We start from the raw sequence: 72,089 nt of genomic DNA on the forward strand, positions 1-72,089 counted from the left end.
CACCAACAGACCTTCTGTCATTAACACAACACCCCCAATCTGCATTAGAAAAGCCTGTGATGGTTAGTTTTCACTGTAACAGATGTGTAGTCCATGATCCAAAGTGCATTTTAGATATCTTAGGATTCGTTTTGCTACTCCCTAGTGGACTGTTGTTGGGTCTTGTAAGAATTGGCTAAGCTTATTTACACCAAAGCTAATATCTAGTCTGGTGTGGCATAGGTACTGAAGTGCCCCAATTAGACTCCTATAAACAGTTGGATTATGCATAGCTTCTCCATCTATCAAGGAAATAGATTTGCCTGTTACAATGGGAGTTGGACAAGGCTTAAGAGTTACCATGTCATGTCTTCTCAAGAGTTCTTCAGCATATTTTCTTTGAGTGAGATACAGCCCTGTGTCATCTCGGGTTACTTTAATTCCCAGGAAGTAATGAAGAGCTCCCAAGTCTTTGAGTGAAAATAACTTGTTGAGTTAATTGATAAACTCCTTTAGTTTAGCTCCATTGTTCCCTGTCACTATAATATCATCTACATAGATGAGTACTAATATGATTAGTTTGTCATCTTTGTAGCAGAAAAGATAGGTGTCCGCTTTAGAGTTTTTGAAATTCCAGTCAAGTAAAGTGCCTTTCAATCTATCAAACCAGGCCCTTGGGGCTTGTTTTAGGCCATACAATGACTTGTGCAATTTGCACGCATGATCTGGTTTGGTAGGATCCTCAAAACCCTCTGGTTGAAGCATATAGACATCTTCCTCTAGATGACCATTTAAGAATGCATTATTGATGTCCAATTGTTGAATGCACCAGCCCTTACTCACAGCAATAGTTATAACAATTCTAATTGTGGAAGCCTTGATAACAAGACTAAAAGTCTCTCCCAAATCCAATCCAGGCCTTTGGTGAAAAGCCTTGGCAACAAGGCATGCCTTGTATCTTTGGAAGGAACCATCAGCATGTAATTTCTCTTTGAAAACCCACTTGCAGCCCACAAGATTATACTCATCTGAATAGGGAACCAATGTCCATGTCTTGTTGGCTTTGAGAACTAGGATTTCATCATCCATGGCTTTGTTCCACCCCTTATTCTTGAGGGCTTCTACAACAGATTGAGGTTCACTGACATGGAGAGTGCTGGAAGAGTGATTGACAAAGGCTTTTGGTTTAAAAATACCAGCCTTAACACGAGTAATCATTGGATGAGAAATTGGTTGCTGGGGCTGAGGCACATCAGGAACAGGAGTTGTGGTTGGAGAGCTAGCTGCTGGAGATGATGATGATGAATAGACATCTCATGAGGGTGATTCAGGGACAACATGAACATGATCAGTAAGATTATCACTGAGATTAAGAGGAGAATAGGGATACCTATCCTGACTGTTGTCATTTAGAGACAAGGTTGTTGTGGGAGATGCTACTGCAGGAGATGCTGGAGAGACAGAAGACTTAGAAGTAGCAAAGCTAGGCTGAGAGGAGTGAGGAGTGAAATGGATATTGGGAAGCTGAGACCATGCTTCATTTTTAACAATGAGAGACTGTTCAGGAGCATAAGTGTTGAGGAAACCAGATTTAAATGGAAATTATTTTTCATTAAAAACAACATGTCTAGAAATATACACTCGGCCTGTTGTACTAAGACATTTGTACCCTTTGAAAGACTCACTATAGCCTAGATTCACACACTTGAGTGAGTGAAATTGAAACTTATGTGATTGATAAGGTCTTAGGCAAGGGAAACAGGCAGCACCAAAGTTCTCAACAAATGGTAATCTGGTTTTTTATGGTACACAACTTCAAATGGTGATTTATTGTTTAAAATGGGGGTCGGTAATCTGTTTATGAGATAAAAAGATGTTTGGAAAGCATCAACCCAAAATTTTAAGAGGATGCTAGCTTGAGCTAGAAGGGTTAACCCCATTTCCACTATATGTCTATGTTTTTGTTCAGCTCAGCCATTTTGAGCTGAGGTATGAGAGCATGAGTGATGAAATTGAATTCCATGAGTTTTAAGAAAGCGTCAAAAACATGGAACTCTCCACCCGAATCAATTCTAAGGAACTTTATTTTAGTTTCATATTGATTTTCAGCCATGGTTTTGAATTGAGTGAAGGCATTTAAGGCATCTGATTTTGTTTTCAGGGGTATATCCAAGTAAACCGACTGTGATCATCTACAAAGTGGATGTAAAATTTGAAGTTAGTATTGGAATTAATTGGGGCAGGTCCCCAAAAATCTGTGTGAATTAATTCTAACATTTTAGTAGCTCTACTATTAGACAATTTGAAAGGTAGAGCATGAGACTTTCCATACTAACAAGCATCACATAAACTTTCTTTTTCATTAACATAAACTGGTACATTGCTAGAGTTTAAGACAAGTCTAAGTACTCTAGCAGATGGATGACCTAAACGTTGATGCCAAACATCATTTTTGGAAAAGAAATTGGACTGCTGAACAACATTGGCAAAGTAAATAAAAGTTGATGTAGTGGTAGAACTGGACTGATTGGAATGAGACATGGATTTTGCAGGAATGGGACTGAACTGGTATAGACCATCTCTAAGCATCCCTTGGAGTAGCACCTTCCTTGTGACCTTGTCCTTCACAAAAAAAAAAAACATGAGAATCAAATTATATAAGTATATCATTATCTGTTGTTAATCGAGATATACTTATAAGATTTTTAGCAATGTCAGGAATAAGTAAAACATCCTTTAACACAAGAGATTTGGGTGGTTCATTAGTAGGTAATAAACCAGATCCAATATGGGTTATGGTCAAAGGATGACCATCACCAACAATTAACTTATCCTTACCATCATATTCATGTTGCCTCCATCTAATGTGACATGGTTGCTGGCACCACTGTCAGCATACCGCACATCACTATCCACCACTTCGGGAGTAGCAACAAAGGCAAATGGACCCGGTTTTCCCTGTGTCTAGTTGATGTGAAGGTCTGTTCCCATGTAGGTATCATCATACCTAGTATAGCACACTGCAGCAGAGTGACCAAACTTACCACAAACTTGGCAAGTTGGTCTGGAATTGGTGTTGTTATTAAACCTTCCACGACCTCTGCCTCTAGTGTTACCACCACGACTGTTATTGGAGTAGGGTCCTCGACCAGATGGTGTATTCTGCGGTGTTGTGTGTCCTCTTCCTCGACCAGTATGAGGCGATCTGTTGGCGAGATTTGCAGTGGGAGGAGCCGTGGATTTGGGTGTGCCATTAAGATTCTGAAGCCGTTCAATCTTGCTATCAAAACTGAGTTGCAATTCCTGAAATTCCTGCCATGTAGTACTACTACGAGCCTCAATTTGTAACACAATAGGGAGATAGTCAGCATATCTAAACTAGATAACACATTAGCAATGAGATGATTATCAGGATAGGAATCCCCTGCAAGAGCCAAACTACCAGCCTAAGCCTTCTTTTGTCGAAGATACTCAACCATGGTGGTGTTACGTTTCCTTACAGTTTGAATGGTTGTTCGGGTATCATCCATTTTGGACTTAGAATGAGTACCATAGAGATTCTCCAGGGCTCTCCAGAGTGAGGCAGAGGTAGTACACCCCATTACCTCTGTTGCTATAGCTTCAGTCATGGAGTTATCTAGCCACCCCATCAAGAGCTGATCGCTAACAATCCAATGCTCATAATCTGGATTGAGTTGGATGCCAAGCTCTGCTTCTTCTTCACCTGTATCCACATTAGCATAAACAAACTCAGGAGGATAGAGTCGTGTGCCATTAACAAAACCATCAAGTCGATGACCTCGGATGATGGTGGAGACCATGGCCTTCCAAAGGGTATAGTTATGTCTGTCGAGTTTCTGAGGGAACGACTGATTGAGGGTATTGAAAGGTTGGGTAAAGTTTGGCACATAGCTGGACACGACTGGTGATCTATTTGTGGTAACTCCTAGGTTGCTGGAGAGTGGAGCTCCATTGTTGTTAGTAGCAGCACCTGCATTGGGGCTGGCTGGAGTCTGAGATTGGCCAGTCGACATTAGCGTTTGCCCTGCCGTGGCTCTGATACCAAGAGAGAAAATATTTCGATGGTAAAATTTTAAAAACTCAGCTCAATCGATACTGAGGGATTGCATTTCATTTATAGAGAGATTACACAGAGAGAGAGTCATTGTAATTGTGACAGATGGCATCATACAATAGGTAAGAGAATAACAGAAAATCATTACAACAATCAATGCAATCATTGGCACAGATTCTCAAGAAACCATTGGGGAATATTCTGGAATGAAGAGAAATGTTGTGCTGTTGAATTGGAGCAGATTTTCTACTCTGTATTGGCAGACCACCTAAAGCTATGGTGAGGGCTCATGTCTTAAGAGGACACTCATAATATATTGATAAAGAAAATTGAAGAAAGAACATATATATATATATATAAATAATTATAATTTTAAGAAAAATAGGAGTACAAAATAAATATTTAAATAATATAAATATATAGGCTATATATTGTTATTATGCATGGTTAATTAATAAGCCGTACGTCTTTATTGAAAATTGATAGTTATATATTAAGGAGAAATGCTGTTTATGAGTAGAGTAAAATTTGGTTAATGAATGTGTTTTAACAAATATAGCCAGCTAGCGTGGCACATAATATTGGACAAACACTCAGTAGTCTTTTTTCACAATTAAGTGTCGATCGTATAAAGTAAAAGGTTGTTTAACGCTCATTGACTGCATGCGTGATGATACAATATACAAGTAAAATAAGTAACACTTTACGTACATATATACATTATATATATTGATATGTATATATGTTCTTGTTTCTTGTGACCACAATTAATGTTGCATGATGCAGCTACTTATCTAATAAATTCCCAACTATAATAAACTTGATCAATGCTTGAGCCAAAACAGTACAGCAGTACCGATAACATATATAAGATCTCTCTCTCTCTCTGTATATATATATATATATATATGTATATTCATGGCTTCCCTGGTATTATTTGTGGGGGCTGCGCTAAAGCGACTTAACGGTGATGATGACGATGGTGACGGATGGAAAATAATTGATCAGACGTCCACCAAGAAGGGTGATCGGTACCACGACGACTACCACTACAGCTGTAGTACTACTACTTATGATGATGATGATGATGATGATGATGATGCCGCCGATGAGTATTTTTCAAGAATTCGATTCCAGCTGGACCATTTTCATTTTTCCATTTCCCAAATACCTCACTATTCTTGCGTTTGGCCCTAAACATTTATATTATATATCGCGTTATTTCACAAATTAAGATGTGTTACACTATATATATATATATATATATATGTATAATATGTGTATCTCTATGCGTATGTGATTTAGTGATATTTTATATTTGTCTCAACTTTACATATTTATTAATTTTGCAGATTTATTTAGTGATTTAAATCGTTATGGAAAAAAGAAAAAAAAGATGGAGGTTTAAATTTCATTGGTTAACTATATAATAGACAATGGTATTTTAGTGCAAAAAGATTAATTTCAGAGAATTTTGTGTAAAAAATTATTTCTCAGCTCAATTCAACTATGAGCCTCAGCTTTTATAGATATGAGAAGTTGTTACAAAGGAGAGGTGAGCAACGGCTATATTACAGACCAAATCCCAAAGATGATTACAAAAAGTGAATATTCTAACAGAATTGGGAAATTGGCTAATGATTACACCCTAAAGATTGGACCACAATTACAACTATGACACCTGTCCAATTACATAGAAAACAATCATATGTAGTCCTGTATTGATCATCACCATGGACCTGTAGCAGGATGAAGAAATCTCTATTTCTCAAAACCTCCCCTCAAACGAAAGGGTGAAGGTCTCACTCCAAGTTTGTCCACAAGAAAAGAGAACCTTGAATTTGACAGTCCTTTGGTGAACAGATCAGCCACCTGATCATGAGAAGGGATGTATCTCACCTCCAGTTGTTTTTGTAAGACCTTGTCTCGCACATAATGAACATCAATTTCAATATGTTTTGTTCTAGCATGGAACACCGGGTTGGATGCTAGTGCACTAGCACTTATATTGTCACACCATGTGATAGAAGGCAATAAAAGAGGGAACTTAAGTTCTTTAAGCAGTGATTCTATCCAAGATATTTCAGCTGCAACATGGGCCAAAGCCCTGTATTCAAATTTCGTGCTTGATCTAGATACAACAGCTTGCTTCTTAGATGACCAGGACACCAATGTCTCACCCAAATAGACACAGTAGCTAGCAACTGATCGCCTATCATCAGGACAAGAAGCCCAATCAGCATCGGAAAAACCAGTCACACTCAGTTTGTTGCTGCAGCTGATATTTAATCCCAAAGTTTTTGTTCCCTTTAGATACCTCAATACTCTCTTCACAGCACTCCAATGGACGGATGTTGGACTTTGTAAAAATTGACTTAGCTTATTTACAGAGTAAGCTATGTCTGGTCTTGTATGGCATAGGTATTGAAGAGATCCAATAACACTTCTGTAAACTGAGGGATCCTGCATTGGTTCACCATCACTGATAGATAATGGTTTACCTACAGTGATGGGTGTGGGACACGGCTTGAGGTTGTCCATGCTAACTTTCTATAATATGTCCTCAATATATCTTATTTGTGTCAAGTAGAGACCTGTGACATCTCTGAATACTTCAATTCCCAAGAAAAAATGCAGAGGCCCGAGATCCTTCAAGGAAAACAGTTTGTTAAGTTTGCAAATAAATTATGTTACCCACTTTGAATCACTGCCTGTTACAACTATGTCATCGACATAGATAAGGACTAGAATAACTACCTTCTCAGTTTTGTAGAAAAACAAAGAAGTATCAGCCTTGGAATTTTGGAATTTCCAGTCAATGAGGGTGTTCTTGAGCTTGTCAAACCAAGCTCTATGAGCTTGTTTTAAACCATAAAGGGACTTGTTCAACTTGCAGACCCAATTCTCTTTTCCTTTTTCCTCAAAACCTTGTGGTTGTACCATGAAAACTTCCTCTTCCAAAGTGCCATTTAAAAAGGCATTGTTAATATCCAGTTGCCTTATGTCCCATCCTCTTGATACAGCTATGGTAAGAACAATCCTCACAGTTGAGGCTTTAATTACAGGACTGAAAGTCTCACCATAATCAATTCTTGGTCTCTGATGAAACCCTTTTGCAACTAGCTTTGCTTTCAATCTTTCAATGGTGCCATCTGCTCTCAATTTGATTTTAAAAATCCACTTGTTACCAATTAAATTTTGATTGGCAGCAGGAGGTACTAGAGTCCAGGTACGATTTTCCTTTAGAGAAATTACCTCAGTATCCATTGCGCCTTTCCAACCTGGATGTTGAAGAGCTTGCTCAACAGATTCAGGTTCAGCAAAATTTGATGAGGCCCTAGAAGAACTGAGATAAGTTTTAGGCTTGAAGATACCAACTTTACCACAAGTGACCATTGAATGTGTGGGCTGTAAGGCAGTTGCTAAAACTGGTTGTGGCTTAAAATCTGGTTCAGGCACTGATGCAGCAGGAGCTGGTTAGGTTCAACAACAAACTCAAATTGACCATATTCCTCCCCTGCATGACCTGAAACAAGACTGTTATCAGCTGAATAAGAGCCAACTGAGGGAGAGTGTACCTGAAGGGAACTTGGTGATGCTTCAGAGGAGGTTGTTGCTGCAGGATAATTAGAACTGGATATAGAAAAATCAGTTAAATCGAGTGAAGGGATAGGAAGACTGGACCAAGATGAGCTATGAATTATAACAGGTTGAGGAGTTTGATAATTGTTGAGGAAGCCCTTTTTGAAAGGGAAATCGAGCTCATTGAATACAATATTCCTAGAGATGTAAACTCGACCAGTGGGGGTGAGACATTTGTATCCTTTATGGGAGTTGTTGTACCCCAAATTTACACATTTCAGTGAGTGAAACTGAAATTTATGAGATTGATATGGACGTATACAAGGAAAGCATGCAGCACCAAAGGTCTTGAGAAAAGCATAATCTGGTGTTTGGTTGTAGAGAACTTCATAAGGTGATTTGTGGCTCAGAATAGGGGTAGGAAGTCTGTTAATAAGATAGACAGCAGTGTCAAATGCATCACTCCAGTACTTGAGTGGCATTTGAGCTTGAGCAAGCAAAGTAAGGCCCATTTCCACAATGTGCCTGTGTTTGCGCTCAGCCCTACCATTTTGAGCAGAGTCATGAGGGCATGGGTGTTGAAACTCAATGCCATGATGGTGAACTAAGGCTGTAATGGGTTGGTATTCACCACCCCAATTAGTTCTGAGGCATTTAGTTTTCTTTTCGAACTTGTTTTCAACCAGATTCTTGAATTGTAAGAAAGCATCAAGTGCTTCAAATTTAAATTTGAGTGGATATAACCATGCAAATCTGCTATGATCATCAAGAAAGTGTATGTATTATTTGTGGTTTATATTGGAAGCAATAGGGGCTGGCCCCCATAGATCAGTGTGAACAAGTTCAAGCACAGATTTGGCACGACTTGAAGACAGCTTATGAGGAAGAGCATGTGATTTGCCATACCGACAGGCATCACAGAAAGATTGTATTTCATTTTTGGATCTTCTTACATTGCTTGACTCTAAAACAAGGTTTAAAATCCTAGGTGATGGATGGCCTAGACGCCTGTGCCACACATCTAATTTAGACACTGAATTTTCATCAGCTTCAAGCTGGTTTACATTGGAATTAGCAGAAAAACAAGCAGGAAAACAAGTAGACTTTAGCTGGTATTTATTTGTGGATTGTGAATGAGCTGAACTTGTAAATGATGGCTGGTGTAGGGGTGATTCCAGTCTGTATAATCCGTCTTTAAGCACTCCTCGAAGCACCACCTTCTGAGTTGCCTTGTCCTTCACCAAACAAGCATTAGAATGAAACTCAATTAGAACATTATTATCATTAGTGAGTTTAGAGACACTAATTAAGTTTTTAGCAATTTGAGGACACAAGCAACATTTCTTTTAGCAACAAATGCTTCCCATCATTTGTGTCTAAAATACCACTACCAATGTGAGATATGGTAAGCTTGGTTCCATCACCCACTGTAATAGTTTCCTTACCACCATAAGGCTGCTTCTGATATAGTGCTACAGCATCAGAGGTGATGTGGTTGCTAGCTCCACTGTCAGCAAACCACACATCACTCTCAAGAACTTTTGGACTAGCAATGAAGGCATTATGATTGATTTGAGAAGGATTGTTTCCCCCATTTGTGTAGTTTGGATCTGACCCCATGAAATTTTCATCAATCCTATTGTAACACACTACAGCAGAGTGACCATACTTGCCACAGACTTGGCAAGTTGATCTAGATGTGTTGTTGCGGCCTCTTCCACGAAATCTTCCAGGACTGCCACGAGAACTTGAAAAACGACCTCCACTGCCTGAGTACTAAGTTTGATTGCTTGATCCACGACCACGTCCTGCTGAGTTGGATCCAGAGTTATTTTTAGCAACAATGTGGGCTTGAGGATTTGTAGGTTTGGTTGTTTTGTTGCTAATGGTAAGGGTCTGCAGCCTCTCGATTTTGCTATCGAAACTTAGAAGGATATCTTGTAATTCTTGCCAAGTTGTACTCGGTCTTGCTTCAATTTGTACCACAATTGATAGGTACTCTGCATCCAGACCAGATAGAACATTGGCCACAAGGTGTGCCTCTGGATAAGGGTCACCTGCAAGAGCAAGAATGTCAGACCAATTTTTCTTTTGCCGTAGATATTCCCCCATCGGTGTTGAGCCTTTGCGAACAGTCTGAATAAGGATCCTTGTGTCATCCATCTTGGATTTAGAGTAGGCTCCATAAAGGATTTCCAAAGCTCTGTAGAGACCTGCTGCAGAAGTGGATCCCATGACTTCAGTGGCAATTCCTTCGGTCATAGAGCTGTAAAGCCAACCCATGAGTAGTTGATCATTAATGATCCATTGTTCATACTCAGGGTTAGTTTCCAACTCGCCTTCATATTTGGCTTCACCAGTAACTGGAATAAATTCTGATGGGCACATTTTGGTGCCATTGAGATATCCATGCAACCTATGACCACGAACAATGGTGGGTACCATAGTCTTCCACAAAGTAAAATTGTTTCTGTCCAATTTTAAGGAAAAGGGTTGGTTTAGAGTTGTAGGTTGCTGAGGGTAAGTGTTTGGGAGCTGAGATGGGGATTCACCATTCTTGTTGGTGCTAGCAACAACAGACGGGGCCTGAGATTCACCTTCGGCAGGTTATTGTTCTTGAGGAGTAGCCATTAACAGAGGTGAACCTGGCTCTGATACCAAGATTAATTTCAGAGAATTTTGTGTAAAAAATGATTTCTCAGCTCAATTCAATTATGAGCTAGAGACTTGCTTTTATAGATATGAGAAGTTGTTACAAAGGAGAGGTGAGCAACGGCTCTATTAAAAACCAAATCCCAATGATGATTACAAAAAGTGAATATTCTAACAGAATTGGGAAATTGGCTAATGATTACACCCTAAAGGTTGGACCACAATTACAACTATGACACCTGTCCAATTACATAGAAAACAATCATTTTCAGTCCTGTATTGATCATCACCATGGACCTGTAACAGGATGAGGAAATCTCTATTTCTCAACACAAAATGTATACATTTTTAGTTCGTTTCCTGGATGTTGGGTCTCCATATATTTTTGCAGCTTCCAAAGATCGTATTTATTAGTCAAATAGTCATAGAATTTTGAACAACTTATGATTTTAAATCCAAAATTCACACAAACATACATATAAATATATATATATATTGTTAGGGACAATAAATATGTTAACTTTTTTTTATCTAGTATAATATTTAAATTTTTAACATTTTTTTGACAAATTTTTTAACATTATTATTAACCATAATAGAAATTTAAAAGTATAAACTTGAAGGCATTTTTAATGACGATACAAAAAAAAATTAAAATAAATAAATAAATAAAATTACAACATGACGTTCTACTTTCAATTATTTCAAAAATTCCACCAAATGTGTTATCCCTTACAAAATAATTAAATAAGGAAGTTTGGATATATATATATATATATATTAGATTAAAGCAACGTGCAATGCACGTTTATTTAGTTTTAAAAGTGTAAACATTGTCTATAATTTTAATAAAAACTAATTCTCAGTTTTTTTTAAAAAAAATATATCTATAATGGAATGAATTATAGTTTTATAGTATATATAAATATTTATATCAATAATCTCTACATATATCATATCTAAACACAACGTTGATATAAATAGATATTTACATGACTACATGACATATATATATAAAACAATAATATTTAAATAGAAATTAAATAAGAATAGAAAAAGTCATAGTGTAGACAGTAATATACATGCATCAACTATTTATAGTTTCTAATGTATCTCATAATGTCATTTGGTGAATTTGATGAAGAAAAAGAGTTCCAATCACTTGATAAAATATAAACTATCACACAAATTTATAAGATAAAAAAATAATGTATGCATTTATAATTTTTAAATAAATATGATTTAATTATTTAAATTATCATAAAATATCTTAAAAATATTATATTTTAATTTATTTATTTATTTAGTTTTGTTTAAGTTTATATTTGTTCTAGTTTTTGAATTTGATAGTGATAACAAAAGATTATATATTATATTTTAATATAATATTAAGTTTAAGTTTAATTAAATTTTATTTAAGTTATAAAATATATGATTTTATTATTTTTAAATAATTATTGTTGTAAAATATCTCAAAAATATCTTATTTTAATTTATTTAATTATTTATTTATATATTTAATTTTATTTAAGTTTAAGTCATGTTTATAATCTACCGTTAAATATAAAAATATTTTGTTAAATATAAAAATATTATGTTAAAGTTAACATAAACAAATAAAAAATCATAAAAATAAAAAAAAATCATTATCTATACACTTATTATATATATATATTGAAGAGATATATATAATATTTTGTGCGTCTTTGTATGGTCAAATACTAATTGAGATGTAATTTTATAAAGAAAACAGTAAGGAAAAGACTATAGAAATTTGTCGTCTATTGACTTAATTTGGTCAGGTGAAACAAAACATCGGAGTGTCGTTACTTAAACAAAAACGACATTTCTAATTTTCTATCACAAGTCAAATGATATGACGTTGAATGGATAAACAGCATAAAATATTTTCTTATTTTTTTCACGAACGACAATAGAAGTTAACTGGTAGACTACGACGAGTCGTTTTCTAAAGTATAGGAAAAACTTTATGTCGTTTTTTTATCAGTAAACTTTATGTCGTTTGAATTGAAAAGATATAGCACGTTTACAATAAAACGACATGTATATAGCAACATTCTTTTCAATATGTAATTCATCATAGTGTAGAAATTCACTAGTATATAAGATTACAGTACGCAATACACAAATTTAAATTGTCCACAATAATGGACTGTATATATTAACAATCCAAGGGGACATTTTGGAAATTCTACTCGAAGTAATATAAGATATATAGTCGGACATTACTATTATTATATTTTATCATAGCCTGACATTATTTTTAATCAGTAGAAATAGATCCATAAGAAATATAAATATAGTAAAAAATGAAGGCAATTAAGATGGAATGAGCCAATTGTCACCTTGGACGTAGTAGGTCCCAATGAAAGGCTTAGCCTCTTCATCGGTCAGCATTCGAGCCCACCGAACTCTCCCGGCCAAGTTGGCTCCTGGTCCACTGCACTTGTATTCACCGTAATACACTTTTCTGTATACATACATATATTTAGAGCACATATATGACTTTACATTTTCGGCAGGTTGATATCAGTTTTTTTATAAGAAGGGGTTTTTCATAGTTATAATAAAGATAATTTATTATGTCAAAAATTTAAGCAGGACACTCAAAACTTTACAAAAATACAATTTTATATATAATTATTATAAAAATACTTAAATTTTAGAAGATTAGCTATAACTATATATATATATAAAAAAAAAAAAAAAAAACTAGTGTGTCGTGACTTATGGAGGTGTACCTTATAAGTACATATATGTATATAAAATATTATTACTTACTGATCTCTCTTTTGGTCACCCCAGTCACTCCAACCTTGGGGAAGAACAATGTTATCCATGAAAGTGTAAGAGAAGACAACCCTGGAATAGTCACCCCAAGCTCTTCCAAGGTATAAGTGCCCACTTCCTGTGATCACACTGTCTTTAAACGAAAACCCACTTTCTAATGATGTAGTGCTCCGCTTTTGAGCTGTCAACCACGCCACCTTCTTCGCCGTCGAGTTCAGATAACACTTCTCGTATAAGGATCTGCCGTACCCGAAAATGAAGTCGACGGAACCTTGGATGAAGCAGTTGTGGAAGTAGTGAAGACCCTTGTGATCGTAGAGAGTGTCTTGGGTTCCATAAAAGCTGCAGTTGTAGAATGCAGCCTTCGTCCCTGATATTCGCATCGCCACCGCTTGTCCTTTCCGCGACCCAACCTCATGTGGAGCCGTGTTCTGATTCATTATCACATTCACATATAATAAATTCATTCTTTTTTTTAATTAATTAATTACATTTTTATTTAATTTATTAGAAGAATCTTGGTATTGGTATGGCTAATTCGTACATTTTTTTATTAATTTACTCACTCACTAGTTAGCTAGGTGGCTGCCTTGTCACGTGAAGTGTTAGTCTGTACCCTGATCAGTTTGATCAGAACTTGTGTGTAACCCCCTTAATTAAATAAATATATGATTTATTCCTAACCGCAGTGTACGGTCTTCGGAACGACTCCCGCCAATGATTTTTATGACTTTAAATTAAGAGAAATGCCCACCACGTGTGAAATTGTATGCACTTCAATACTGTGTCTATTTAGTAGGTTCAACAACAAAGATAGGAATACCTCTTAATACTTATTGAATTTAAATATTTAAGTTTAAGTGTTAGACAACCATTTTCTGAAAATGTGGCATAGACCACGGGCCCACATAGTGTTAAAAAATGTGAATATAATTTGTTATAGGCAGTTTTGTTTACCAGTTTGAATTTTCTGGTTTAATATATATTTTTGTGATTGGGGTATTTGTCATTGTATGTCTTAAGTAATATTTTATTGTGTACTTAAGTTGTTTTCAGTAATATTCTGGCACTGATATTTATTAAATGTAATGCAACTTAACCGTGCAGTACACAATAGAAAGAGTGTAAAAACTCAACGATCTTAATTAAAAGAGTGTAAAAATTCAAACTTAAGGGTTGATACCAAAATGTAAGAAAAAGTAAAGTTTTCGTATTTTCACTGCCAAAAAATATAGTTTTGTTACGTAAGTCTAAAAAAAGTAAAATAACTTGTTTTGTTACATAAATCTAAAAAAAGTAACTTTAACTGCAAATATCTCTATATATAAATATATATTTATTGGACTTGTATGGGTAGTTTTTTTTTTTTTTTATTCGGCCCTAAATAAGTTGTTTCCATAATTATTTTATATGATGATATATATTATAGTTATAAAGATTTCTTATGAATTTTTATGAAATTAGATAATTTAATAAAAGATAGACATTAGGATTTAAATAGTTTGTTGCATTTGTGTATAAAAACTAAAATAGACACATGTGTAATGAGCTATTTATATTTTGATTTTAATATAAATTATTTAGAATTTTTTGAAAAAAATTGTAAGTAACCCATTATTATTATTGTACAAAAAATTATATAAAAAGATGGAGACAATTTATCCAAATGTGTAAAAATGATAGAAAAAGAACCCTATTGGTAAATCCTTTTAAAGGACCTACAACAATCTTTTCTTATAGGTATAATAATATATTTTTAAAGTATATAATGAGGAGATATATAGCATATCTATATTTCTACTATATATATAGAATATTTTTATACTGCATAAGTTATGCACCGGTGTATACTTTTTGTGTTTCTGGCACGATTATTTTTTATGAACGTATATTGTAGTTATTTAAAGCATATTATAAATTTTTAGAAAATTTTGAATAATTTACAATGCCGAAAACCAGGTTCAAACATGTTATTGCAAGCGTGATTAGTTTTTTTTATGCGCATGGAAAACAATATGTTTGAATATAGATTTTGGCATTGTAAATTATTCGGAATTTTCTGAAAATTTACAGAATGCTTTAAATAATTACAATATACACAATCATAACAAAAATCGCGTCGAAAACGACCCACCAGCCAAAAAAAAACACAAAAGGTATGCAACCGTGAATACGACGGCAGAATTATCCTATATATAATACACATACTAGTTACGACCTTTTAAATCTTTGTCTGGCTTGTGTTACCATGCACCACTAACGCAACCTTTTTCATTATTTTAAATCATTGAAAAGAATAAGAAAAATAAATTATATGGAACTAATCTCGCAAATTATGAGTAGCGCTAATTAGTTGCAAGAGCATATATGTATAAAATAATGACAGAGAGTGGTATAGTTAATTAATATATAGTTAACTACATTATACGTTCGCATAATACATATTTATATATACATGTATAAATTAATACACACCTCAAACTTGATGTTGATGGCGACGAAATAATTAGCTTCGACGGCAACAGTTGCACTCTGAAACGTCCTCAAAGGTTTCCCATCTATTCCAGTGGCAGATGCGGTGTCGTTTCCAGTAAGGAGCGGCGGATCATCACCATCGCCTACGAATGTAATAAACGGCGAACTTCTCGGAATGGTAATTTTTTCCCTACTCATTCGCAAATGAAACAACCATTTTGTTTTGTTAGCTTACAATATATATGTATTACGCTAGCTGTTTTGTAAAGAATTCATGGCTATGATGTCAGGGAGCTTAAGTGATGATACGTAAAGTACCTATAAACACCTGGTTTAATAGTCAAAATTACTCTCCTAGTGTTGCGAGGGGGAATGGAGTTGAGAGCTTCAGTGATAGTTGTGAAGTCAGCGGTGCCGTCTTGGCTGACGCTTATATTCACTTTGTTCATCTCAGCTCTCCTCAGCGCTTCGTCAACTACGCTCTCCTTGGCGGCTGAACCCCCCGCCGCCGCGCCGCCCGATCTTTTACGGCTGTTGGCTGATCTTAACTCGGCAGTCATCATAGATTGTGTTCGGTAATTTTTTAGGTTCCAAGACACCCACTTGTCGTAGTCTGTTTCTCTCTTCTTTGAGCTCCATTTTGAAGAAGAAGAAGAAGAAGACTGGACCACAGCTACTTCAGCTATAAGAGAAACCAAGAACAAAGTGAGTGGTAAATAATAATGGATTTTGGAAGCCATTAGAGAGAGACTGTACGAACAATACTACTATTGCATACATGCATATATTATTATATATATATATATATATATACTATACTCAACTTATTTATATATATATAAATATTTATGGAGAGAGAGAGAATGGAATATATCATCATTTTCCATATATATGTTATACAGTTACAAAAATAGCCTTCATCATGCCCTTGATGGGATTTAGAATATATATGTTAGTCTTAATTGGATTGAAAGTTCGGTGCCTCACGTACGTTTTAGGATTTATAAACAATGATGAAAAAGCTGAGGCAAATGTCGTATTAATAATTCCCAAATTCCTATAATTCTTTCAGGCTTCATAGTAATTGTGTAGTGTGTGTGTTTTTTTATTCGTTATCACATATTTTGTTTACCCTCTCTCTTTATATTTTGTTGCTATCAATAATACTCGTTCATTAGAAGAGTAACTTTTGATTTTAGTTACCCCTTATAAATTTTGTTAATTTATACAATATATATTGTGCTAAACAAGTTGATGTGTGAAGTCCACTAGGCCACCTGACATGTTTCCATGACCCAATTCTCTTGTAGAGCCATTTTTAAAATAAATAAATGGGCATTACACGTTGAGAGTTGGGACCCCAACCTCCAAAACAAAAATATATTTCGTTTTTGTGTATCGAACTCGATCCATCATATATTCTTTTCCCATATTATGTTAGTGGAGAAACCTTAGCTGTATCCCATTTTCTAATTTACAACAATGTCATACATACATATTTGGTTATATATAGAACGTAGTATAGATAGCCTTCATATCAAGTTGTCCAATTAGCTAGCTCCACGCGCATATATAGGTGTGGGGAAAGAATAGGATAATGTACATTGATTATATATCTTCTCTAATGTTGTTGGCCTTTCATTTGGCAGATTTGAACTTGAACAATCTTTGATTGTTGTGTGTATCTAGGTAATACTAGCTAGGTCTCCACTATGCTAAAAATTATAAATATGTATAGATGTCTGTGATTCAACTTTCAAGTTGAAAAATAATAAAAAAAAAACAAAAGAAATATTCCCAAATTATATATTAAAATACTTTGAGTAATATTGTTTGGATCGATCGTCTTGTATATATCTTAAATAGAGATTGCAAACACACACACACACACATATATATATATATATACTCATATTAGATGGCTCTGTGTAGTACTTGGCTTAAGATAGATTATATCTATTCAGTGTGCAAATTCGCATTGTTGGAATGGAGTAGCGCTGGGGACAGAAACAGCGTCATCAACAAGAATTATATTCAGGAAAAACAACAGATACTTCGTCCAACTATAGCTTAAAATGATTATACTTGAAACGACAACACTACTTACAATAACTACACCAACTTTTGAAAGCGACTATTGCTATACAAGCATAAGACACAGATGAACAAATTAATGATGAGCTAAATAACGACAATTGCTTTTATATACGACAAAAATTTAGTTCAAAGACATCAATCTTAAACGACATTTTCATTACAAATATTAATGTTATAAAAACGACAATTTAGTATTGTAAAGTGATAAGAATCATTATGAAAATTAACTGGCAAAACAACAATTACAAAATAACTCGGCCAAGCCCCCAAGTTTGTTTTAAAATAAAAAAAAATATAGAGAAATTTTTAAAATAATAAAATGTAATACAAAATCAATCAAAAATACTTTCTTGCCCTCCTTAGGATTCGTCACTGAAAGTATAAATTAATTAGAATTTGTAAAGAAATGACAAATTAATCTTAGTTTATATATGTTTCTATTTGACAAAAGAAAAGATACTAAATTTTAGTAAGAAAACTGTCTTCACTTTGGATGATTATTAATTTGAATATTGTTCCAATCCAAATTTGGGATTTTGCAACGACAAAAGAAAGAGAGTCGTGAGTAGTAGACTGACTATAGGTAGCAATATATGATGATGTAGGAATATCGTCATGCTAACGTACGAAGGGTCTCAAATAGAGAAGACCCAAGTCCACTTTTCGTACGTTAATTTCAATTTCTCTTGAGCTTCAATTTTCTTGTTCCACTCAGAATTTGTAGAATATATATCCACTTGATCAAATACATACGTATTCGAGGTCAATGAAACTACCACTTTTTCTATCTATTGAGTGATCATCACGGACTTATGCCAGATTTTTGACATGTGTTAAAAACAAACCCAATAAGGGTAAGTAGTATTAGTATCTCTGCCTAATCTTCTTGCCAATTTCCCAATCTTAATACTAACATTTCAAAGATCGAGTGGACTTTGTCCGAGTCTAGGCAGAGACTAATTGATGTCGTAGATAACATTCTCTCCAAAAAAACGACAGTAATCAAAACTTACGACTACAATAATCTAAACAACCAGAAACGACAATGTTCTTATTATTCATACGACACCAGTTTTACAAACGCCTTGTAATCCGCCATTTACGAATAAATATACCGACTATTAAACACGAAGAAATGATTTGGATGAAGTCTACAAAGTGGAGGTGGATGAACTAATCAATCATTTCTAACCATGTAAAACGACATCAACATGAAAGAACGACAATTGCATTATGAAAAGTGGAAATAATGCGAAGTTCGATGGAAAAAGTACCAGCTTTTACAAAATGAAATGAGTCCTGAAAAACGATAATAATAATAATAGTAATAAATTGAACAGCAAGTCAGAGTGTAGTTGAACAAACCTAGATATTAAATTGAAAAATCTATAGATAGTTACAGTGTTTGTTTTGGGGAGAGAATCAAAGCAATCATACAACTTATAAACGTTTATTCTTTTCTATCCTTACTTTTTGGAATCATGCATATATACAAATAATGAAGTCGTGCTTTTATTGATGCTACTATAGAAAAATTTAGCTACTCACCAAAAAAAAAAAGAAAAGAAAAGAAAAAGAAAAAGATCAATGAATTCAACAATTCAGTCTCAATGAGCTGATGCAGCCGTAAGGACCGGAAGGATTAACTCGTTGAAAATTTGAGTAGTGTTTAAATATCATCATTATAAACCACTTCAATATTCCCTAATCAGTATCACCTTTCTCTTTCCGAAAAATATAAATTTATATACATATAGTATTATATATAAGCAACATTTCATTAGTTTTATTTATATAACTTATTAATTATGTTTATTAAATTTATATTATTGTCATATAAATTTTAAATAAATAAACAATATTATATATAAAAAATAATATAAACATATTAAATGAAAAATTAAACCTAAACATTGTGTATGATTTTTTTAAATTTATATATATATATAATATAATAATTTTTTTAAATATAAATGATAATTTTTAATAAAAAATAAGATTATCTATTATATATTATTAATATAATGATATTTTATAATATTTAAATTTATATTGATGTAAATATTAAATATCTAGTTTTATATTAAATATTATTATAATAATAATATTTTATAATATTTGAATTCATATTAATAAACATAAGATTAAATATTATTATCATGATAATATTTTATAATATTTAAATTTATATTAATATATTTATTAAATATCTAATTTTATTTTATATATTATTTTAATAATGATATTTTATAACATTTGAATTTGAACATAAATTTAAATTTATATTAATATAATTATTATATATGTAGTCTTATATTAAATAATATTATAATAATGATATTTTATAATATTTAAATTTATATTAATATAATTGATAAATATCTATTTTTAAGTTAGTTTTAAAGGTATATTCTGTTATAACAAAACAAACCATTAAAACTAAGAATTTTCGTTATCTACACACTTTTTATATAGAAGAGCTATATAGTAGGTAACCATTTTATACTATGTACTTTTGTAAAATATCATTTTGGTACTATGTGTTTACAATAATATTTTGAAAGTGTACATATTTAGTACTCTATATTTTGAAATCGTACATATTTGATACTCTAAACTCAAATTTAATTGATAAAATTTTGTCAATAATTTAATCAAAATGCTCTCAATTTTATGATTTCCAAATTCAAATTTAATTACTTAATTACATATAACCGATGACAATTTGATCATATTGATAAAATTTAATTTATCAAATCTAAATTTAGGGTACCAAATATGTATGATTTTAATATACAAGGTACCATATAAGTATTATTGAAAAAAGAGGGTACTAAAGTGATACTTTGAAAAAAAAAAATACAAGTTACAAAATAAGTAAATTCCCTATATATTTATAAAATTCATTTGGCTTACTAGTCTCTTTCGAGCAAAAAAAATAATACCAACCATATCCTTTACAAAAAAAAAATCAGAAAATAAAACAAACTTTAGGCATCCAATGAGTAAGAACTTTTGAAGAAAAGAAAGAGTCATCCCTTTATATTTATATATATATATATATATATATATATATTAATAGGTATGTAGTTCCAATGGAAGACGAAAGTAAATATTTTAATTTTCTATACTAAAGTCTTAAAAATTTGTAGCTAACAAAATTTTTAAGGCCACTTGAGGCTAGATCAACTAGTTAGATTAGGTTGGGTATGTGAGAATGTGGAAGATCTCCATTATATAAGTATTTTTATATAGGGAGTTGCTGTGGCATTTTTTTTTTACACACGGGTGTAACTTTTTTCTATTTTTGGTACATAAATTTATTATAATTTAATTATTTTATATGAGATGTATATTATAATTATTTAGGATATACTGCAAATTATCAGTAAATTTAGAATAATTTGGGACGCGAAAATTTGATTTCAAATAGCCTTTTGCACGAGTGTCTTTTTTTTTTATACCCGTGTAAAATAAGTTGTTTGAAACTCTATTTTCGGCATCTTAAATTATTTAAAATTTTCTAAAAATTTTGTAGGATATCCTAAATAACTACAATATACACTATCATATAAAAAAAATTAATTTACAACTGATTTATATACCAAAAATAAAAAAATGACACACCGGTGTGTAAAATAAATGACCATATAGTCGCTCACTATATATATAAATAAAGGATAAATAGTTATTTGGTACTATGTGTTTTGTTGAAATACAAACTTAATACCCTATGTTTTCAATAATACTTATTTAGTACGTTGTAATTTAAAATCATACATATTTAGTATTATGGACTCAAATTTGATAAATATGACTAAACTGTCATCACTTATATGAGTTTCAAATTCAAAATTAATTACTTAATTACATATAACTAATGAAAATTTGGTCATATTGATAAAATTTGTTGACTAAATTTGAGCCTAGGGTACCAAAGTATGTACAATTTCAAATTATATGGTACCATATGAGTATTATTAAAATCATAGGTACTAAGTTTCTATTTCAATAAAACACAAAGTATGAAATGGTATTTACAAAAAAAAAAGATTTGAGACTACAATTTTTTTTACTTTTAGTTGCTTTATATTTTGTGATTATAATTGAAAATTTTGTGAATATAAAAATATTATTGTAATTAAATATATTATTACAAAAAAAAATTATCACTAAAATAAGTAATCAAAATTTTTTATCATTACATATATCAATTGTGATTATAATTATATTAGTGACAAACTTATAACTAAATATTACTTCTAAGTTACAAATAAATTTTTATTGTGATTATAATTATATTAGTGACAAAACTTATAACTAAATATTACTTCTTAGTTACAATTTTTTTGTTTTAGTTATGACTAAACATGACATCTAAATTTAATCACACAAATTTCTGTAATGATTTTACTATAAATAGTCTTTTTTTAGAGAAAGAATTTGGTGTCTAATGGCCAAAAATAATATTAATAAGCAAATTAGACACTGCCGCCACAGCAATTTTCTGATGATGTTGTGATGTTATATTAGGCGGCATACCAAATAATTTTCTAATGATATTCTTTTCTTTTTCTACTTTGGAGTGATATTGAAAGGAGTTTCATCATTTCCACTCTTTCATATGGAGAGATTTTGACTTTTTTGCCTTGAGATTTTGATCCTTATTGCACTGAAAACATAAAGCTTGTGGGAGTTGATTGAAAAACTAAAAGCTATTAGCTAGTAATATAAGAGATCAACGGACTATATTAATTCTAGGGAAATTCACAAAAATAATTAAGATTTTAAAAAAATATATTAAAAATACAGAAACCGTAAAAAATTACAAAAATATAGTGACAAAATTTACAAATTTGTAACAATATAGTTTTTTTTGTAACTAAAATTTACAAATTCATAATTAAAATTTATAAGTTTGTAATCATATGTTACAATTTTGTAAACAATATTTACAGACTAAATAGAAAATTATAACAGACAATTACAGAATCGTAACAAACTGTTATCCGTAATTTTTGTAAAATTTCATATTTTTCAATTTTTTTTAAAATTTACGATGCTAGGTATAATATTTTCTTAATATTCTAAGCTAATAAAACAATGATGGGAATTAAATTCTTTACAAAAGTTAATAAATTTAGGGTTTATATTTTTTTTTTGACATTGTGTTTTTTCTCATTATTTGTTTGGACCATGTATTTTGACAAATTATTTTTTGGACCCTATATTTTGTAAAATGGTTAAAATAGAATCCTAAACCCGATTTTGGTCAATGTTCTCTCAACTAAAATCACAAATAATTTACCAAACTAACAATTCAGAACAAAAATAAAATTTTTCTGCTTAAAAACTGTGTTGTTGTATTCAATTTTTTCTTCATCAAAATTGAGTTTAGGATTCTATTTTAACAATTTTACAAAACATAGGGTTCAAAAAATAATTTATCAAAATATAAGGTCTAAAAAAGTATAAACCCATAAATTTAAGAGTACTTTTTAAGTGAGTTACATCAACATGAGCTGCATATTCTAAGTTTGTTGTATAGTTTTGATAAATGCAATGGATCTTAAGACCAAATACATTAAAAAGAGACTTTAAAAAAAATAGTGTATTAGTCATTGAATTGACCACCAAATTAGCTCTAGTTCGTCTACAAATTAAAGACCAAAATATTAATCAAGAGAGTGGCTTCAATGGTTGCGGCCGTTAGTGCTTCAAATGAGGAAGCCATTGAATCTTTCACTAACATTACTTATTAATATTATATTACATTATAATTAATCACTGTTTTGGGGTCCCTAAGCCTCCGTTATTCCATTGGCCAATTATTAAGGTTGAACACGTTTTGATTGATTTGTTAAAACATAGGTCACGAGGGGAGGCTGCGCCTTATATTTTATTAGTTATAACTAATTAACACTCCTTCTAGAATACATTAACACTATTCATAATAAGGTATATTAATAATACACTATTACTAGGTATATAATCAATGCCACGTCATCATCACATCATGTAGTCTTATTCATCCTTAATTAAAAGTGCAAGTATACACACTACAAATATATGCCTACATATATGGAATAATATCTTTAACTTTAATTATCATGAAATTATATATAAATATGTTATTATTATTATTATTAGCAGTAGTAGTGATCAGCTGGTTTCATCCTCACCTCTTGATCTCTCTATTTATTATTATTCAATTACGTACAAGGAAGTCGAATCTGAATTCCACAAGAAAGCTAATTAAATTAATATACTAAAAAAACAATAAACCCCAATTGAGATGAACAAATTATGGCCAATATTTTTGGCTGAAAAATACCCTAAGAAAAAAAGAAAGAAGTTAAAAGTGTATGTTCTTGAATTCTCTCTGTCTATCAGCTATATAAATATATATATATATATATTTTAAAACATCTGTGTCATGGAATCTCAAATGCGTCACGTAAGAAAATTCTTGTGATTTTGTGTTTGTTACTATTATTGGACATAATAACTTAAATTCATAGCAAAGCAGTCTCCAAAAACTGTAGATCCTCCTCGCTCCACCAATTCTCTAATGAGTCCCCACCACTTAGCCAAGTGTCGCTTTGTGCATTTCCTTGGATATCCGACCCGTACTGGAGCGAACCACCCGACCCGATTTCCATGGGTTGGCCACAGTCGGTCAGGTCCGAAACCGTGGAGTGTTGGGCCTCTGACGTGTCTGATGAAGAGCCAGACACATCGGGCATGGGTTTTGGGTTAGCTGAGCTGGACCCCCACGTGGAGACTCCGGTGGATATGGGCTGGACAGCAGAAGAGGAGTCGGGTCGACCCGACTGGATCCGTTCAACTAAGCGAGGTATCCAAACATAACGCATGGCGTCTTGGAATTGCTTGCTGTTGACGTCACATTTGAGTTGCTTAGCTTGCTTTTGGACTCTGGTTCGCCAATAGTTCTTGATCTCATTGTCCGTTCTACCAGGAAGATATTGGGCTATCTTGGACCACCTTTTCAAATTAAAATTAATTTAATCAATATCGCATTTAGATATAATTAATCACTAGCTGAAATATAATTATATAATATAGGACTAGTATAGTAGTAGTAGTAGTAGTTGTATTAGTACCTGTTACCCCACCGAGAATGAAGTTCAAGAATAAGAAGCTGTTCTTGGAGGGTAATATTTCCTCTTCTAACACTTGGACGCAAGTAGTTTAACCATCTCAATCTACAGCTCTTGCCAGTTCTTTTAAGACCTGCAATATTGTTGATATAATTTCATTAGAGCTAGATAGAGGAGCAATTAATAAGAAAAAGGGTACTGATAAAAATCGAATTTTGATGTGTATACCCAGAAAGATTTCAACTTTTGATGTTGAATTATTAATAAAGGGTTGAAATTTATGGGCTCAGAGAATGATTAAAAATGAAAGAAAAGTGATCATATATATAATTAATAGGGTACCTGCATGGCGGGCAAGGGAGTTCCAGCGACCTTCGCCATGGATGGAGACATAATTGAAAAGCTTGTTATCTTCCTCAACCGTCCATGGACCTTTCCTTAAATCCAATTGATGATCTTCTTCACTTGATAATTGATGATGAGTACTAGTAATTACAGATCCATATAATTGATCTCCCATGGGACCATCCATTTTTGATGATGTGCTTATAATATGTATAGAATATCTATTTGGTTTGGGTGTCCAAGCTCAACCAAAAGAGAGAGAGAGAGAGAGAGAGAGAAAGAGAGTTTGGATTAGTATGGAGATTATAGAGATTATTTATTTGGGGTTTGTTTGATTTGGATTTGGATTGTGTTAGATGATGGGAAAAGGAGTATATATAGAGAAGCGTAAAGATATGGGGATTGGACTGAAAAACAAAAATCAATCTAGTAAGAAGAAAAAGTGACGCACATATTATATGATGATGAATGTGATTGAACGCGGAACAATATCAATGAGAAGAAGAAGATAATGGTTAAAAATTAAATAATAGCGAAAATTCTACCTTTGATCATATTATATATAATAAACTGTTTATTATTAACATTTTTGTTCCTTGCTTTGACCTGTTGACTTTGGGTCTACCGCTCTCTCTCGGCTCTCGCACGCGTACGTTTTCAACACTCTTCTAGACTTAGCTGCTATACTTTCTAAGTCTAACACACTTGTACGTTTTTTCTTTTTCTTTTTTAATAAATTGTAAACAATTAATTGTACGTTTTTCACTCGATCGTAATTTGAAGATAGAGATCTCTATGTATATCCAAGTGGGTCTTAATCTTATTTATTATTATTATCGAACATGCAATATTATCTACACTAACACCAACTAGTATATTTTTTATTCTTCAAGGCCGTGTAGTCCTATTATGTTTTGCATTGCACCATGTGAATATGATGTGTTTGAGTGAAAAGTACTATTATTCATAATTAGTTTTTCGTGGGAGTTAATAAAATAATATGTGACCGACCACAATAATACTAATTACCATCTTGTGTTATATATATATATATTTATATATGATATTTGGCATTGGCCCATAGTATAACTACAGTGATGGTGTCGTGTTGACTATGCATAATTAATTCTCTAAATCTAGTCAATAAAAAACTAAATTTTTTTCTCCCAAAAAAAGACATCGAAACAAAAAAAAAGTTTTTTTTAATAGTTTGGTAGTTCTTACTGGGGTTAATGGTTTTGGATTTCTCTTACTTTTGATTTTATTTAAGATTTAAATACTACGTTGGTGTATTGTTGCCAAAACTATCGACACGTAAAGTCCTATTAAAAGTCACAAGAATTCAACATGTGGGTTAGGTTGAGTGAGTGAAAATTGAAACAATTAATATTTGATTATCAATTAATAAGTTTTGTAGGGGATTTTGACATATATATATAGATATGATAATAAATAGAGTCAGCGAACACATGGATATATATTTATCTATTTATAGGCATCGACCATGCATAAAATTCAACGAATAACCCGGAACGAATCACCAAAAATGATTGAGAGGTGTGTTTGGTTATATAACTGAAAAAAGTGGTCAAATAATCGACTTGTTGTGTTGAGTTAGTTGTTTAATTGTCTTTCATCAGTAGCTACTTAGCTGAAATATCTTGCCTAATTCATGTGTTACATTACTTGTATACAATATATATTAGTTATTGTTGAGCAGTTTTGACTTTCGAACCATCAAAATCAGTTATAAAAGCATGTATATAATTCTGGTTTCAAAACGTTTTCTTGCATAAATATTCAATATTTTCAGCATTAAATTTCATATACATGTGAAACAAATAAACTTTTAATAAGTGAATAGACGATCATCACTGTCTATGCATATTATTATATACGTACACCTACCCCTAGTTATTATGTTACATTGGATTAGAACTAGTTATCAATTAATTAGTACTGATGAATATGATGATCTAATCCATGATGAAGCAAGGCTTTATTGATTTACTATACTAAGTTAATTTCATGCATTTCTTTCCCTAAAAGTACATATATATAGCCGATTTAGTTGTTCATTAAGAAAAATAGTCTATCCATATTTTGTCCGAAAATTATATTTAAAATTTATTACACTATATAAAAGTAATTTACCATGACCGATCGATAAAATTAAAAGAATTATAAATAATGACAATTAAAAAAAAACATATTGTAATTACCTATGTTATTCCTCTTTTCATCAATCTTAATCTTAAGAAAAAGTGTAGTCAAAGAAAATTCCTACGTATTTATTTAGGAATTCATATAAATATTCCAGTCTAGATCAGTCTAGATTGGGACAAATTCTCTCTACTTTAATTAGGAGTAATTTCTCTTAACTTAGTTTCTTGCTTCCCAAGCACTACTAGCAATATAAATAATTAAACTTGGTCCTTATCTGATCTCTATCGAAGAAGAGACTATAAATTACTATATATAATATAGTTGCGGGTCATATCCAATAAGCCATATTAATTTAAAAAACACAAGCTTTTCATTAGTGTACACATTAATAAGTATTGTTAACTAATTTTTTTTATGTGTTCTTAATTATCCATTGATAACAATTCATGTGCATACCACAGGATCGATGTAGTAAAATTATTCTAATACAATTAAAACAAAGAGAGAAAAGGAAAAGTAGAGATCGATATCCTAGTCAAAAAAGTAAAAGAATGAATTAACTAGTAGCTTGGTCCCGACATATCTCTTATATTTAAAAAGTGTGTAAATAAAGAAATTTTTTTTGTTTTAACATATTTTTATTTTTTTTCTGTTAATTTTAATGGAATATTTTTATATTTAACAGAATATTATTATATTTACGGTAGATTGTAAACATGGCTTAAGATTAGATAAAATTAAATAAATAAATTAATTAATTAAAATAAGACATTTTTGATATATTTTACAATGATAATGATTTAATTAAAAATAATAAAACCATACATTTTATAACTTAAATAAAATTGAATTGAATTTAAACTTCACGTATTAGAATAATATCATATTAAACATATAATATAATATAATCTACTATCAACTAGTAATAAACTTAAATTTAAAATCCACGTATAATATTAATATTATATTAAACATATAATATATAATCTCTTGTTGTCACTGTCAAATTCAAAAATTAGAACAAACATAAACTTAAATAAAAATTAATTAATTAATTAAAATAGGATATTTTTAATATATTTTATGATAATTTAAATAATTAAATCATATTTATTTAAAAATAATAAAAGCATATATATCATTTTTTTTACCATATAAATTTGTGTGATAGTTTGTTTTTTATCAAGTGATTGAAACTCTTTTCTTGATCAAATTCACCAAAAAGGCATTGCGAGATACGTTAGAAACTAAAAATAGTTAATGCATGTATATTACTATCTACACTGTGATTTTTTCTATTCTTATTTTATTTCTATTATTAATTTCTTTTTAAATATTAGTGTAATTTATATATATATCATGTAGACATGTAAATATATATATATATCAATATTGTGTTTAAATTTCATATATGTTGAGATTATAAAAATAAATATTTATATATTCTATAAAACTATAATTCATTCTATTATATATATATATATATTTAAAAAACAATGAACCAACTTTTATTAAAATTATATACAATATTTACAACTTTAAAATTAAGCAAACGTGCAAAACACTTAAATGAGGGAATAAAATATATAAATATATATATATATATATACTATTTGCATCCGAAATGGATAAAATGGATACGAAGTTATTTAATGGGGGAATAAAAAGTACTGTAGGAGCTAGGTGGGGAATCAGTTCAAGGCTTGGAATAAATCCAGCAACGAAAATTTATGTTGGTGCTTAGTAATCTAATATACTCACTTTTGGTCAAATCGTATATATATATATATATATACTAGATATAATAAACATGATTATTTAGTTTTATTTATAAAATTTGTTAATTATTTTTATTAAATTTGTATCTTTATCATATAAATTTCAAATAAATAAATAATATTGTATATAAAAAAATAATATAAATATATTAAATGAAAAATTCATACAAAATATTGTTTATAATTTTAAAAAAACAAATATATATAATATGATAACCTTTTTAAACATAAATGATAATTTTTTTTAATAAAAACTAAGATTATGTATTATATTATAATAATATTTTAAAATATTTAAATTTATATTAATATAATTATTAAATATATAGTTTTGTATTAATTATTATTATTATAATAATATTTTATAATATTTGAACTCATATTAATATAATTAGTAAAAAATTATGATTATATATTATTATCATAATAATATTTTATAATATTTAAATTTATATTAATATAATTATTAAATATATAGTTTTGTATTATATATTTCTTATAATAATGATATTTTATAACATTTGAATTTGAATTTATATTAATATAATTAATAAATATCTATTTTTAATTAATTTTAAAGGTAAATTCTGTTAAATATTTATAGTAGTTTGTTAATGTTAACGAAACAAATTGTTAAAACCAAAAATTTTCGTTATCTACACACTTTTTATATAAAAGATATATATATCTATACTAGATACAAGCAATGTGCAATACACATTTGTTTGGTTATATTGATATAATTTATTAATTATTTTTATTTAATTTATATCATTATCATGTAAATGTAAAATAAATAAACAATATTATATATAAAAATGACATAAACATATTAAATGAAAAATTAAACCAAAACATTTTTTATGATTTTTAAAATATATATGTATATAATATGATAACATTTTAAACATAAATAATAATTTTTTTTAATAAAAATTAAGATTATGAATTATATATGTTGACCCTTGATCTAGTCAACGACACAGAGTCAAGTAAAACAATAAAAAAAAATGAATTCAAGACAAAAAGATAAACGACACCAAAATTTTAGAGTGGTTCAGCCCCAAATAATGGTAATAACCTACGTCTACTTAGTGTTCTTATAAATGCAGAACTCCAAAAATTGTGATCAATGAACTAGGGTTCATGAGTTTTATAATCTTGGAGATGAATACAACTTTGGCGGATAAAAACACTATAATTCTCTCTCAAAATTCCCCAAAGTCCTCTATCTTGAGTCCCTTTGAGTCTTGTTGATAGGCTCAAGGAGTTCTTCATGGGTCGATGAGCCTTAATTATATTTAATACAAGCGTATCTAAATAATAATGGAAATCACAATTATTACATAAATGTGAAATTACATATCTGTAGAAAAATATCTTAAATGCTGCGACTAGACTGGTCGCCCATAAAATATGTCGTCTGCTGAGTGAATTCTCTTCTGTTCGATGGTCGAACAGATCGTACTCACTTAAACGGTCACGTGTATCCCACGTGCATGTTAATTTCGCCAAGCCATCAGGTAAATCTTTTTTGGATAAACATTATATTATAATATAATGATATTTTATAACATTTAAATTTATATTAATATAAGTATTAAATATCAACTCTTGTATTAAATATTATTATAATTATAATATTTTATAATATTTGAATTTATATTTATATAATCAGTAAAAATTACGATTGTATATTATTATCACAATAGTATTTTATTACATTTAAATTTATATTAATATAATTAATTATTAAATATCTAGTCTTGTATTATATATTATTATAATAATAATAATATTTTATATCATTTAAATTTGAATTTGAATTTTTATCAATATAATTAATAAATATCTATTTTTAAATAGTTTTAAGGGTATATTCTGTTAAATATTTAGAATATTCCGTTAAAGTTAACAAAACAAATCGTTAAAAAGAAAAACTGTTAAAACAAAGAATTTTCGTTATCTACACACTTTTTATATAGAAGATATATATATATATATATTAGATACAAGAAGCATGTAATATACGTTTACTTAGTTTCATATATAAAATTTATTAATTATTTTTAATGAATTCTATTATTGTCATATAAATTTCAGTTAAATAAACAATATTATATAAAAGAATGACATAAACATATTAAATAAAAATTAAATAAAAACATTGTTTATAATTTTTAAAAATATATATAATATGATAATCTTTCTAAACATAAATGATAACTTTTTTAATAAAAATTAACATTATATATTATATATTATTATTATTATGACATTTTATAATATTTAAAGTTATATTAATATAAGTATTAAATATCTAGTTTTGTATTAAATAATATCATAATAATAATATTCTATAATATTTGTATTCATAGTAAAAAAAATTAGGATTATATATTATTATCATAATAATATTTTATAACATTTAAATTTATATTAATGTAATTATTAAATATTATTATAATAATGATATTTTATAATATTTGAATTTATATTAATATAATTAATAAACATCTATTTTTAATTAGTTTTAAATGTACATTCTGTTAAATATTTAGAATATTCCGCTAAAGATTTAGAATATTATGTTAAAATCAAGAATTTTCGTTATCTACACAGTTTTTATATAAAAGATATCTCTTCTATATAAAAAGTGTGTAGATAATGAAAATTTTTCGTTTTAACAATTTTTTTATTTTTTTTCTCCGTTAACTTTAACGGAATATTCTTATATTTAATAGAATATTCTTATATTTAATGCTAGATTGTAAAGATGACTTAAAATTAAATAAATAATTAATTAAACAAATTAATATATGATACTTTTGAGATATTTTACAATAATTATTTAAAAATAATAAAACCACCTGTTTTATATAATTTAAATAAAATTTAATCAAACTTAAACTTCACGTATTTGAATAATATCATATTAAACATATAATATAATATAATTTACTATCAACTAGCAACAATTTTTTTTAAAAAAAAATATCTACCAACTTAAATTGAAAATCTACGTATAATATTTATATTATATTAAACATATAATATATAATTTCTTGTTGTCACTGCCAAATTCAAAAACTAGAACAAACATGTTACCCCAAATTTCGACACCGTCATAAATGATCCTCGGAATATAGGCTCGTAAAGCGTAAGCTCGAAAATAACAAGCAGTAGCTGGACACTTGTATGAATTTGCATAATTCCTAACTTGTTCTTGTTGGCGATCGAGCACAAGTTCAAAAGGCTCGAGCTTAAGTGTCAAGCTCGAAAGGATGAACATTCTCCGATGCATATAGGTGTAATTCGAGCCTTCGTTGCAAGCTCGAAGATGTTGGTCTCCAATGGCTGAGCTCGATGGAATCACCAGCTAAGGAGGAAACTGACTAGAATAACGAGCTCAAAGTGTTGGTTGATCTCAAAAGCGTGTAAACTTTGCGTTCGAAGTCAGCAATGCGTTATGCACACGATAACTGTTAGGAAATCCATATTCCTTAGGGATTTGTTGTTATCTGATATTAAATCCCAATTATCATGGGATATTATATAATTAATGTATTTATTTGTATTTATTTCAAATTTGAATTGTAACTTCCCAAAATAATGGCAAGATATTCTGGCAACCGGGTCTATAAATGGCCTGGGGAATTTCATTTGTAGAAAAAAATTGTATTGAGAATACTCTGCTGAATTGCTTTGATAAATATTTGAGAGAGTATCACAAATCAATAACATTGACTCGTGGATTAGACAGATTTTAACTGTTGAACCACGTAAAAATCATTATGTTCTTTTCTTATTTCTTATATCTTTGTTTAGTGCTCTTCGGATTTAAGTTGACGAAAAACGGCGTCAACAATTTGGTGCTTTCAATGAGAGCATTAAGAAAATCTTTGGATTGTTTAGTCAAAAACCTCCTGAATTACCAATGGTCGCCTTAAACAGCCCAGGTGCTGGTGGGCGACCATTGCCCCAAATACCTGAGGAGCAAACTCCTCACACTGAAGATTACCCACAGAGACCTGGGAAGCAACCAATGAAAGAGCACGACCCAGACGAGGGGAGTGCATCCTCTGAATCCCAGGGACCGCCTGCTCCCAGGCCTGACGAGGACCTATATTGTAATCATGAGAGGTATATCCCCATTATGGAACTGGAGAATCAGCAACTGCGCCAACAATTGGCAGAGGCCACAAGGCGCAATGAAGAATTGGCCAGACATGGCGCTGAGGTCCAAGCACCACCCTGAAGGCCCAGAGGACGTCCTCGCAGGAGCACGAATGCCAAGAGGTCCAAACAAGGGGCTCAGCAGGCTCGGCCAAGGCCTAGGGCAAACATTGGCGATGAATGCCCTAGAAGGAATACTCAAACCAGTGTTACTGGAAACTCGACTGTGGAGGTAACTACAGGAACATGGAACCGAGCTCCTCAAGCAGCTCGGAGCTATAACCTTGAATCTTTCAGGAACAACCTAGAACCTGTCCGGGCCAATTCTGAGCCTTCTAGAACCAACGATGGGAGGCCACCACCATCGCCTATAAAGCATCTACCATCTCCTATAAGACACCCCTCACCACTCCAAGAGGCACCCCATCCAGCTTCTCATAGGAACCAGGCAGGGGAGACTGCACCACAAAGGCCATCATGCAGTTGCAGCCGAGACGGGGAATCGTCGAACTTGACTTGGACATGGGGGCGAGAGAGAGGCGGCTTGAGGACATAGGGCTGCCCATCCTACGGGAAGCCACATTTCGAGATTGCAAACAACTAGAGCGAGAAGGCCGGTTGAACATCCACCTCGTAACCATCGAGCCCATTAACCAGACAAAAACATCAGTTTTATGAGTGGGAGCTTAGACCTTTCTAGGTCTGTAAGCGTATATGATATCGAACCCAGGAATACTGGGAATTATGGCAATAATCCTGATCTTCGAGATCATCTGAACCAGAACCGGGAGAAGGCCATTCCCGTAACCCCGATTTACGCAATCATTTGAACAACCGAAAGGAACATGTACAACCCGCATATGGAAATAAGTATAACCCTATGCTGAGACAGAGAACTGGAGTTTTTATATACAATAACCAGCTCCCCCAAGCACAAGCTCAACCTCTAGTGGACTTGGTCCAGGAGAGAATTAACCACCTCGAAAGAGCGCTCAGGCTCCTCCAGGATGAAAGGAACAGGGACAAGGATGATGACTCCGATGAGGAGCTCGAGCCTTTCACTCCGCATATTTCCAATATTCCATTCCCTCATAGGTTCAAGATACCCCACGTAGCTCCCTTTGACAGGAACTCAGACCCATATAGCCACCTAAGCACATTCAATACCATCATGCGAGCCAACAACGTTGGTTACGAGCTCAGGTGTATGTTATTTCCAACCACTTTGATAGGACCAGCAAAAAACTGGTTCAAAAAAATTAGAAGACATTCGATCTCATCTTGGGATCAATTGGCAAAGGAATTCAAAAACTAGTTCAAGGCCATGATAGGCGTCAGGCTCGAAGTCTCGCCCTTAACTAATGTCAGACAACAGCAGGGAAAATTGTTGAAAAGTTACCTCGTAAGGTTTAACATATAGGTGGCATGAGCCCGCAATGTCGACGACAGTGGCCACCTTATGGCTGTAAGAGCTGGTATATTACCAGGGAGTCCCCTTTGGGATGATATGTAGAGAAAACCTATAAGAACAATAACCGAGTTCAACAAAAGGGCTCAGACATTTGTCAATGTAGAGGAGGCGAGGTCAGCATTAAAACTGACCCCTCAGCCCATAACTATAATGAAAAATGTTAACTCAGCCTCGACCTTGGCTACCCCATTGACGTCACAACCCTCAGAGATAACCCTTCAAAAAGAAAGAAAAATGAAGGGAATAACTCTGAGGTTAACAGGGGGAAAAGAATAAGGGAGACAAGTACTTCTCCATTTATACGGTGTATACCAAGCTCAATGAAACTTGGGAAAATATCTTCTTCACAAATGAGAATTGGGTCCCATTCAGAAAACTTGACCCAATGTGAAACCAGAAGGCAAAGAGAAACTCCAACAAGTACTACAGATTCCTCAGGGATGTCGGACACACCACTGATGAGTGCCGACAACTGAAAGACGAGATTGAAGGTTTGATCTTGAGAGGATATTTTAGACAATATATAAGAAACCAGAATACCAACCAAGCATCATTTGGACAGAAGGCAGCATCTGCGCAACCTGCCCAACAAAATAACAATTCCCGAGCAAGGGAGGATGATCGGCCTCCCCCAATAGATGGAGAGGATGTGGTAACTGTAATGCCTGGTTACCCCAAGATAGTTACGGTGAACTTTGAACCGTGAATTTAACTTGCTAACCGAGTTCTTTGGTTAAAAATGTGCTTCTAGGTGTTATTAACTCACCAACCAATCCATACCCAGTATCATGTCAAAGTCAGTCATAACCAACTCTATCAAATCCATTGACAATTCTCTGCCCTCTACTGTCACTGGCAAAGATCTGACCCATCTCCTGGATACCACTAATTCCCTAGTGGGTAATAAAGTTCCAAACCCCACAGCATAAAAATCACAGGGTTTACACAGTCTATCAATAATTCTACTAGCAACAAAAGAATGTGTAGCACCATAATCAATCAAAACATTATAAGGGGTTCCAGCACTAAGAAGATGACCTATAACTACTAAGGGAGAAGCCTCAGCTTCTGCTTGTGTCAATGCGAACACTCGAGTCGGGGCCGAGTTGTCCGCTTTCCTGGGTTCTTCTTTTCTTGCCTTAGGGCAATCCTTTCTGAGATGACCCACTGCTCCACATGAAAAGCAGGCTCTTGCCCTAATCTAGGTAGTAAGACTTCCAAGCCTCACTGCCACCTTGACGACCCATTGAGATACCACGAGGTCGCCTATCAGGACCTGGAACTGGGAAGGTGTCAGGAACCTTCATCAGTGGGCACCATCAGTGGGCACCAGCTCCATGGAAAACTTTTCCAATCGATCAAACTTCAAGGCATACTCAGTTACTGACAAACCCCCTTGAAGTAACCTAATGAACTCCTTAGCCTTTACTGCCTTGATGGCATCATTATAATATTTCTCGTTGAACAGAGTCTGAAACTCTTCCTAACTCAGGGCATTGATGTTTTTGGCCTAGGATATAACCTCCCACCAAATTCGGACATCCTCCCGAAACATATATGTGGCACAAGCCACCCTCTCATTACCAGTCACCCTCATGAAATCCAAGATGGTGGTAATCATGCTCATCCACTGCTCAGCTTTAGCAGGATCTGCACTGCATTCAAAAACTGGAGGTTGCTAATTTCTGAACCTTTCATAAAGAGGCTCCCATTTATTACCAACCTCAGGCAACTGCTGGCACCGATATAGGAGGTGCCTCAGATACACTGGCTACTGTAGGAACCTGCTGTTGCCTCAGGAAGCGGAGTTCTTCTCCCTGCCTCCTACAGCTCATTAAATAATTGCTGCAAGTTCGCAGGAGCTAGCTGTGGAATCTAACTCTGGTCATTTTCCTGACCCTGATTATTATTATTCTGGCCTTGATCACCCTGGCCAGTTGACGTATCTGTCTGTCCTGGATTCATTCTTATCAGCTTATACTGTGCTGCAATAGTCAATATGGCTAATCAGGCAGTGATAACTAAACCTCTTGCTGCCTCACGGTCCAAGAACAAGCAGATAACTATCATATTCAACAATTGTACAAATAGATACATGTTTATAGCATTTAGCACTTATCATGTATCACATAATAGTTCCCAATCAACAATACTAATGAGTATGTTCCAGCAATATCAGTACTATTTAGCACACGGTTGCTAAAGATGCAGTATTCAGGGCATAGTCTTAACATGGTGTCTCATGTAAACAAGTAAAGCATTTATAATATATTTAAGCAGTTATACATATAACTACATAAATAGTTACCAAACCATGAGTCAAGCTTGTCTTCCGTGGTGAGTGTACATGCCCAGCCAGTCTACAGGAACCCTAAACCTTGGCACGCTCTGATACCAAGTTGTAACGCCCTGGTTACCCCAAGACAATTACGGTGAACTTTGAACCGTGAATTTACCTCGCTCACCGAGTTCTTTGGTTAAAAATGTGCTTCTAGGTGTTATTAATGTTAGGAAAATATAAATTTGCCTCAATGGAAATGGTAAGAAATTACAACTCTATGCAATATATTACAAATAATAATGGTTGATTTAAAAAGAGTTACAACTATATAACTGAAAATTACAAATAAAAGGAGAAGGAGATGTAAGATGATAGAAATAGAAAATACAACTCTATTACAAAAGATACAAATAAACTATAAGTGTTTGAACAAAAAGAAATAAAAAGATTACAACTCTTAAACAAAAGGTACAAGTAAATAGAACAAGAAGAAATAGTAGAAAAGTAAATGGAAGAAAATAAGAACAAGAACAAAAACAATAAACTCTCATTCATACAACCAAAGTGAAGAGTGTTAGGGATCACCAACTTGAACAAGGTTTGAAACCTTTATCCAAAAGCTTATTTCCCCCTAACTCAAGCACTAAGGGACCTCTCACAGATTATAGGAAATGCTTTCTGGAATTATCAAGCCTCATGGTGTTTCTAGCCAAGTGCTCTAATGGATAGAAATGTTGTGTCTTACAAGTGAGCATTAGGCTCCTATTTATAGAGTTTTGAGACACCCTTTGAATTTCAAATTCCATCAACCCCATGGCTATTACCAATGATTAATTGGATGTTTTATGGAATTAAAATAGAGATTTGGGAGTTACTTGGCTGTTGGAAACGTTCAAAATTGGATAAAAACCGAATTTGTATGAAGCTGTCAGCCACTAGGGCCGCGACGCTTGAATTTTTAGCACCCAAATTTTTTAGTTTTTTCCAAAACGTTCCAATTTATTCCCACTTGATTTTGTAACTTCCATACACAATATGGGAGTTAAAATCACATCTCTATCGGCCATTTCTCATATGGCTTTAAGAAATTCATCTCAATATTGTGTAACAACAAATCTACACAATAATGGGTGATATTTAGGAGTTACAAATTTGTGATGAAATTGTAACATCAAATATGTTACATGTTTGGATATTTGACATATATCCAAATGATGTAACTCTCTATTATATGTTACAATATATGACACTCTATGCCACATTTATTTAATCTAAAACATTATATTATAAAATAATATAACATTCCCCCACTAGATTAAATAGTCATCTATTGTAACACTTATTTAATCAATCATTATATTTAAAAATATAACATATCCCCCACTTAATTAAATAAGAACTCTCTCTTATAGGAGTCATTGCATTGATGCATAGAGTAAAGTGTTTTTCAACTTGAACTTTACTATAGTGTAATTATCACAAAATTTGTCGAAAATTTGGTTGCACTAGGCATTGAACCATCTTTTCATGATGACAAATCGGTGATAATACACACACCTTTGCGATGTTCACTTGAGACCTCTATGTCTCACTTTGCATTGTTAATGGCCATGTGCACTTTCCATTCATGGACGTTCTTGAGAATACTCCCAATTCTCATGAGAGGCGGCACAACCCCTAGGTCCATATAGGTAGAATTCTTACAGTATTTTGTTACCAAAAAATACTTGTCTTTACAAGACTGAATTCTATTAAAAAACCTTTCGGTTTTAACCCTCCACTTGGTAACACACAAGTACTCAATATCTCAAATGGGACTTGTTTTGAGTACAACTAATATTTACTTGATTGACTTGTTATTACCTATTGAACCTAACACTGGTTGAATAACTAGTGTTAAGATAGGTTACCATCGATCGTGAATCTCTTTAGGGAGTTTAAGTCCCATCCCTCGAGATGATGCGGCCACTAAATCCCTCGTTAGTGGCTTAGTGAAAGGATCCGCCAGATTCTCACTTGTTCTCACATAGGATATTGAGATGACTCCTCTTTGAATAAATTCTCTTACATATCCATGTCTTAGACTAATGTGTCTAGACTTCCCATCATACACTCCGATGTATGCTCTAGCCAATGTCGCTTGGCTATCACAATGTATCGATATATTAGATGCATTCTCTTTGATTAGGGGAATCTCTATCAACAGATCCCTTAACCATTCGGCCTCTTTGCCGGTAGCAGCTAAAGCTATGAACTTTGCTTCCATAGTGGAATGAGGTATACAGGTTTGTTTCTTGGAACTCCAAGAAATTGCACATCCACCAAGTGTAAATACCCAACCAGTTGTGGACAAGTTGTCCCCAAGATTGGATATCCAACTTGCATCTGTATATCTTCTAATATCGAAGGAAATTTCGAGTAGTGAAGGCTTAGTCCTTTGGTTTTCTTGAGATAACCTAGAACTCTTCCAATTGCCTTCCAATGATCCACACTTGGATTACTTGTAAACCTACTAAGTTTACTTACCGCAAATGCTATATCAGGTCTAGTACACTGGGCAGCGTACATTAGACTCCTTATAGCACTTGCATACTCCAATTGAGCCACCGCTCTTCCTTCATTCTTCTCTAGTTTTACACTATGATCGAATGGAGTATTGTCATCTTTAACCTTGAGATACTTTCTCAACATAGTGGGCTTGCCCTAACGCAAAACCCCCACTATGTTTCTTTACTTTGATATCGAGTATGGTATCAAATTCTCCAAGATCTTTCATCTTGAAGGTTGATGATAGAAACCTCTTCGTTTCTTCTATCTCTTTCATGTTATTACTTAGAATAAGCATGTCATCCACGTATTAGCAAACAATGATCACATATCCCGTACAAGTTTTGGAATACAAACACTTGTCTCCATTGTTATGTCTAAACCCATTAGACATGATGGCTTGCTCAAATTTCTCATGCCATTGCTTAGGAGCTTGTTTCAATCCATATAAGGATTTTACAAGTCTACAAACTTTATGTTCATATTTTGGTAGGACAAACCCTTCGGGTTGTTCCATATAGACTTCCTCATTGAGGTCACCATTAAGGAATGTCGTTTTGACATCCATTTGATGAACATACAAGTTGTGTATAGAAGCTAAAGCGAAAAAAATTCTTATAGAAGTTGTTCTTGCAACAAGCGCATAAGTATCGAAATAATCGATACCCACTTTTTGCCTAAATCCTTTTGCTACTAATCTAGCTTTAAAGGTTTGGATAGTGCCGACAGTGTGGTATTTCCTCCTAAATACCCACTTACACCCAATTGTCTTAGACTCCGGTGGGAGGTCTACCAATTCCCAAGTGTTATTGGAAAGAATGGAATCCATCTCATCATTGATGGCTTCTTTCCAAAATGCACTATGTTTTTATTGCATAGCTTCTCTATAAGTCTTAGGATCATCCTCAATGAGAAGTATAATAGGATTTTTCCTAATGACTTCCTCTCTATTTCCTTCTACCATGTAGAATGAAATTCGTTGAGAACCTATCTCATCCACTACTAGACTTTTATGATTTTTAAGCCTTTGACCTCTTCTAGGTTCAAAGGGTTGCTTTACATCCTTTTGAGGATTCTCCTCTTGAGAATCAACTTTGGATGTAGAAGCTTGAGAATTGTTCTCATATAACAAATTCTCCTTTAGAGATGTTGAAGCTTAAGAATTGTTGTCACATAACATATTCTTAAAAAATTCAACTTCTCTAGATTCAATCACAATATTAGACTCTAAGTCTAATAGCCTATAAGCTTTACTATTGTTGGCATAACCAACAAAAACACACTTTATGGCTCTTGAATTTAACTTTGTTTTATTAGGTTCGTTTTTCTTGCAATATACAAGACACCCCCACACTTTGAAGTACCCTATGTTGGGTTTTCTTCCTTTCCATAACTCATATGGAGATATCTCATTTTTCTTCATCGGTATTCGATTAAGAATGTGACAAGCGGTTAAAAGCGCTTCACCCCATAAGTTGAAGTTCAACTTAGAAAACACCAACATAGAATTTATCATCTCTAGATAAGTCCTATTTTTCCTTTCGGCAACACCATTGTGTTGTGGTGTATAAGGTGCAGTGCACTCATTAATTATACCATTTTCTTCACAAAATGTATTGAATTCATTAGAGAAGTAATCTCCTCCTCTATCACTTCTTAGCACCTTAATCTTTTTATTTAGTTGATTTTCAACTTCTAATTTATACAATTTAAAAGCATCAAAAGTTTCATCTTTATGCTTTAAAAGGAACACATGTATATCTACTAAAATCATCTATAAAAGTAAGAAAATACCTTTTACCACCTCTAGTTAAAACACAATTTAATTCACAAAGATCACTATGGATTAAATCTAGTAAATTAGATGATCTTACTACACTAGGAAATGGTTTCTTAATCATTTTTGCCTTAACACATGTTTCACATTTACCATAGTTTTTAATATTGAATGCAATCATACCACATTTTACTACTCTTTTCATAGTAGAAAAACCTATATGCGATAGTCTAAGATGCCACAAAAAGAAAGAATCATACTAAATAATATAGGCGGAATTAGCATTTTTATTGATAACATCATTGGTGCACAATTTAACCATTCCCTCACAAGAGTACCATTTTCCCAAGAATACATTTTATTTGGTAAGTATAAGTTTACCGAACTCAAAAACGGTTTTAATGCCGGGCTTGCCAAGCAAATCACCACTTACCAAGTTTCTACTCATTTCGGGAACATAAAGTACATTCACTAATGTAACTTTCTTGCCGAAGGTGAAGTATACTTCAATAGTACCTTTGCCAAGTACCTTGGATTTTCCCTCATTGCCCATTTGTATCTCATGGTTGCCCTTTGACTCTTCAAAGGTCTTGAACAATGATTTGTCATAGGTGACATGGATAGTGGCACATGTATCATACCACCACCCTTTCACCTTGCCTTGGACCACATTCACCTCACTAAGGGTAGCAACTATGTTTTCCTCTTGAATTGCGTTCACCTTAGGTCCTTGTTGGTCTTTTCTATGCCTACACTCTCTAGCATTGTGACCATTTTTCCCACACACGAAGCAAGGACCTTTCTCGCCCTTAAACTTGTTTGGGTTGGTTTTTGGACCCAAAGGTTTCCCATTACCCTTTTCCCTTTGTTTTTGGGATGTTTTGGTTGTGACACCGCATTTTCTTTGGAAGTCTCTCCATTAGACCCCTCCACAAGTTTATCTCTACATATCGATTCCTCTTCGATTCGAATATGTTTTTGGATTTCCTCCAAAGAATAATCCTCATTTTTATGAAGGATTCTTTTCCTATAGCTCTTCCAAGTTGGTGGTAATTTAGCCACTATAGCACCAACTTGAAAGGCCTCGGGAAGCTCAATATTTAACACTTTCAATTTGTTAATGATTATTTACAATTCATGTATTTGAGGAAGAATAGGCTTATCACCAAAAAATTTGAAATCGAAGTATTGAGATATCAAAAACTTTTTGGTACCTTCCTCTTCCACCTTGAACTTTTTCTCAAGTGCATCCCATATCTCCTTGGCCGATTTGGTCTCGGTGTAGAGGTCATAGAACCTATCGAATAGGGCATTAAGGATATGGCCCCTACAAAGAAGGTTGTCCTCCTCCCTCTTCCTTCTCTTCTCCACCTCCTCGGGAGTGTCTTTGTCGGATGGCTCGGCTAGAGGTGCCAAGGATGACTCAAGGATGTAGGCTATCTTGAGTGTTGTCAAAAGGAATTTCACCTTGTCTTGCCACCTAGTGAAATTGGATCCATCAAACCTATCCAACCTCACTAGGTCTTGGTTCATGATCTTGATAGTCTCACCTTCCATTGAAACAAACAAGGGATAAGCTTTTGAATGTTAGGAAAATATAAATTTTCCTCAATGGAAATGGTAAGAAATTACAACTCTATGCAATATATTACAAATAATAACGATTGATTTAAAAAGAGTTACAACTATATAACTGAAAATTACAAATAAAAGGAGAAGGAGATGTAAGATGATAGAAATAGAAAATACAACTCTATTACAAAAGATACAAATAAACTATAAGTGTTTGAACAAAAAGAAATAAAAGGATTACAACTCTTAAACAAAAGGTACAAGTAAATAGAACAAGAAGAAATAGTAGAAAAGTAAATGGAAGAAAATAAGAACAAGAACAAAAACAATAAACTCTTACTCACACAACCAAAGTGAAGAGTGTTGGGGATCACCAACTTGAACAAGGTTTGAAACCTTTGTCCAAAAGCTTATTTCCCCCTAACTTAAGCACTAAGGGATCTCTCACAGATTATAGGAAATGCTTTCTAGAATTATCAAGCCTCAAGGTGTTTCTAGCCAAGTGCTCTAATGGATAGAAATGTTGTGTCTTACAAGTGAGAATTAGGCTCCTATTTATAGAGTTTTGAGACACCCTTTGAATTTCAAATTCCACCAACCCCCATGGCTGTTACCAATGATTAATTAGATGTTTTATGGAATTAAAATAGAGATTTGGGAGTTACTTGGCTGTTGGAAACGTTCAAAATTGGATAAAAACCGAATTTGTATGAAGCTGTCAGCCACTAGGGCCGCGGCGCTTGTTTCAAGCGCCGCGGCCCTTGGTCATTTTCAGCAACCAAATTTGTTAGTTTTTTCCAAAACGTTCCAATTTATTCCCACTTGATTTTGTAACTTCCATACACAATATGGGAGTTAAAATCACATCTCTATCAGTCATTTCTCATATGGCTTTAAGAAATTCATCTCAATATTGTGTAACAACAAATCTACACAATAATGGGTGATATTTATGAGTTACAAATTTGTGATGAATTTTTAACACCAAATATGTTACATGTTTGGATATTTCACATATATCCAAATAATGTAACTCTCTATTATATGTTACAATATGACACTCAATGTCACATTTATTTAATCTAAAACATTATATTATAAAATAATATAATATTACATTATATTATAAAATAATATAACAATTAATAGGTTAAGGTGGAAAACCAATCAAAAGGAAATTATATATTTTATTTAAAACATAAAACTGTTCATGGGCCCATAAAAACGTTTACAATTTATTTACAACACAAAATGGTCACTACATTACAAAATTTACAACCCGCCGGTCTAAGTGGCAAAAATAGGGTAAACCCCCTAGTTCCCCAGAGAACTCCTTGGCCGTGGTGGTCAAGCGGCTGCATATGTGCATGTTGACCCTTGTTTTGGTCAACTGACAGAGTCAAATGCTTGATGTGATAGAAGGTATTGAAATAGATCTAATGGAAAGAACAGTAAACGACACAACAAATTATAGTGATTCAGCCCCACGAATTGGTAATGACCTACGTCCACTTAAGTTATTATTGATATTGATTCTCAAAGGAGTGATCAAAGAACTAGGGTTCTCCGAGTTTCACAAGCCTTAGAGGGATAAACAATAAAATCAGAAGATAATAGCTATAATTTTCTTGTAAAGCATAAACTCATAATTAGCCAAAAGTAAAAAGTCCCCTCCCTTGAGCTATTTCTTCTCTATTTATAGGCTCAAGGAGGATTACATAAATTTGTTACAGATATTCTTTCCTAAATAATCGGATACTCAGGAATAATGGGAGATAATCTCAGATATGATTACAATCGCATAAGATCTTCTCAAAATATACGTAGTATACGAACAAGCTGGTCGTATATAAAATCCAAATGTTATGCCAGGGGAACCTCCTTGGTTGATAGTCGAACAGAACCTTTGCCAGGTGTCATCCACGTGTTAAAAATGTCTGCCACGTCATCCACGCCTATTTTTTGGATAATAGTACACATCACCACTGTAACGCCCTGGATAGCTAAGATCGTTACACTGTGTATTGTAAAGGTGCATGACTTGCTAATCAAGCCAACCAGTTAAAAACGTGAATTCTAAAGTCATTAATGTGCTAGGGTTAAAAGGTTTTGGTCTCAAAAGATACTTTCCATATAATTAAACATTTGCACATGGGATCCCAAAAGAAATAGTGTTTAAAAGTCTGTTTACAAAATTTCCAGTGTACAAACAACCACCAGCCTTTCTAAAGGCAAAACAGAAGTTTATGGTTTTCCTGTCCTTGGCTCCCCTCAACTGTGGCGGATGAGCAATTGATCATGTACATTCTACTCTCAGAGCTCTCCAAATCAGGGCTGATCAAGCTTGCCCTTGCCTTTACCTGCACCACGAAGCATCCGTGAGCTAAGGCACAGCAAGAAAACATATCATATTATACAACGAGCAATGATAACATTTGGATAACCCTTTAAGCATGTTCATACACTCAACATACCACAATAATCACAAAGCATGAAGATTCAACCAAAGAGTCAACTAATCATCACCCATCTATACCGCATAACAATCCACCAATCAATAATAACAAACAAATCACATAATAATTAGGGTCAACACCTTAGATCGCACCCTCTGTTTACCCCGCTGACTTGAGTCCGCTTAAACTGAGCTATCCTCAGCTACCAGTGGCCGAGCCGCGCCCTATGCACTAGTGTAAACTTTGACACTCTTAGGCCATTGGTTTACTGTTTACATGGCATAATACCATCCTTTACGAAGCATACAAAATAGGGAACCCTTAGTCCCATTATAAATCCACAACCGGGTGCAGTTTTCTTACCTTTAATTCCCAAGTTTACTGATTACGAGCGACGACTCTCGAGCACGATCTGCTTCCCGAGCCCTAGCTTAATACCTAGTCACAACCAAGATTGGGAGTACTATTAATAATCACGTTAATATTTCCGGATGGAGTTCTAGCTTCCGGGACATCGAATTCCACCAAACACGGTGATGGAATCGATCCCAAGCACCCTAGGTTAGGTTCCCGCGCTTAAAACCTCCAAAAGATCAAAAAAAATACCCTCAAGGGCCGCAGCCCCAGAAACCCATGCCGCGGCCCGCCCCTGAAACAGAGGCTAGGCCTCCCTAAAGACACGTGTTGCGGCCCTGCCCTATGGCGTCGCGGTGCTTCCCCACTGTAAAGCCTCATTGGCTTTTCCTTGCTTCGCAGGGCCGCGACACTCTAGAACAGAGTTGCGGCCCAACCCTTCGTGCCCAAAAAATCCACCATTCCTAACATCCTAACCTTGCTCAAAACCATCCCAAAGCACCCTAATTCCAAAACCCATTGATCACAAGACTTTTAACATGATTATAGCAATATATTCCAATAAAAAACCTAGCTTAAAAACTCATTAAAATCCCATTTCGATTTCTGAAACCCAGTAGCTCAAGAACTCTAAAACCAGTCATGCAAACTCAGAATTCTGACTCTAAACTACGAATTGAAGCTTACCTTCCTTGATGAACCACTTCCTTAACAATTTCTGAGCTAAAACCCAAGCTTTCTAGCTTCAATTCAGTCCTTAAATTCCAAAACCACAAACACTTTTAAAATCCAACCAAAACACAGAATTCTAGTGCTCAAGAATGTAATTTAGTTCTTAACTTGGTCCTGGTTGAGCGTCCCTTAGTTAGAACTGAGCTAATCCCTCAAAAATTCAGCTCAAATCTCAGAGTTCCAGCTGAATCTCCTTAGGTTTTAATAGCTTTCTTGAGAGAGAGAAGAGAAGAGAAGGAACGTTAAAGGGTCAGTTTGGGTTCTTTTGTTCTACTGGTTTCTCTTTTACTTAGTCTAGCCTTGATTAATTACGTCAATCCCGAGGCTCGCGGTACCGGAAACGTCCCCGAGGGCAAAATGGTAAAATTCCCCAATATTCCCGCCTAAGCTTCCTAACCTCAAATATATCTCCAATTATTTATTTCCATAACCTGATAGCCCAAATAATCATCTAATACCCAAAACAGTCCTTGACTTGCCCCAAGTCAAGTATTAAGCCCCGTTGTGACTTTCCCGCTAACTAGCTCCCTAGGATCTCCTCGAGTCGCACGCTGCAGATTTACCCACATAATAATGTGGTTCTCACAAATATAACATATAATCACATTTACATTCATATAACCTTACAAGCATGTTCATCATATAATCACACGTTAACTTAATAAATTCACACATAAACCAATTATGCCCTCCCGACACATTAATCAAGGCCCTTAAGCCATATTAATGATTTTGGGTCGTTACAACTATCCCCTCCTACTGAGAATTTCCTCCTCGAAATTTACATGAATAGCTCGGGATACTGATCCTGCATCACTGTCTCTAGCTCTCAGGTCGCCTCCTCGACCTTGCTATTTCTCCACAACACTTTAACTAACGAAATCGTCTTGTTCCGTAAAACTTTATCCTTTCCGTCCAAAATCTAAACCGGTCGCTCCTCGTAGGACAAATCTGTCTGTAATTCTAAATCATCATACTTCAATACATGTGTCGGATCTGAGACATACTTTTGCAACATAGAGATATGGAAAACATCATGAACTCCTGACAAAGACGGTGGCAAGGCCAACCTATAAGCCACTTGTCCAATCCTTTCTAAAATCTCGAAAGGTCCAACAAACCGAGGGCTCAACTTGCCTTTTACTCTAAACCTCTTCACCCCTCGCAGTGGTGAAACTCGCAGAAACACATGGTCCCCAACCTGAAACTCCACGTCTCTACGCTTAGGATCAGCGTCCTGGCTTGAATCTTCTCAATAGCTTCATTTGTCCTCTGAACCATGTCTGGCCCCAAATACTTTCTCTCACCCATCTCGTCCCAATGAATGGGTGACCTACACTTCCTTCCATATAGTAACTCATAAGGAGCCATTCCAATCGTGGACTGATAACTGTTGTTATACGAGAACTCAATCAATGGAAGATACTCACTCCAAGACCCCTCGAAATCAATCACACACGCCCTAAGCATATCCTCCAACACTTGAATCATCCTCTCAGACTGTCCATCAGTCTGAGGATGAAAAGCTGTGCTAAATTTCAACTGAGTCCCCATAGCTTTCTGTAGAGCTCCCCAGAACTTGGAGGTGAAGATAGGGTCTCGATCAAATACAATGGACTTGGGAACCCCATGGAGACGAACTATCTCCCTCACATACAACTCAGCATACTGCTCCACTGTGTAAGTTGACTTCACTGGTAGAAAATGAGCTGACTTGGTGTATCTTTCCACTATTACCCACACCGAGTCACAAAGTCCAACCATCCTGGGTAGACCTCCCACAAAATCCATCGTAATGTCTTCCCACTTCCACTCAGGGTTACCCAAAGGCTAAAGCAACCCTGCTGGCCGCTGATGCTCAGCCTTCTCCTGCTGACATGTCAAACACCTGGCCACATACTCTACCACATCCTTCTTCATCCCAGGCCACCAATATAATGTCCGTAGATCCTGATACATTTTTGTGGTACCCGGATGAAGCGAGTATGGCGTAGTGTGAGACTCATCTAGTATCTCTCGTCTAATCCCCTCATCTGTCTGAACACAAATCTGCCCCTGATATCGAAGCATACCAGCCTCAGAAACATAATAAATCTTAGTTATCCCTGTTAATACATTCTGCCTAACTTCCTGAAGCTGCACATCTACTAGCTGCCCCTCCTTGATCCGCTCTAGCAAGGTTGACTGCAAGGTAATATTGGCCAACCGGCCCACCACCAGCTCTATCTCTGCCCTGGCCATCTCATCAGCTAATTCTCTCGAGATCTGAACAGAACTGAATAGCTGCCCCGAGCCCCTCCGGCTCAATGCATCTGCCACAATATTGGCTTTCCCTAGATGATAAAGAATGTCACAATCATAATCCTTAACCAACTCTAACCAATGCCTTTGCCTCATGTTCAGATCCTTCTGGGTGAAGAAATACTTCAAACTCTTATGGTCAGTGTATATCTCACACTTCTCCCCATACAGATAATGCCGCCAAACCTTCAGTGCGAATACCACTGCCGCCAACTCTAGATCATGGGTAGGATACAGCTGTTCATACTCCTTCAGCTGCCATGATGCATAAGCTATAACCTTCTCATTCTACATCAGCACACAACCCAAACCTATCCTCGATGCATCACAGTATACTACACACTTTCCTTCTTCTGAAGGAAGACTTAGTACAGGTGCAGTAATAAGTCGCCGCTTCAACTCTTGGAAATTGTCCTCACACTTCTCTGACCAAACAAATTTCTAGTTCTTTCTTGTCAGCTCTGTCATTGGTGAAGAAATCTTTGAAAATCCCTCTACAAACCACCTGTAATAGCCTGCCAACCCAATAAAACTCCACACCTCTGAGGTGTTCCTTGGCCTCGGCCAATCTCTCACTGCCTCCACCTTGGACAGATCTACCTTAATCCCTTCTGCACCAACTATATGCCCAAGAAAAGTCACCTCTAGCAACCAAAACTCACATTTCTTAAATTTAGCATATAACTGGTGTTCCCTTAATCTCTGTAAAACCTGTCGAAGATGTCGCTCATGCTCTGCCTCTGAACTAGAGTACACCAAGATGTTGTCGATGAAGACAATGACGAACTGATCCAAGAAGTCCTTGAACACCCTGTTCATTAGATCCATGAAAGCTGCTGGGGCGTTGGTTAAACCAAAAGACATGACTAAGAACTCGTAGTGTCCATACCGCGTTTAAACGGCCGTCTTCGGTATGTCCTCATCCTTGATCCTCAGCTGGTGATAACCAAATCGAAGATCAATCTTTGAGAGCACTGTCTTTCCCTGCAGCTGATCAAACAAGTCATCAATCCTTGGTAGAGGATACTTATTCTTAATAGTCAACTTATTCAATTCCCTGTAATCTATACACATCCTCAAAGTCCCGTCCTTCTTCTTAACAAACAGAACTAGAGCACCCCATGGAGAGTAACTAGGTCTAATGAATCCAAAATCCAGAAGTTCTTGCAGTTGTATCTTCAATTCCTTCAACTCTGCTGGTGCCATCCTATATGGTGCTCTTGATACTGGCTCTGTCCCCGGTGCTAACTCAATAACAAACTGAATCTCCCTGCGTGGCGGCAATCCCGGTAACCCCTCAGGAAACACATCTAAAAACTCACAAACCACCCTGGTCTCACTCGGCCCCGCTGGCAACATCTTGGTAGTGTCCACTACACTAGACAGAAAGCCTATACATCCACCCTGTAACAAGTCTCTGACTCTCAATGCAAATATCATGGGTACGCGGGGTCAACATACTGCACCCACAAAGACAAAAGGACATCGCCCTCAGGCTCAAAAGTCACCATCTTATTCCTGTAGTCAATAGTAGCCCCATATCTGATCAACCAATCCATCCCTAAGATCATGTCGAAGTCCTCCAAATCTAGCTGAATCAAGTCAACAGAAAGCTCCCTACTATCAACCATCACTGGCAGTGCCCTAATCCACCTCTTAGAAACCACCAGTTCCCCAATAGGCAATAAAGTCCCAAACTCCGCAGTCCGATACTCACTAGGTCTACACAGTCTATCAATCACTTTACTATAAACAAAGGAATGTGTAGCACCAAAATCAATCAATACAGAAAAAGGAGAACCAGCGCTAGAAAGCTGACCTGTCACTACCGAGGGGCTAGCCTCGGCCTTTGACTGTGTCAAGGTGAACACTCGAGCTAGAGTCAAGCTGTCCACCTTTCCTGCTTCCCCTTTCTTCACTGTTGGGCAATCCTTCTTGAGGTGCCCCATCGTGCCACACACATAACAAGCCTTGGCCCAACATTCGCCCTGATGGAGTCTTCTACACCTTGGGCACTCTAGATAACTCCTCCATGGTTCACCACTACCCTGACGGCCGCCCTGACCACCCCGACCCCTCATATCAGGACCAGCAGCGGTCGAAGGGTCAGGGGTCTTTCTTTCGAAATCACTGGGTACCTGACCCAAAATAAGGAGGCACCACCCTGCGACCCTCGCGCCTCACTACTCTTTCCTTCAAAATTTTGTTCTCCTCTTCCTCAAAAGTAAGAGCCTTCTCAATAGCCTGGGCATAAGTTGTTCCTCTAGGTACTGTTGTAATCCTAACATCCCGGGCTATCATAGCATTAAGCCCCCTAATGAACCTGTCTTGCTTGGCTGCATCTGTAGGCACAAGGTCTGGTGCGAACTTCGTGAGTTTATCAAACTCAGGGCATATTCTATAACTGTCATGCTGTCCTGAACCAATCCTACGAACTCATTAACCTTTGATGCCATGATGGCAACATTATAGTACTTCTGACTGAACAAATCTTTAAATCCTTCCCAACTAAATGCAATGACATCCCTGGTCTGTGAGGCCACTTCCCACCATATGCAGGCATCCTCTCTCAACATATACGTGGCACAAGCCACTCTGTCATGTCCCTCTATCCTCATGAAATCCAGGATAATAGTAACCATAGTCAGCCATTGCTCGGCCTTCAATGGACCAGGTCCTTCTTCAAAGATTGGGGGCTGCTGCTTCCTGAACCACTCATATAACGACTCCCACCTGTTCCCAACCTCCCCTGACCGTACAATTGGTGCCACAGCAGGTGGTACAATAGGGGCAGCACTCCCTGATGGAGTCTGCTGTCGCAACATGCGAATCTGTTCATCTTGACTCTGTAATCGCGCTTGCATATTTGCCATAAGTTGCTGCCAGTTCTCAGGGACTGGTGGAGGAATCTGGCCCTGGTCATCACCCCCGGTCCCAAACCTAGTGCCGGCTAGTCGTGTAGATTTTCTTGGACGCATAGCTATCTAAGTCAATCTGCAATTAACGACTTGGCTATCAGACCATGATGACAGGGTAAAAGCTTCTCCAAAATCCACCCAAGGAACATAATCAATCACAAACAATCAAAATATAGGCATTTATCCACATGCACCGGCTACTAATAAGCATGCCCCAACATTACCACACAACAACTAAGATAAAGGCATTCACCCATACACAATATGCAGTTAATCATCCAAATATTCATTTACATGCACAACGATGCTAATAAGCATGCCTTAATATTTTCACACAGTAGTCAAGGGCCAGGCCCTATCAGTATCTCATGCTTCCTATTAATCCAATAAATAACAACATTCATAATTCATTCCAGACATACAAGAATATAAGCACACATACACATTACCAAACCCTGAATCGAGCTTGTCTCTAGTAGCGAATGTACATGTCCAGCCGGTCTTTAGGAACCCTTAAACCTAGGACGCTCTGATACCAATTTGTAACGCCCTGGATAGCCAAGACCCTTACACTGTGTATTTGTAAAGGTGCAAGACTTTCTAATCAAGCCAACCAGTTAAAAACATGAATTCTAAAGTCATTAATGTGTTAGGGTTAAAAGGTTTTAGTCTCAAAAGATACTTTCCATATATTTAAACATTTGCACATGGGATCCCAAAAGAAATAGCGTTTAAAAGTCTGTTTACAAAATTTCCAGTGTACAGACAACCACCAGCCTTTCTAAAGGTAAAATACAAGTTTATGGTTTTCCCGTCCCTGTCTCCCCTCAACTATGGCGGCTGAGCAGCTGATCATGTACATTCTGCTCTCAGAGCTCTCCAAATCAGGGCTGATCGAGCTTTCCCTTGCCTTTACCTCCACCATGAAGCACCCGTGAGCTAAGGCCCAACAAGAAAACATATCATATTATACAACAAGCAATGATAACATTTGGATAACCCTTTGTGCATGTTCATACACTCAACATACCACAATAATCACAAAGCATGAAGATTCAACCAAAGAGTCAGCTAATCATCACCCAGCTATACCGCATAACAATCCACCAATCAATAATAACAAACAAATCACATAATAATCAGAGTTGACACCTTAGGTCGCACCCTTTGTTTACCCCACTGACTCCGGCCCGCTTAAACCAAGCTCAATGCATAATAAGTTGTCCTCAGCTACCAGTGGCCGAGTCGCGCCCTATGTGCTAGTGTAAACTTCGGCACTCTTAGGCCATTAGTTTACTGTTTACATGGCATAATACCATCCTTTACAAAGCATCCAAAATAAGGAACCCTTAGTCCCATTATAAATCCACAACCGGGTGCAGTTTTCTTACCTTTAGTTCCCAAGTTTACTGATTACGAGCGACACCTCTGGAGCACGATCCACTTTCCGAGCCCTAGCTTAATACCTAGTCATAACCAAGATTGGGAGTACCATTAATAATCGCGTTAATATTTCCGGATGGAGTTCTAGCTTTCGGGACATCGAATTCCACCAAACATGGTGGTGGAATCGATCCCGAGCACCCTAGGTTAGGTTCCCGCGCTTAAAACCTCCAAAAGATAAAAAATACCCTTAAGGGCCGCGGCCTGCCCTTGAAACACAGGCTAGGCCTCCCTGAAGACAGACACTCAGCGCAGCGCTTCCCCACTGTAAAGCCTCATTGGCTCTTCCTTGCTTCGCAGGGCCGCGACACTCTAGAACAGAGTCGCGGCCCAACCCTTCGTGCCCAGAAAATCCACCATTCCTAACATCCTAACCTTGCTCAAAACCATTCCAAAGCACCCTAATTCCAAAACCCATTGATCACAAGACTTTTAACATGATTATAGCAACTTAATCCAACAAAAAACCTAGCTTAAAAACTCATTAAAATCCCATTTCAATTTCTGAAACCTAGTAGCTCAAGAATTCTAAAACCAGTCATGCAAACTCAGAATTCAAACTCTAAACTATGAATTGAAGATTACCTTCCTTCATGAAACACTTCCTTAACAATTTATGAGCTTCAATTCAGTCCTTAAATTCCAAAACCACAAACACTTTTAAAATACAACCAAAACACACAATTCTAGTGCTCAAGAATGTAATTTAGTTCTTACCTTGGTCCTGGTTGAGCTTCCCTTAGTTAGAACTGAGCTAATCCCTCAAAAATTCAGCTCAAATCTCAGAGTTCCACCCGAATCTCCTTAGGTTTGAATAGCTTTCTTGAGAGAGAGAAGAGAAGAGAAGAGAAGGAACGTTAAAGGGTCGGTTTGGATTCTTTTGTTTACTGGTTTCTATTTTACTTAGTCTAACCTTGATTAATTACGTCAATCCTGAGGCTCGGGGTACTAGAAATGTCCCCGAGGGCAAAATGGTAAAATTCCCCAATATTCCCGCCTAAGCTTCCTAACCTCAAATATATCTCCAATTATTTATTTCCATAACCAAATAGCCCAAATAATCACCTAATACGCGAAACACCCCTTGACTTGCCCCAAGTCAAGTAGTAAGCCCCGTTGTGACTTTCCCGCTAACTAGCTCCCTAGGATCGCCTCGACTCGCACGCTACAAATTTACCCATATAATAATGTAGTTCTCACAAATATAACATATAATCACATTTACATTCATATAACCTTACAAGCATGTTCATCATATAATCACACGTTAACTTAATAAATTCACACATAAACCAATTATGCCCTCTCGGCACACTAATCAAGGCCCTTAAGCCATATTAGTGATTTTGGGTCGTTACAACCACCTAAGCTCTCCACTCAAGGCTGGGTGAGATTTTCTTTCCCTTTACCTACACCACATAGCACCCATGAGCCAAAGCCCAGCAAGAAAACTCAATACTGCAAGAATATAATATCAAACGATGATCATAATAACCATCCAGGACTTTCAGTCGAAAATAGAGGAGTGACAGTTGTAAAAGTCACTAAGATAGGTTCCGTTCCCTTTACCAATAAGTGATCATTTCACTAGCTTAAACGAGATAGGTATCTGATGAAATAGTCACCAGCATAAACCTATCGAGTGACCATAGAGTCACCAACGTGGGATTTCGTTTCCCTCTGCCATGTGGCAAAACAGTCACCTAGGCCTTTGGCCCTGGCTCTGAGTAACTAGTCATAAACTAGACAAGCGCTTATAATTTTCATCGAACTTAGGGTCGGTCCAGCATTAATGCTCCATATGAGTCATTCAATGCTGATATCGACTAGATATAATCTTTTATGGGCTTTGCGTTCATGACGCTTATGTGGTTACTGACTTTTAGGTCAGTAACACATGACTAGTGTTCAAACCGTTGTGAACTTGCTAGTAAGTCACAGCTCCACAGACGGATCTAACACCATTGTCGATTCTGACTAGTAATTCAGTGCCATTCACAAGTAAGCAAGATTTGCTAAGAATTTAATATGAAATAAACGTCCACATTTACACATCAACATGCCTCTATAATAACCACGCATGTCATACACATAGGGTGCAGTTTTCTTACCTCTGGTTCGAGCGAGAATGAGTAAAAGAACGACCCTTGAGAATGATCTGCCTTTTAATTCCTTAGCGGTCACCTAGTCATAACCAAATATGAGATTCCATCAATAAAATGAATAACAAAGGTTCCTGAACCAAGACTTAGCCTCCAGGACATCGAATCCTACTAAACCGGGTAGTAGGAACGATCCCGAGGCCTAAGGTTTTGTAATGACCCAACTATTTCTAAGACCTTGGACCATTAGATCTACTATACATAACTACTATTTTGGGAAAGATACATAAGAAATAATATAACTAACTTTATTAAATCTTGAAATATTGTATCAAATACATAATAATAGAAAATATGGCATGGGTACCCATTGTTTAAAACATAAAACATAATTTTAAACTAAAGAAAATTGTTTACAAAACTAAATGCGGAAAAAACATGATTTAAAAGACTAAAAATAAATAAATAACTTCATCCTCGATCGACACGCAGTCCACACATTCCATCCATCCTCAACACACAAGCCAAGCTACCAAGAATCCTTCCACCTTCCATATTCATTTTCCTGCATCACACTAAAAATAAAGGAATGAGCCTAATGCCCATCAAGGAAAACCTACTAAAAACATACATCATATATCATAAGCATAAAACTACATCATAAACATAAACTATAAAACATATACCATATATCATAAGCATACACTATAACGCATATATCATATAGGACTACAATATTAATGGCCATTAACTCATTAACATGGCATGCGATAAACCATCTAGGTCTTCTGTCTAATATCTGAGGTAGGTTAGATCACATGGTAGTATATGATAACCCATCTAGGTCCCCTGTCTAATATCTGAGGTAGGGTAAACCATAACTCTAAACCATGAAAATGATAAACTAATCTTAAGGCTTGCTATCTAAGCAAGTCATATGCCCATGCGACTAAAAACATAATCTTGGGGCTTGTTATCTAAACAAGTCATATGCCCAAGGACTACAAAATATATTATACATATACATATTATAGCATGAACATATCATAACATAAACTTATCATAACATAAACATAACATATCATACAAACATACAAGATCTATCCTATTTTCCTTACCAAAATACCGGGATGATGAGAACAAAGTCGGGATTTTGGAACACTCCTAAAAACCATTAATAGAGAGGTGAGTTTTCTAAAAGAAAGAGATGAAGAGGAATGAACTAAACCATCGAGAAGATACTTACCAACAAGAAATCTCAAGTTCGAAGAACTTAGATGCCTAACCAAGAATAGAGAAGATTGGGTTAGGAATTGAGTAGAGAAAAACTATAAGAACTAACAATACAGAAAATGAACTAAGAATAGGAATACCTTTGAAATTGCTATGACCGAACTACACCTCGAAATCGAAATACACTCTATGAACCTTACTTCCCAAGTGTCTAATAAGCTTAGAATGACAAAGCTTATAACCCCAACCCAAGTGTTTATCACTCTATAGTCTCACTAGCACCTAGAAGGCTCTGATCAATACTTGAAGAATGAATGAAAAAGCTTGGTGCTAGATCCTATTTATAGAGTTCTAGGAATAAAAATCTTCTAATTATAATCCAAATTTAAATTTAAATTTAAAATAGAATCCTAACTTCTAACTTTCTAAATATCGTAACTCTAAACTAATATTCAGTAAAATTAACATATCTGGAGGTGTAGGACTCCGATTTATAATATCTTTATACCATTAAAAAGCTAATTAAATTATCTACAACTTTTTAGAAATACTATTTTTCGAAATTCATAACATAACTGGGTCAAAAATAGGTCAGAAGTTACAGTACCCTAAAGTTACGAAAAATCTATTTAATTATCTAAATCACAAATAAATAAAATATATAAATCGCAAATAAATAAAATTATGACAAATTTCATGCTCCTAACAAATTCTGGTGAAGACTAAGTCTTATATTTCCCTTATTTTATCATTAAAATAATAATTCCTTAATAATCATACATATGACAAGTGTCATATTCCTATTGGCTCTATCTAAACCTTAGGAATAATCCATGCTCATGACAAATGTCATATTCTTATTAGCTCTATCTAAACCTTAGGTTATAATAATTATCATATTAATAACCAACAATATTAATCAAACATTATGTTATAATTAATATTCTTAAACTATAGGTTAAACTTATAAAATCCATAACTATTGCTAGGAGTTTCCAACTAAGTCCCGGCTTGAACCAAAATCCACAGTAATGAACATACTATAACTAATACTAGCTATTACTACTACTACTACTATCTAACTAGCTAAGTAAATTCTGGGACTCTACAAGTTTGAGTTCCCATGATCAAAACACCTATTTGGCCTCAAAAACCCTCAAGCGCTGCTGCCCTAACACCCTGACCCGTGGCCCCCAGCCAAGACAGGAGCACCAGGGGCAAGCGCCGCAGCGCACCTTCCCCAGTGCCGCAGCCCCCAGCCCACCTCAACTCCACCGCCATTAGCATCATGCTCGGGCTGCAGCGCCCAAGAATAGGGCTGCAGCCCCACCCGGGAAACCTGCCATAACTCTGATTTCTCACCTTTTAAACCTTCCAAAAACCTACTTAAACATCTCCAAATCCAAAAATCAAAGTTCCCAAACATCCCAATGATCCAAAATTATCAAATCCCGAGGCTCAAACAAATCAAAAACTTATCAACACACAAAATCCAAATCAAAGCTTAGAAACTCTAAAACTCAAAACTTAAAGCATAAATTACCTTTGATTAGGTTATTTCTGTTATATTATTTTATAATATAATGTAATATTATATTATTTTATAATATAATATTTTAGATTAAATAAATGTGACATAGAGTGTCACATATTGTAACATATAATAGAGAGTTACATTATTTGGATATATGTGAAATATCCAAACATGTAACATATTTGGTGTTACAAATTCATCACAAATTTGTAACTCCTAAATATCACCCATTATTGTGTAGATTTGTTGTTACACAATATTGAGATGAATTTCTTAAAGCCATATGAGAAATGGTTGATAGAGTTGTGATTTTAACTCCCTTATTGTGTATGGAAGTTACAAAATCAAGTGGGAATAAGTTGGACCGTTTTGGAAAAAAATAAAAAAATTGGTTGCTGAAAATGACCAAGGGCCACGGCGCTTGAAACAAGCGCCGCGGCCCTAGTGGCCAACAGCTTCATACAAATTTGGTTTTTATCCAATTTTGAACATTTCCAACAGCCAAGTAACTCCCAAATCTCTATTTTAATTCCATAAAACATCAAATTAATCATTGGTAACAACCATGGGGGTTGGTGGAATTTGAAATTCAAAGGGTGTCTCAAAACTCTATAAATAGGAGCCTAATGCTCACTTGTAAGACACAACATTTCTATCCATTAGAGCACTTGGCTAAAAATACCTTGAGGCTTGATAATTCCAAAAAACATTTCCTATAATCTGTGAGAGATCCCTTAGTGCTTGAGTTATGGGGAAATAAGCTTTTGGACAAAGGTTTCAAACCTTGTTCAAGTTGGTGATCCTCAACACTCTTCACTTTGGTAGTGTGAGTGAGAGTTGTTTATCTTTTGTTTCTTGTTCCTTTCTTTCATTCTATTGCTTTTCATCCTTATATTTTTCTTCTCAATTTACTTGTATTTCTTGTTCAAGAGTTGTAATCTTTTCTTTTCTTTTGTTTCAAACACTTTACTTTATTTGTAACCTTTTGCTTAGAGTTGTATTTTACTATTCTCTTCTTCTTCATCATCTTCTTCATTTTCTTTGTTTATTTGTAATTTTCAGTTATAGAGTTGTAACTCTTTTTAATCAACCATTATTTATTTGTAATATATTGCATAGATTTGTAATTTATTATTATTTCCATTGAGGCAAAATACATATTTTCCTAACAATTTCTCGCTAAATCCTTCGGTCAAGAAGCTTCTAATCTTTCCTAGGACTGTTATGCCTCGATCCTCACTTGATTCCGACTCCTAGAACTCAAGTTTTCTTCGAAATTGCCATGAATGGTCACGAAGGATTACGGGAGAAAGAGAAAGGTGTTTGAACGTTAGTTTCTTTCTGACAGACTACTTCAAGCTTAAGTAACCTCAAATAAATCCTAATGCTCGGGGTCCCAAAAACACCCCCGGGAACAAAATAGTCAAAACTTCCAGAATTTCCCCCTGATCTCACTAACTCCCAATATATCCTCAAATAATCATTCTCATTATCCAATATCCCAATAATTGACCCAGTTATGACAAAACCGCTAACTTGCAACCTAAGATCGTCTCATGCCGAATAGCTCGAATATATCCACATAATAATGGGATCTCATCCATAAATCACAACATGCACAAAAATATACAAATATGCCCTCAACAGGCCAAATTACCAAAATGTCCTTATAATCAAATGTGGACCCACATGCATGCGTTTAACATCATATTATAATATAATTCACATAAACATGCATATAATCATTTAATGGCATAATAAAACAATTATGGCCCTCCCGGCCTACTAGTCCATCCATTAAACTGCATTAGAGATTTTGGGGCATTACAGTAACCATCTCTGGGGGACCGCACCTTGCCGGATCGGGCAGAAATGCCCAGAAGAGATACGTAAATGAGCTCAAGACTGGAGACGGTTCTCCCTACGAACCTAAACCACGAGCTCCAAAACAACAAAGGGTTGAATCTCAACCCATTACTTTTACTAAGAGGATGCGTCATATGTCCAGTTTCCCCATAACGATCCTCTGGTCACCAACCTTTAGCTCACAAACAAGAGGGTACGCAGAGTCCTGATTGATAACGGGAGCTCTATTAATATCCTCTATAAATCCACTCTAGAAAAGATGGGACTCACGCATCAAGAATTGAAAGCCTGTGCAACAACGTTGTACGGATTTTCAAGGGAAGGGATTGCTTGTATGGAATCCATTGAGCTCCCCGTAACCTTGGGAGACTATCCAGTCTCGGTAACCAAGATGATGGAGTTCGTAGTGGTGGACACCCTGTCAGCCTACAACATATTGCTCGGGAGACCAGCACTGATTGGGCTGGGGGCAGTGTCGTCTGTTAGGCATTTGGCCGTTAAGCTCTCGACGTCTAGTGGCACCGGGACACTGAAGGGAGACCAGCTCGCTGCACGGGAATGTTATAGCATCTCCATGAGGGAGGAAAACCATACAAGTGTACAGACTGTAACGCCCTGTTTAGCCAAGATCGTCACACTGTGTACTTTAAATAGTGCTTAACTCACTAAACAAGTCATTAGGTCATAAACGTGCATCTAATTGTTATTAATCGGCCAGGGTAAAAACCTCGGTAAAAAGGAAAATATATATTTCTAGAAACATTAAACTGTACATGGGGTACCATAGAAGTGTTTATAAAGTTGTTTACAATCCAAAATGGTCATTACAATTCAAAAGTTACAATCCACCGACCTAAGCGAAAAAAATAGGGTTAAACCCTAGTTCCACTGAGAAACACCTTGGTCGTGGTGGTTAAGCGGCCGTATATGTACATGTCGCCAACTGAGCTCTCCACTCAAGGTTGGGTAAGCTTTTCTTTCCCTTTACCTGCACCACATAGCACACGTGAGCCAAGGCTCAGCAAGAAAACTTATTACTGCATGTATACAATATAAATAAATGATCATGAAATCATTCTGGGGATTCAGTCCTAATCAGATGATGACTAGCAAGTCAATCCTGGGGTCCTGCACCCTGAATAGATGACTAATGAGTCATTCTGGGATCATGCGCCCTGATAGATGACTAATGAGGCATCCTGGGGTCCTACGCCCTGAATAGATGACTAATTAGTCTCTTTGGGGTCCGGCGCCCTAAGTCATGTGACTATCAAGTCACCTGAACCTTTTTAGCCCTGGCTCTGAGTAACTAGTCATAGACTAGCCAAGCGCTTTAGTGTTCTTCGACCAATAGGTCGGTCAAGCATTTAATGCTCATGTTGATTAGATCTAATCATTTGAGCCTATGTTAAAAATGCTAATGCCACTCTTGACTCATAAGTCAATTCCATACGACCAGTGCTCAGTACTATTGCCGATCATGACTGATAAGTCAGAGCTTCACGACCAGTACTAAACACCATTGTTGTTTCTGACTAATAAGCCAAGACCATTCACAAGTAAACAATGCTGCCAGACATTTGCAACCAATGTCCATATATAGAGCACTCAACATGCCTCATCAATAATCATGTATGTCACATACTGGGTGCAGTTTTCTTACCTCAGGTTCGAGTGTAAAATAAATAAAGAACGACCCTTGAGAATGATCATGTCCTTAAGTCCTTAGTAGTCACCTAATCATAACCAAATATGAAATCCCATCAATAAAATGAATGATAAAAGGTTCATGGATTAAAACCCAGCTCCCTAGACCTCGAATCCTACTAAAACAGTTAATAGATTCGATCCCAAGCCTTGAGATTCAAAAACCCGTGCTTAAAACTTGCTAAAACCAAGCCTGGCACAAAAAGGATAGGCGGGCCGTGACCTGCCCCCAAGGGCCACGGCGCGCCCCTAAGATAGAGAGCCCCCTGTCTAGGTGCCATGGGCAAGCCGCGACTTGCCCCTGATGGTCATGGCGCCCCTATCAGACAGAGCCCAGGGGAGGCTCTGGGTTCATTCAAGTCGCGACTTGCATGAACTTAGTCATGACTTGACCCAGCGAACCTAGCTCTGCTGCCTTTTTCTCAATTCTAACTTAGCCAAATCTTCAACCAAACAATCCCAATATTAAAACCAAACATCAAAATCACATTATCACCAATCTGGCTATAAAACCTAAGCCTCTCAACACCTAAAACACCATCAAATACCCAATTACACAATCAAACTCTCAACTTACAAACCACCTTAAAAACAGAGTAAAAACATTGAGATTCAAGCTTAAAACCTTACCTCAACTATGAATTGAACCCCTTTCAGTTGCTGATCACGATCCAAAACTCTCAAGCCTTAAACCCTCAAGTTTAGCTTCAAAATCCCAACCCGAGAGAAAGAGAGATGATCAAGAGATAGATGAGAAGAGAACTATATTTTGCCTTAGTCTATTCCTCAACCTTCCCTTGGCAGAACTTATCTAATAGTGTAAATGACCAAATTGCCCCTAGGGCCATTTAAAACCTTCAAAGCTAAGCAAGGGAAAAATTGTCATTTCCCACCTATCCTGTTAATCATAATTAACGTCCTCCAATTTTCGTTACTCCCAATATCCTCAAATAATTAATAATTCATATCCCATTACCTACTCATTCCCGGTAATGTACTAAACATCAATTTACCCCTAGGCTCACCCCGAGCCGAGTAATTAACCCCGTTATGACCAAACTGCTAACTTTCATCCTAGGATCGTCTTATGCCAAATAGCTCAAACATATCCACATAAAAATGTGGTCTCACCCATATATCACATACATGCACATAAATATACAATTATGCCCTCAACGGGCCAAAATTACGAAAATATCCTTCTAATAAGAAGTGGGCCCATATGCATTCAATTATCATCATATAATAATATAACTCACATAATCATGCATATAATCACATAATCACATATTAAATCAATTATGGCCCTCCTGGCCCCTTAATCTAGGTACTAAGCCGTATTAGAGAATTTGGGACATTACACAGACACTTGTAGTTATTCGGGAGGTGGACGGATCCGTCTTCGAGATAGAAGAAGAGATCGACCCTAGGGTTGAAGAAATGGCCGTTCTCAAACCATTAGAGGAGCTTGAAGACGTAAAGCTCGATGAAAAGATACCACGAGGGTGGTAAAAATAGGGAAAAATCTTTCTAAAAGTGCAAAATAGCAATTAACTTTCTTTTTGAAATAAAAATAGGATGTGTTTGCATGGTCACACTCAGACATTGTAGGGATTAGTTCAAGCGTTATTAGCCATGCACTTAACATAGATAAGAGTTTCCCCCCGAAGCAACAGAAGAGGAGAGTCCTAGACGACGATAGAAAGAAAGCCCTAAAAGAGGAGGTCGAAAGGCTAAAAGCAAATCGGTTTATCCGAGATGATTTGTATCCTGATTGTATAGCCAACCCTGTGCTGGTCCCAAAGCCCAATGACAAATGGCGAACTTGCATTGACTATTCCAACCTCAACAAGGCATGCCCCAAGGATTGCTTTCCATTGCCTCAAATTGACCAGCTCGTGGATGACACTGCAGGCCATGACATCATGTCATTCATGGATGCTTATTCTGGATATAGCCAGATTTCCATGCATGCACCCGACCAAGAACATACAAGCTTTGTGACCGAAAAAGGCTTGTACTGCTACAACATAATGACTTTCGGGCTCAAAAATGCTGGAGCCACATACCAACGATTGGTAAATAGGATGTTCGCTGAGCAGATAAAAAATAACATGGAAGTTTATGTGGACAATATGTTAGTCAAGTCAAAACATAACAATAACCATGTAGACGACCTCACTGAGTGTATTACTGTACTTCGAAAATACAACTTGAGACTCAACCCACAAAAAATGCTCAGTCAGAGTATCCTCGGGTAAGTTTCTTGGATTCATAGTGAATGCTCGGGGAATAGAGGCCAATCCCGACAAGATCAAAGCGTTAATTGACATGCCCTCACCTCAAAAACATAAAGATGCTCATAGCTTAACTGGATGAATGGCGACCTTAAGTAGGTTTATCTCAAAATCTACAGACTGATGTCTTCCATTCTTTAATCTTTTGAGAGGGGGGCAAGAAGTTTGAATGGTCAGACGAGTGTTAACTTGCATTTCAAAATCTTAAAGAAACACCTCGCTGAGCTGCCGATCTTGTCTAAGTCGATTGCAGGGGAAGTTTTATACTTATACCTCGCCACAACCGAGCATGCCATTAGTGCAGTACTTGTACGAGAGGATAAGAAAGTATAAAAGCTTGTATACTACGTTAGCAAGAGGTTATTGGGGGCAGAATCGAGATACCCATTAATGGATAAATTGGCTTTGAGCCTAATGCACACATTTGGAAAGCTTCGACCCTATTTCCAAGCACATCCTATTCATGTGTTAACTAATTGGCCGCTGAGGCAAGTATTATCCAAGCCAGGAGCATCTGGGAGATTGTTGAAATGGGTTTTCAAGCTCAGACAGTTCGAGATCACTTATCATCTTAGAACAATGATCAAAGAACAAGCTTTTGCATATTTCATTGTTGAATGCACAGGGATCTCCAATGAGAAAGTTGTAAGCCCAGCCCGCGAGCTGTGGAGACTTTACGTCGATGGGTCCTCCAATGAAAATGGATTGGGGGCAGGGATCATTCTAATCACCCCAACAGGAAATCGCTTCCACTCGACACTAAGATTTGGTTTCAGGGCATCAAACAATGAGGTTGAATATGAGGCGTTGTTAGCAGGTCTTCAAATAGCCACCGAACTCAAACCAAAAGCTATTAATTTCTATAGTGACTCACAATTGGTTGTTAACCAAGTTCTTGGTGAATATTAGGCTCGTGGAATAAAAATGGCGGCTTACCTGGAGAAAGTTAAGGAAACATTTGGGGGGTTTGAGTTCTACGCTATAGAACAAGTTCCTCAAGAACAAAATTCAAATCCAGATGCATTGGCCAGGCTCGCCATGACTAATGAAGCTAACACACTCAACGTGGTCCCAGTGGAATTCTTACCGACCCCAGGTATAGCCGAGCCTAGGGAAGAGGATATAAACATGATTGACTCACAACCCACCTGGATGACCCCGATTATTGACTACCTCAAAATTGAAAGTCTCCCAGAAGACCGGAACAAGGGTAGAAAGCTTATGTACAAAATACCAAGATATACCATTTTCGAAGGAAAATTGTACAGAGGGGGATACTCTATGTCGTTACTTAGGTGTGTAACTCCCCCTGAGGCAAAGAAGAATTTGGAAGAAATCCATGAAGGATTTTGCAGAGATCGCATCGGGGGGCATAGCTTGTCAAAAAAAGTGATTAGGCAAGAATACTTTTGGCCAACGGTCAAGGCAGACTCATTCGAGTATGTCAAACTCTGTGATAAATGTCAATGGTTTGCTTTGATACTGCGGGCTCCACCCACCGAGCTTACCATGATGAGCTCCCCATGGCCATTTGCGATATGGGGAATCAACCTCATAGTCTCCTTGCCAACTGGAAAAGGTGGAGTAAGATATGTTGTAGTTGCTGTCGACTATTTCACAGAATGGACTGAAGCCGAACCCTTAGCAACCATCACCTCGAAGATAGTCCTAGATTTCATAGTGAAAAATATCATCTGTAGATATGGGGTGCCCAGGAAGATTGTATCGGATAATGGGACCTAGTTCAACAGTGATTTGTTTTCACACTTTTGAGAAAAGAATGGGATAATAAAAAGTTTTTCCTTCGTGGCCCATCCCCAAGAAAAGGGCCAGGTTGAAGTAGTCAACAAAACTTTTAAAAGTTCTATGAAGAAAAGGCTGGAAGAAGCAAAAGGGAGATGCCCAGAGGAGCTGCCTCGAGTCTTGTGGGCATATAGAACAACGACAAGAACTTTGACGGGGCATAACCCTTTCTCCTTAGCTTATGGGTGCAAGGCCATGTTTCCCATCGAGGTTGAAATCCCAACCACAAGGTGTGACACATATGACCAAACCTCGAACCAATCCCAGCTCGAAGAAAGTATGGACCACATCAAAGAAAGACGAGATGAAGCCTAGTTGAAAAATGTTGCATAACAGCAGAGGGCTACTAGATATTTCAACAAGAAGGCCTGAGATAGGAAATTTGGATTGGGAGACTTGGTGTTAAGGTGCGTGTTTTTTTCCACACGAGACCCATCTGTTGGGGTGCTTGGGCCTAATTGGGAAGGACCCTATCAAATTGAGGCATTATTCGACCTGGAGTTTATAAGCTAGCGAGGCTGAATGGAGGATTGGTTCCACGAACTTGGAATGTTTACAAGTGATGTTGAACAAAGGATATGAATTCCTACACACAAAAATAAATAGAAAGGTCAGCAAAGTACAAGTCAAATATAGTACAGAATAAGGGGCTAAAGTAAAGATGACTAACCAAGGAAAATAGCTCGCAATTCTTGTCGAAAAGAGTATTGGCGTCTTAGCAGGAGCTCAGAAATTCCCACTGAGGGGCCCCGAGGTTGCTGAAACTTTGACCCAGGTGGGTCAAAGCATCAAAACAGAGGTTGACTCTGGGGGTTCCAGCAGCGCTATCAACAATGAACTCGGGCACATAAGTCGAGATCAATAGGAAGCTGTCTCGTACGAGAGATTGGACTCATTTCGCTTGGACAACAGGGGGAGGCACATGAGCCTGACTCAACCTGACCTCGGAAGGTGCTCTGGGCTCGGTGGCCTGACTTAGCCTGACCTCAGAAGGCGTTGTGGGCCCAACAACATGACTTAGTTCTAGGGGCACCTGGGTTGGGGGGACTACGTTGGTCATTCTGGACAGTTTTTGGCATTTGTTCGCCTTTGAGGCCATAGGCTTGTTAAGCACATTATCCAAATCCGAGTCCATGTCACCTGAAAAAAAAAAGGTTGTATGTAAGTAATCGAAAAAAGGTTATTATAAGAAACAAGACTCCAAGATAAAAGAAACCAAATAGGTACTTTCGGTCGAGCTTAAGCTCGGAGACCAAGAAATTCCCCTATCTTTTGATGACTCTAGGTGAGTCCCCTCTCGATAAGTGGGGGATAGTCTTGAAAGGTCCCTATATACATTGGTCCCATACTGTACAGTTACCACATCCTAGACCTCGTTTAAACTATACTTGGTCTGGTATTGTCCTAACTAGCTATCGAACCTACGGGCTCTAAGGTCGACTCTTGGCCATGCTAAGAAGTTTTCCCTAAGATCCTCGAATATGATCATCACATCAGGCTAGTGCTTAAGCAATGACGGAGACCACATGGAGTGGTCCAACACTACTTTACCTCCATTCGCCGAGCTTGTTGAGGCTTCGTCGTAAACCTCATTGCCCAAGATTGGTCGTTCTTGAAGGTGGGAGGTAGTGGCATAGAATTGCGAGCCCGAGGTCTTCCTCCTGGGGGGAAGTCTAGCAGTGGGGAGTGGCACATCTTCCCACCTCTGGTATTTTCGAATCCCCAAATCATCCGTGGACTCGCCTTCACCTAAAAGACCACAAGCTCGGAGCTTGTCTTCATGGAGGAGGTAAGTGAGGGACCTTTGACCATAAGGGAGCTAGAGAATTGCTGCCCTATGCTCCTTCATGGCTTTTTTTGGAGTAGGCCGATGGTAGTTGCCTGCAAGTAAGAATAGAGTGAATATTCTGAGCTCAATTGGTCAAAGAAAAATGGAAAAGACGTGTTGAAATACTTAAAGATACGTTGGAAGGAGTAGAATTAGGAAGCAGCGAGCCCATCCGTCCAGAAGAATGTTGTCTTGAAATTTGGAGGATGGTTTAGGATGTCCTCGAATAATCACTTTTCCTTCAGATAGCTCGAGAGGTAGTAGAACCCGTCTCCTCTACGAGCTCGAGAAGGGTTACTCTTAAGGAAAAATAGATACAATATCTCTTGTGCTGAGGGCCCGTCCCATTTCATTTCATGGTACAGTGACCTAAGGGCTGACAAGACCCTGAAAGAATTGGTCTGGAGTTGGAAGGGGGTGAGACCAACGTAATCTAATTTTTTTTTGAAGTAATTCTTTAAGGGTAGCAGGGCCCCAGCCCTCATATGTTCGCGGCTCCAGGCAACGAGCTTAACTTTACGATCGGGATTGCCATCTCTCGGGGCATAACAACTCCTTTTGTTGGAGATTGCAGGACGACACATCAGTGTACCAGAAAGCTTGAGGTTGTGGTAGGCTAGTAACTCAGAGATATGACTGGTGGAAGTGACCGAGCTCCAGTAATGCTCAGCCTAAAAAGACTCCTCCTTCGAGGAAGGGACTAAGAGAGCTTGGGAGGTGGATGGATACGTTGAAGAATCTTCCATTAAAGTAAATGAAAGTGCATCAGGTGGAAAGGCTACGGTGACTTTAAGTTTGGGATCTAGTGGGATAGGTCTGATCTTAGGGTCTGGGTTAAGATAAGCTGCCACTCGGAGTCTCTTCCTTTTTCTCTCTTCGACCTCATCGATCTGACGTCGAAAACGGTCTCGTATGTCTTCTTGCTCACACTGTTCTTTGTGCTCGCGGATAAATCGTTGGTTTCAGGTGAAAGGCGATTTAGGACTAGGAGTGGATGGTTGGTAAAGGATAGCAATATCGGCCCCCCACCGATTCTCAGAGTACTGCGACATCTAACAAGGAAGAAAAAGGTGAGGGCCCATCATATAGAAAATAATAAGAAGGGATTAAAATTTTGATAACTCAAGCTCGAAAGCTCGAGATAACAAGATTGCCTCAATTGAGACTGAAGGCTCGAAAGGGCGAAATTAACTCGGATGATTGTCCCGAACAGTTGTAAAGTTCAGGCATCGAGAGTGCACCCACACGAGAGTGGGGCGATTATTATAGATTTAAAAAGAATCTTGAATTTCCAGGGAAAAAGTTGGAAGTTACCTGAAAAGGCAATGTTTTTCGGGATTCGTGCATTTAAACCCTAAACCAAAACCCTATTTCTTAAGCTACACGAAATCTATGACCCAAAAAACCCCATTTACCAGAAAAACTCAATTTTTGCAGATACCTACCAGAAAACTTTTAGCCTAAAATATGATTCTAAGCATGCCAAGGCTATTTACACCAGAAAATTTGCTTAGTGCAAAAATGAAGCCTTAGAAATCTGGTAAAAACCAGAAATGGCATCTTTATGGATAAAAGAAACACGTAAAAAGTGAAAATGTATATATAACAAAGAAAAACATGTGAATAAGGATTAGAAACTTACACGAATTGGATCGAGGATATGAGGAGATCGTCTGCTGGAGTAGTGGAATCAAGAGTGATTTCACGGAGCCAAATGTGCTAGAATGGTTTTGCTTCTTTGGCTTAGAGAACATGCAAGTAAAACTCTAGTTCTTCCTTTCTTTTTCTCTGATTGGTGCTATCAGAAGAGTAAAAGTGGAGAATGAGGAAGAAGAGGGGGTATATATACGTCAAAGAGGGATGTCAAAGGTCGAATGGATCTGGGCCATTGGTTTGGGTTGAAAAATGATTTGATGGATGGGGTTTAATTCTAACATTGGCGACAAAAAGGGGTCATATGAAAGGACATGTACAGAAAAATAGAGTACTTGAGTACTCCTGGTGTGCAATCCCCAATTGACGCATGTCCACACTCGAGTGTGGTAGGTGGCACGTTTTTCGAAAAGTGGAGTTCAAAAGTTTCCTTCTCATAGGATTTGAACCAACACTTTTGAGGGGCAAAATGTTACACCGAAATTTTGACACCATCATAAATGAGCCTCGGAATATAGGCTCGTAAAGCGTAAGCTCAAAAATAATAGGCAGTAGCTGGACACTTGTATGAATTCGCATAATTCCTGACTTGTTCTTGTTGGCGATCAAGCCAAGTTCAGAAGCCTCGAGCTTAAGTGTCAAGCTCAAAAGGATGAATCTTCTCCGATGCATATAGGTGTAATTCGAGCCTTCGTTGCAAGCTCGAAGATGTTGGTCTCCGAAGGTTGAGCTCGGTGGAATCACTAGCTAAGGAAGAAGCTGGCTAGAATAACGAGCTCGAAGTGTTGGTTGATATCGAAAGCGGGTAAACTTTGCATTCGAAGTCAGCAACGCGTTTTACACACGACAACTATTAGGAAATCCCTATTCCTTAGGGATTTGTTGTTATATGATATTAAATCCCAATTATCACAGGATATTATGTAATTAATGCATTTATTTGTATTTATTTCAAATTTGAATTGTAACTTCCTGAAATAAGGAGAAGATATTCTGTCAACCAGGTCTATAAATAGCTTGGGGAATTTCATTTGTAGAAAAAAAATTGTACTGAGAATACTTTGCTGAATTGTTTTGATAAAGCTTTGAGAGAGTATCACGAATCAATAACATTGAATCATGGACTAGGCAGATTTTAATTGCTGAACCACGTAAAAATATTTCTGTTATTTTCTTATTTCTTATATCTTTGTTTAGTGTTCTTCGTATTTAAGTTGCCGAAAAACGTCGTCAACAAATCATAAACGTAATTAAAAATAAATAAATTAAGATGATAATTTAAATAATTAAATCATATTTATTTAAAACTAATAAAGTCATACGTATCATTTTTTTATCTTATAAATTTGTGTGATAGTATGTTTTTTATCAAGTGGTTGAAGCTTTTTTTTTTTCATCAAATTTACCAAAAGACATTATGAAATACTTTAGAAACTAAAAGTAGTTGATGCATGTATACTACTCTACATTATGACTTTTTCTATTATTATTTTATTTTATTCTATTATTAATTTCTTTTTAAATATTATTGTAATTTATATATATGTCATATAGCCATGTAAATATATATATGTCTATACCAATGTTGTGTTTAGATGTCATATATGTAGAGATTATTAATATAAATGTTTATGTATACTATAAATCTGTAATTCATTCTATTATATATATATTTTTTAAAAGTGAACTATTTTTTATTTAAATAATAGAAAATATTTTGCCCTAATTTTTTTTGATACATTTATGTCATACATTATATTAAACTTTTTATTTATTTATTTTTATGATATTTTTTTTATTTATTTAAAATTTATATGATTATTAAAAATATATAATAAAATAAATACATGTTTGAAAAAGCATTTTTACAACTTTAAAATTAAAGTAATGTGACTTCTACCTAGTATATATATAGGGAACGACTACAACGCATCCCCTTTTTCTGCAACACCGGTGCATCATTTTTCTATTTTGGTACCTGAATAGATATAATCCAAAAAAAATTTATATTAAGGTGTACATTGTAAGTATTTATAATATCCTGCAAATTTTCAAGAAAAATGATACACTAGTATTACTATAATAATATTTAATATAAGACTACATATTTAATAATTATATTAATATAAATTCAAATGTTATAAAATATTATTATGATAATAATATCTAATCTTAATCTTTTACTAGTTATATTAGTATGAATTCAAATATTATAAAATATTATTATTATAATAATAATATTTAATATAAGATTGGATATTTAATACTTATATTAATATAAATTTAAATATTATAAAATATTATTATAACAATAATATATAATACATAATCTTAATTTTTATTAAAAATTTATTATTTATATTTAAAAATGTTATCATATTATATCTATATTTTAAAATCATAAACAATATTTTTGTTTAAATTTTTTTTTAATATGTTTATGTTATTTTTTATATATATAATATTGTTTATTTATTTGAAATTTATATGATAATGCTACAAATTTAATAAAAATAATTAATAAATTTTATAAATAAACTAAACAAATATGTTGCTTGTATGTAGTATATTTATTTATACGTAAGAATAGAATAGCAATAATGATGAGAATGCCATAATCATCTATGTTATTAACCCTGACACGTAGATTTTAAAGTGGAGGTATATTTCTTTATTTATTTTGGTCGTTAATTTATGTTCAACGACTTCTACGGATTTTGAGAAACAAACGTATCAAAATATTCACGAGGATATGATTCTTGGGCGCTGACTTACATTTTTAGATTAAAAAAAAAAAAATAGGTAAATGAAAATCGCGGGAATATATTTTCTTTTCCTCTTTATTTTTATTTACCTCCATTAAACTTATATATATATATAATAAAAATGATAAACTATGCATTATAACATTAAAGATATATGCACTGATTAATGACCTGTGGTTTATGACTAATACT

General features: G+C 35.3%; 3 protein-coding genes across 3 annotated transcripts; all 3 read right to left on the bottom strand.

Annotated features, from left to right (window-relative positions):
- Positions 1–9,412: 9,412 nt before the first annotated feature.
- LOC133808894 (uncharacterized) lies at positions 9,413–10,081 on the bottom strand. Its single transcript, XM_062245903.1, has one exon. It carries the CDS (start codon positions 10,079–10,081, stop codon positions 9,413–9,415), a length of 669 nt encoding a protein of 222 aa, XP_062101887.1.
- Positions 10,082–12,353: 2,272 nt separating this feature from the next.
- LOC133790417 (probable pectinesterase 53) lies at positions 12,354–16,376 on the bottom strand. Its single transcript, XM_062228050.1, has 4 exons — positions 15,893–16,376; positions 15,575–15,764; positions 13,091–13,530; positions 12,354–12,779 (listed from the first exon to the last, which is right to left on the bottom strand). The coding sequence occupies exons 1-4, from the start codon at positions 16,312–16,314 to the stop codon at positions 12,629–12,631; spliced, it is 1,203 nt and encodes a 400-aa protein (XP_062084034.1). The 5' UTR covers positions 16,315–16,376; the 3' UTR covers positions 12,354–12,628.
- Positions 16,377–23,841: 7,465 nt separating this feature from the next.
- LOC133790423 (transcription factor MYB78-like) lies at positions 23,842–25,542 on the bottom strand. Its single transcript, XM_062228059.1, has 3 exons — positions 25,135–25,542; positions 24,796–24,925; positions 23,842–24,676 (listed from the first exon to the last, which is right to left on the bottom strand). Exons 1-3 carry the CDS (start codon positions 25,322–25,324, stop codon positions 24,187–24,189), a joined length of 810 nt encoding a protein of 269 aa, XP_062084043.1. The 5' UTR covers positions 25,325–25,542; the 3' UTR covers positions 23,842–24,186.
- Between the last annotated feature and the right edge of the window lie 46,547 nt (positions 25,543–72,089).

This window comes from Humulus lupulus, chromosome 1 (genome assembly GCF_963169125.1).
Source record: "Humulus lupulus chromosome 1, drHumLupu1.1, whole genome shotgun sequence".
Taxonomy (NCBI): Eukaryota; Viridiplantae; Streptophyta; class Magnoliopsida; order Rosales; family Cannabaceae; genus Humulus; species Humulus lupulus.

Coding starts and splice junctions, on each gene's coding strand:
- LOC133808894 (XM_062245903.1), bottom strand. CDS start 10,081: ATGGTACCCACCATTGTTCGTGGTCATAGGTTGCATGGATATCTCAAT.
- LOC133790417 (XM_062228050.1), bottom strand. CDS start 16,314: ATGGCTTCCAAAATCCATTATTATTTACCACTCACTTTGTTCTTGGTT. Junction 15,765..15,892: donor ATTAAACCAGGTGTTTATAG/GTACTTTACGTA, acceptor GCGAATGAGTAG/GGAAAAAATTACCATTCCGA. Junction 12,780..13,090: donor GGTGACCAAAAGAGAGATCA/GTAAGTAATAAT, acceptor GTATGTATACAG/AAAAGTGTATTACGGTGAAT.
- LOC133790423 (XM_062228059.1), bottom strand. CDS start 25,324: ATGGATGGTCCCATGGGAGATCAATTATATGGATCTGTAATTACTAGT. Junction 24,926..25,134: donor CTCCCTTGCCCGCCATGCAG/GTACCCTATTAA, acceptor ACAATATTGCAG/GTCTTAAAAGAACTGGCAAG. Junction 24,677..24,795: donor CATTCTCGGTGGGGTAACAG/GTACTAATACAA, acceptor TAATTTGAAAAG/GTGGTCCAAGATAGCCCAAT.